We start from the raw sequence: 69978 nt of genomic DNA, 5'->3' as shown, positions 1-69978 counted from the left end.
AGAGGGGAGGTTTATGGTTAAGAACAGAGTGAGCTCATCCTTTGCAGAAGTGAAGTTCATGAACATGGGTCTGCATCCATACAGAAAAGGCTCTGGCAGGGTGTGCTCCATACTGTCAAGAGAGATTCCACTGGGTGGTGGGACTAACTGAAATATTTACTTTTCCTCCTCACGTCTCTCTTTACCTTTATTCACAAATTGCATTGAGCTTAATAATGAGGTTATTAACTGCCTTGCAGCTGGTGGTGATAGATAAGCTGTCATTTAAATAATATTTTTAAATGAGCATATTTGGATGCCTGGGTGGCTCAGTGGGTTAAAGCCTCTGCCTTAGGCTCAGGTCATGATCCTAGGCTCCTGGGATCAAGTCCTGCATTGGGGGAGGGGGGTTTGCCCTGCTCAGCGGGGAGCCTGCTGCATCCTCTCCCTTGCCCCTCCCCCAGCTTGTGCTCTCTCTGGCTCATTCTTTCACTCAAATAAATATTGAATACATTGGACAAAAGATAAAAAAATAAAAAATAAAATGAGCATGTCTGCTGGACGACATTTCTACCTCTGACAACTCACCGTTAAAGAACACAAAGTGAACTTGTAGAAAGAACTCGGTGACAAAGTTGCTTTGCCCAACTGAACGACCTAGATGTCCAGCATCGGGGACTTGTTGCTCAAACTGTGGGAGAGCTGAATCAGGAAACAGAGCCGAAGAGAGAATTTCAAGTCATGAAAAGACGTTTTCCATCTATGAAGGGCGATAATGTGCTGGATGATTCCATTCTTGTAAACACACGAAGGAGAAGGGATAGATTACAGACAAGGAGGGGAGGATGTTAGAAGTCGCTGGCAGCAACTCCCTCTCGTGGGGTGGTCGTGGGTGACTTTTATTTCTTTTGTTGTTTTTCTCTAGTTTTTAAATTCTCTGCAGAGAACATGCACTCATTGAATGAGGGAAAGGACGACCCATAAAATTATTTTTGAAAAGATGAAGAGAATCTTGTGGCCAGTAGCTGTGCGTCCTTGTGCTTGGCTGAAGGCGGGATGTGTGTGCAGACCTGGCTCTGATCCCTTTCCATGGACACAGACCAAGGCCCCCCTCCATTTTCGCCCTATTGGCATTTGGGGCCAGAGGAGTCCTGTTTGTGGGGCCACCATCCCCTGCCCCCGTGCAATGTTAAGATGTTTAGCAGCATCCCTGGCCTTCACCCGTTACATGCCAATAGCACCCCCCCCACCAAAATGTCTCCAGACACAAAGGACACAACCTTACATGACCTCACACCTACACAGACTCTCCCTGTCTCTCGGGTCCCTGAGCCGGCTGTCACAGTTGAGCTGGGACACTCTGCAAGAGACAACTGAGGATTATCAGGCTCCATCAACAGCAGAACCTCACGCCTAAGCCCTTCACCTGCCTGGGGCCTCCCGGCAGCTGCCTGGAGCCGAAACCTGAGCCCCTGTTCTCATGGCAGACCCAGACCCTCAGACATCCGGCAGATGAGCTGGGGGCTGGGCTGGTGCTCTGGAGGCCCAGGCAGGCTGGGCAGCAAGGGAAGTGTCTGACAACAGCTTGGGAAATCTTACCCTGGGCAACCAGAGACACTTTGCTCCAAGATGTTCAGAAAGTGATATTAGACTCATCAGCCTGCCCCCCTCAGCCCTTAGCTGTGCAGATGTGGAGGGTTCTATCTAACTGTGCATTGCTCAAATCTTTGGCATTCTTTAAAATCACATATCGTGGATCAGTGGTCCTCATCCATGGGTGATTCTCCACCCCCCACCCCCCTGCCCAGGGGACACTCGGTGGTCTCCAGACACTTGCAGCTCTCATAACTTAGGAGAAGGAGCTCCTGGGATCAAATGGGTGGGGGGTTGGAGATGCTGTTCAACATCTTACAATGCACAAGGCGACCCCATCCTAGAGAACATTCAGGTCCTGAATATCAGCCATGCCGAGATGGAGAGACCTTGAACTTGACACACAGAGTAATAAAAATCCCAAGAGTTGGGGTGCCTGGGTGGCTCAGTGGGTTGGGCCTCTGCCTTCAGCTCAGGTCATGATCTCAGGGTCCTGGGATCGAGCCCTGCATCTGGCTCTCTGCTCAGCGGGGAGCCTGCTTCCCTTCCTCTCTCTCTGCCTGCCTCTCTGCCTACTTGTGATCTCTCTCTGTCAAATAAATAAATATAAATCTTTATTAAAAATAAAATCCCGGGCGCCTGGGTGGCTCAGTGGGTTGGGCCACTGCCTTCGGCTCAGGTCATGATCTCAGGGTCCTGGGATCGAGTCCCACGTCGGGCTCTCTGCTTGGCGGGGAGCCTGCTTCCCTCTCTCTCTCTCTCTCTCTCTGCCTGCCTCTCTGTCTACTTGTGATCTCTCTGTCAAATAAATAAATAAAATCTTTAAAAAAAAAAAAAAAATCCCAAGAGTTGACTTTGGCTAGTGTGCACTCAGCATTTACCAGTCTCACCATGATGCTAGCCCATTGGCTTCTCAGAACCCCCAAGAGGGATGAAGACAAGCATCGGCTGCACTTCCCATGGGAGGAAACGGAAGCCCAGAGACGGAAAATGTCCAACGCAAGGTCACAGAGCAGGGGAATGGTAGAACCAGATGTTTGGGCAGGAAGGGCTGGAAATTTCAAGCATCACTACCACTCATCCACTCGATGGTTTTATTACACAGCGAGGAGGTCGTGTGTTCGGCGTGACATCAGTGCCCAGCATGCAGCAGGTGTTCAATAAATGCTTACTGAAAGAATAAAAGGAAATGAAGAGACCATTGGCCAAATCCAAACCAAAACCATCCACAAAACTACTTCTCTGCTCTTTTTGAATGTCATGGAAAATAAAGACAGCAGGTCCGGACAGGAACACCCAACACAACGTATGATTCTGCTCAGACCCTAGATTGGGACGTTGTGGAGATGGAGGAAGGACTCGGGGTTGCCAGGGGCTCGGGCGGCGGGCAGCGAGGAACTTGACAGAAACGCTCAAGGTCGGTATTCCGGACCTGCTGTTACCCTGCGGTTTCATTGGGGGAACCTGGGTCGTGGGTTATTTCTTACCAGTGCATATGAACATCTACAGTCCGCTTAAAATTAAAAGTTTAAAAAGAAGGATATAGTATTAACCAAGATTTTTCTGGACACTTGCTGTGTCCCCAGCATTGGTTAAACATTTCACACGTGGGTTTGGGGTTTTGTTTGTTTGTTTGTTTGTTTGTTTTTAATGTAATGCTGTCAGGTGGGTCTGTCACTATGCGCAACTTACAGAAGAAGAAATTAAGTATCCGAGCCACAAAGGGGAGTTTTTGACCAGAGGAAGAGCACACAGGATCTTTGGGAGTATGTAACGGGTTATGTAAAGGCTTACAAAACTGTGCTTAAGATGATAATTGTCGTAAAGATAATTACAGTCACGGTCACTACCATTTCTTGAGTGCAAACTCTGTGCCGGGCACCGCGTGAGCGCCTTCCCTGCCTTGTTTTATTCCCACTGTGTCCCAAGGAGGCTGATGCTATTAGTCGGCCCATTCTGCAGATGAGCAAACTAAGGCATGGACTTTACCCTGAGCGCTAATAGGGAGCCTTAGAAGGCAGAGCAGGAAAGAACATGGCCAACTTCGCTGACACGAAGCTGTGGGTTTTTTTCCCTACATGAAGCAAGTCTCAGACACCAGCTGGTTGTCCTGCAATTTAACTAGATTCGGACACCACTCACCTGGAGACAGTGTCACGTCCCACAGGTAGGGGCTCTGTCCCACAAGACTGCCTCCTTTCAGACTCCCCTCCAAAGTGCAGGTCGTCACTGGCACTCCTGACCGACCCACTACAGGTTGGGTAATTTGCCAGAGAGACTCACAGAGTTCAGGAAAAACAGTTAACTTACTAGATTACCGTTTATTACAAAAGGATACACCCAGCAAGAGTCAGATGGAGGAGACTCACAGAGCGGGGTACGGGGAGGGGTCTGGACATTCCACGCCCTCCCAGTGCCTCTGTGTGCTCACTAACACACTTCTCCAAACCCCACGCTTTAGGGAATTTTTACGGAAACTGCATTGTGTAGGCAGGATTGACTAAATTACTGGCTATTGGATAACCTTTCTTGTTCTTATCACTTAGGAAATTCCAAGGGTTTTAGGAGCTAGGTGCCAGGAACTGGGAGGTAGACCAAATACACCCGTATCTAAATCTTTGGGGGTTTTTTTGTTGTTTTTTTTTAAGATTTTATTTATTTATTAGACAGAGATCACAAGTAGGCAGAGAGGCAGGCAGAGAGAGGAGGAAGCAGGCTCCCTGCTGAGCAGAGACCCCCCCCCATGTGGGGCTCGATCCCAGGACCCTGAGATCATGACCCATCTTAATAGGAATCACAATATCCTACCACCCCAGCGAGCCCTCCTACCAGCTTTCCTCTCTGCATTTTCGCCCCATCATCCTCTTGTTATCCTTCCCCATGACCCTGAAACTTTGGTGTGAACCTACAATTCTCATTCCATGACCAGCACTGTCCCTGAGTCTTCAACCGCTCCTTGTCCATCAAGACTTCCAAACTCACCAGGCTCAGATACAAAAGCTAGTGTCCCACCTTAAGAAGGAAGGACATCCTGACACCTGCTGCGGTATGGATGAACCTGGGGAACACTGTGCTCAGGGAGAGGAGCCAGACACGCAAGGACAAATTCTGTAGGATCCCACTTGGGACCTTCCTAGGGTCCCATCTACAGAGGCAGGAAGTAGATGGTGGGAGTCAGATTGGGGTGGGGGGAGTCCGTGCTTCATAAGGACAGAGTCTCAGTTTAGGGGCGTGGGGAGTTCTGGAGATCTGTTTCCCAACAATGTGAGTACGGTCAACATTACTGAACTATACACTTAGGATGATTAAGACGGCAAATTTTGTGTTATGTTTCTCCCACCATAAACAAAACGCACTCAACTCTTCTGCACCTGTAACATCTTCTAGAACAGTTGGAAAACGGTCACACTTCTGGATAGATGGGAGCCTCCACCAGCCACGACCATCACCCAGGGAGCCCCCACTCTCTCTCCGCTTGCTTCCTCCTCCCACGTGGCCACATTGGGATTCCTGGGGCCCCAAACACAAGCTCACTCCTACTTTCAGGCGTTTGCTCTCTGCCCCTGGGGGCTACCTTCCACATATTGTCATCAGATCGCTGGCTCGTTCTCATCCTTCATCAGCTGGGCCTAAATGTCACTCCCTTCTTCAGAAAAAATCCTTCCTTGATACTCCCAGACCTAGAGTAGCCCCTCGCCCCTGAGCCACTATCTTGTGCATTAGGGGTGACTTGTTTCTGGCAAACGGAACAGAGCCAAAGCCTGCCCTTCCTTGTTCACGGAGCTTAGCACACAATACCCCAAAGGTGGAAACATCACAAGTGCCCACGAATGGTGAACGAACCAAAGGTAGGATATACTCGTAATGCGACATCGCCAGCCTTAGGAAGGAGAGAAGTTCTGACTTACACTGAAACACGGATGATGGTGACGTCCATCTCGCTCGCACCCTATTGTCCCCCGGGCTTGCTTGCTCTAATGAAGCAACCCAGCGTGTTGGGGAGATCCACGTGGCAAAGAGCTGAGGGCAGCCTCCTGCCAACCGCCCTCCAAAACCTGAGTCCTGCTAACAACCGTGGGTGTTTGGAAGCTGTGCCTTCCCTAGTCGTACCTCAACCCTGGCTAACATCTTCCCCACAGCCCGGAGCTGTGAGACAGGGACCCAGCTGAGCCAGACCTCAATTTCTGGGCCCATGCATGAGCTTGGTTTCCTCATCTGTAAAATGGGGTTAGTACAGGAGGGTCAAGAGCGGGACATGCCGGGAAAGGGCTCAGCGGAGCCCCTGCTCATGGGGGTGGTCAGGTGCGAGGGCTCCTGTGATGAAGATGATGAATGGGAACGGGGACTGTCTCATTTCTTGTCTGGGGTCACCCCCCTGCGAACACAGGCTGTGAGCCTGGTGGGTTTGCAGTAACTGTTTGTTAAATGCCAGCTCTGGGCGTCTGGGTTCTGTCTGCACACCCTGTCTGCTCACGGTGGGGCTGGGGCGGGGGGAGGGGGGTCGCTGGCCTGGGTCCTGTCCCTGTTGGCTGCGTGCTTGTCCCCCATCCCGCGTTCCGGCTGTGACCAACCACGTGGATGTCACGTTCGTGGGAGTCTAGGGCGCCTGGCTGAGGGGAGCTGGGGGAGGGAGGCAGCCAGCCTCGCTCTCCGATCCCCCCTTCCTCGCCTCCCGCCGACGCTCGAGACCCTCGTCGCAGCCACTTCTCCGCGGCACTCGGCGGAGAGGACAAGCGGCCGGCGTTGCCCGGGCAACACCGGGATGCCCGGCAACAAGTTCGCGCCGCGCGTCACGTGCCCGGCGCGGACCAATCCGGGAGCCTCAGCGGAAGCAGGTCAGCCCGGGCCAAAGTCCGCCTCCCTCCCGCCTCCCTCCCCGCCTGGCTGCGCGGAGCTAATTACCGTAATTGCGGAGGGAGAGCTCCGCGGTGCGCGGGGGTTGGGGCTGGGGGCTGGGCGGGCCCCGACTTGCCCATCACGGAGGGCGGGGAAGCACGACCCTCTCCCCACCCAGCCTTCTCGCCCGCTGCGTGGGTGACCTCCGTCAAAGCGCTTATTAAGGGCCTGCTGTGTACACGTAGTGCAGGGGAGGAGGGGTGGAGCGCTTGCTGTGGAGATGGGGAACCCTATTGTCCAGTTTGGGTAAATCTGGGTTTGGGGACGCGAGTCAGATCAATGGCTTTGACTCCTAAGATTTGGGGTCTCAAAATTGTTGGTCCTATTGAATTACACACAGAGACCCGTTCCTTTGAGTGTCGGTTTCCTCTGGTACAAAAATACGGAAAGTTCAGCTTTTGAAGGGACTGTATAAAGACTTAACTCTGAGCAGCCGTGTTCGAATCCTGCCTCTGCTACTTATCACTGTGGCTCTAGACTGAGTCCCATAACCGCTCTGAGTCTCTGATTTGTCATCAGTTTAAAACAACAGCAACAACAACAACAAAAACCAAATTGGGGAGGGGGTGCTGTAGTATTTACTGAGAGAATGCATGTGGAGCATATGCCAGGCATTCAGGAAACAGAAGCTAAACCTGATCACGGTCCAGCTCTCAGTTATGAGCTGTGAGAACTTCCAAGAGTCGTTTAATGGCTCTGAATTCAGGTTTTATGTTTTTTTCCCCATAGGTAACATAAAGGGATTGGGTAAGAGACCTCACGCTGAACTGGCCGCCACTGGAGTCTGTTTCCTGATGCAGTGTTTTTGTTTTGGGAGTCATGTAAAAGGCTTCTGTGGGCATTTGATTCCTCGACGGGCTGATCCCTTAAATCCCCTCTGGTTCCTTGCTCTGTTCATTTTCCTTTCATCAATAAGCATTAATTGAGCACCTACTGTGGGTTGAACCTCCTGTGTCCTCATCCTCATTATGGAGGATGCAGGCTCCAAGGACCAGCTGTGTCATTGGCCACAGGAAGTGGCCCAGGATCTCAGTGGAGAGGAGGGTACGTCTGTCCTGTTTTCAGTTTCTCCAGTGCTGCTTCGTACCTCTGGGCCTTTGAGCCTGCTGTTCCCTTGGCCTGGAAGTCTCTTCATGCTGCTTGGCTCTTTCTCACCTTTCCTGTCTCTGCTCAAATGGCACAGCCTCGGAGGGACTTTCCTGACACACACACACCTTATTCTCTGCCGCACCTATGGATGTGCTCCCTCCATCACTGTGGCTGCCGGGAATTCCGTTCCCATTCTCCCACCCCACCCCCCAGGATGGAGAGTCAGAGGGAGGACGGTTGCGGGGGAGGGTTGGACCGGAAATTTTGTCAATATCAGTTTCTGAAGCACCTCTGAAAGCTGAGAAAGGAGAACCCGCTGTTCTGCTGTTCTTTCCAGATGCTTCCAGGACTTAGTGCTGGAGCAGAAACCAGGGCCGTAGGGAGTTGGCTTTCCTCCTTGACTCTGCAGCTCAAGAGAGAGCCACGTTTCAGAGGCTGGGGGCTGGTCCCACCCAGGACACAAATACCAACCACAGAATGTGACTATAAGTGGGGGTTCCAGTGTCAAATGGCAGCTCTCCCCACTTCTTTGCTCTCCGTGTCCTGGAGGGATGTGACAGTGAAACAGATCACAACCTGAGAAGGGTTTTGGGAGATTCTGGAAGGCCTGAACCTAACATTCACAGCATCATCCGCAAATATCTATAGGGACCCAGTTTTTCACTGGCTATTGTTCTTGGTGGTAAAGCTGCACGGGAATAAGAGAGGACCAAAGAGGGCACCTGGGCGGCTCAGTGGGTTAAGCCTCTGCCTTTGGCTCAGGTCATGATCTCAGGGTCCTGGAATTGAGCCCCACATCAGGCTCTCTGCTCCACAGGGGAGCCTGTTTCCCCCTCTTCCCCTCTCCCCTTTCTCTCTCTGCCTGCCTCTCTGCTCTGCCTGCCTCTCTGCCTACTCGTGATCTCTCTGCCAAATAAATAAATAAAATATTTAAAAAGAGAGAGAGAGGGGTGCCTGGGTGGCTCAGTGGGTTAAAGCCTCTGCCTTCAGCTCAGGTCATGAGCTCAGGGTCCTGGAATCGAGCCCCGCATCGGGCTCTCTGCTCAGCAGGGAGTCTGCTTCCCTTCTCTCTCTGCCTCCTCTCTGCCTACTTGTGATCTCTCTCTGTCAAATAAATAAATAAAATCTTTAAAAAAAAAAACAAAAATAAAAAGAGAGAGAGAGAAAGAGAGAGGACCAAAGAGAAACACAGGACAGGGGTCAGGCAAGCTGGATTCTAGTCCTGGCTGGATCCCTGACATGCTTTGTGAGATCGACAAAGTTGCTTTCCCTCTCTGGGCCTCATCAACAGGAGGGATGGGGGCTCTGTAACAGGAAGACCTCCTTTCAGACTCCTTCTCTGCCCCTCCTTGCTGGGCATCCTCGGTGGGAGTTTCTCCCCTTCTCTGAGCCTCAGCTTCCACATCTGAAAAAGGGGATTCAGTTAACATACTCCAGGGTGGGTGTGAAGAGCAACTGAGATCACTCATTCAGTCTTTTCGAAAGTTCAGGGACCAACCATTCTACACATTGGGAAGTACAAGGGCATTGAAATGGGCCAGATTCTTGCCCTTACATGATATATAAAACTCTTAGCATATAGCACAAATAAAAGAGCCCCCGCATCATCCTGATTATTACACACAGACAGCTTCGGAATGCACTTATTACATATAAAATGTGTGGGGCTTGGCACAAAATAGATGCTCAGGAAACACCAGTTAATATGTTGTAAGAGTGACAGGACACACACTGCAGGACTCTTTCCTCTCACAGAGTCAGAAGTGCTGAAAGTGCCCATGATGCTCATTCAGAGGGTTGGGGACTGAGACCTTCATTAGGGATTCCCTGGAAGCCCCAGGTGGGGAGGACGATCCGTGTGTGGTCCTGTTTGTGTGTTCTGCTCCTTCTGGGTAAATGCCTCCATTAATCTCCCCCTGCCTGGGCTTGAGGGTCAGGTTTCGGGGCCCCAGGCAGATGATGTCCAGAGTAGCATGTTTCCTTAATCCTCCAGGCTCCAGAAATTGTCCTTAGAAGAGAGAACAACAGGCCTGCTGAGGCCACCATCTGTGCAGTCTCGATTTGTAAATGCTCATGAGGGTAGTAGGAAAGAGGTCTCTATAGTAACGGCTGAGGAAGGGGCTGTGTGTGTGTGTGTGTGTGTGTGTGTAAGGCAGAGGACAGAGAGGAAGAATCATCCCAGACCCTTCTTCTTAAACATTTTTTTCTACCATGATGAGCTATTAATTAGTACTCACTGCTGGTTTATTATCCCAGGAGATAATTAGCTACTGTTCCTAACGGGAGTCTCAGGGGGGACATTTTCTAAAGAGATTCATTCATTTCTGCCCACCTGCACCTGCCTTTCTCCTAGGACATAGGCAAATGCTCAGATCCCCGGGGACCCAGAGGGGAGAAAATGGAACAAAGGGGACTCTCTGTGAAGCTGAGATTCCCAACAAGATGGCGAGGGCAGAGCCCGAATGAGTGCGGACACAGCAAGTGATTAAAAAAATGGCAGCTATGATTATTCTGGAATGCAGAATGGAGCCTCCTAAGGTGCCAGTGTTTGCAAGGGAAGGTCGCCACCCCTATTTAAATGGATCAGTCGGGCCCAAGGGCAGGCAGGAGAGGCAGGAGGACGAAGGACTCGGCAACCCTGTGGTCCTGGGTCCAAATGTACTAAGTCCAGAGTCTACTCCTGGCCTTTGCCAGGCTGTTCTTCCTGTCCGGAATACCCCTCCTGCAACTCCACCCAGCTCACGCCTCCTCAGCTTTTGGTCTCAGCTTAGAAAGCAACACCTTCTCCAGGGAGCCATCCTTGATTTACCCCCTCCTTCTTCAACCCGGACTGGAGCAGTTGACTTCCCTGGGCTCCCCCAGGGCCCAGAAGCTCCTCCCTTACAACTTGGTTCAATCTGAGTTATAATAGACAGGGACTATCTCTCCAACTAGACTTTTGTTTTTTAAGATTTTATTTATTTCTTTGACAGAGATCTCAAGTAGTCAGAGAGGCAGGCAGAGAGAGGAGGGGAGGCAGGCTCCCCGCTGAGCAGAGAGCCCGATGCAGGGCTCGATCCCAGGACCCTGGGATCATGACCTGAGCCGAAGGCAGAGGCTTAACCCACTGAGCCACCCAGGCGCCCCATCCAACTAGACTTTTTGTTGAGGATTATGTCTTGTTCTTCTACATATACTAATAAATGAAGAATAACACATTTTACAAAATGTATCTAGAATGCCACTTTCTGTATTAAAACGGGGAGAAGACACAACACACTTAGTGGGCGGCTGGAACACAAGCTGACAATGCCCAGTGCTGGCGAAGACACGGACCCATCCGAACATCTCATCCACCCCTCCCGGGAATGCAGTCACAAGGCCCCTCTGGAAAATAAGTCCGGCAGCTTCTTCTAAAGTCATATATACCCAAACTATGGGACCCAGCCAACCCACTCCTCAGTCTCTACCCCCAGAGAAATGAAAACGTACTCTCTGCACAGACACCCGTGCGTGAATGTTTATAGCAGCTTTATTCGTAATCTCCAAGACCTAGAGATGTTCCTGAACCCAATGTCCCCGCACCGTGAATGGACAAAGTGTGGTCCATTATAATGGAATGCTACTGAGTAATAAAAAGGAGCTCATTTCTGATACACACAACAACACAGATGACTGTCTGAAGCATTATGCCGAATGAAAGAAGCGAGACACAGAAAGCTGCACACCGTGTGATGCCATGTAAATGCCACTCTGGGAAAGGCGGAACTATAATGATGGGGATCAGATCAGCAGTTACCAGGGACTAGAGGAGTGGGGAGGGGATAGACGATACAGGGGGCACTAGAGAACTTTTTGGGGTGATGGAACTGTTCTGTATCTTGATTATGGCATTGGATCCATGACTGTGCATTTGTCCAAATTTATAGAACTGTACATCTGAAAATATGACTGTTACTGTGCATCGGTTAACTTCAACATCCTTGGCTTAAAAAAAAAACTCTTAAAAAGATTTTAGAAAGGGGTGTGTGTGGTAGGGGAGAATGATGGACAAACTTGTATACTCATGAAGGAACTCTGGAAAGGGACAGAGAAGAAAGTGGACAGTTGACAAGAGCTTTGATCTTGGAGTTCATGGGCCAGAGCCCCCATCCCAGCCCCTTCTCAGTGCACTTTCTGGGCAGGCCCCTCCCCCTCTCTGAGCCTCTTGCCATGTCTCTAAAACCAGTACCTCTCTCATTCGCTCCGGAGCCTAGAGGATTTGGCAAGAGAATCTTGGAATCCCAGGTGTGAAGGCATTCTCTGCTCTCCTGGAGGTACCCCAGAAAAGACAATGATAGGGTGGGGAATGAGCCAAGAGACAGAGCTGTGTTCAAATTCCAGTTCTGCTGCTTGCTTTCCAGGTGGCCTGGGGCTACTTAGTCTCTCTGAGCCTCAGTTTCCTCATTTGTAAAATGAGGACAACAGGGGTGCCTGGGTGGTTCAGTTGGTTAAGCCTCTGCTTTTGGCTCAGGTTGTGGTCCCAGGGTCCTGGGATCGAGTCCCGCAAAGGGCTCCCTGCTCAACGGGGAGTCTGCTTCTCCCTCTGCCTCTCCCCCTGCTCATGCTCTCTCTCTCTCTCTCTAATAAAGATATTTTTTTTTGATGGGGACAATTATAACTACTTTACAGGGTTGCTCCAAGCCTTAGGAATTCGTGCCATGTAGGTGGTTTAAAATGGAGCCTGGCACAAAGCAAAAAGCTCAAGGAGAAAGAGAGAAAGGAAGAAAGGTTTACCTGTGTGGTCTGCTCCCAGCATGAATGACCAGAACTCCCTCTGGTTGTATCTCCTACCAGTCCCCTCCGCCTTTGATCATCTCCCACATACCCCTCAGGACCTGTGCCTCCTCAGTCCCTACACCCCCACCCAGGACTTTTGCAGTCAATCATCCTGCAGCCTGATACGTGCCATTTTCCTCTCCTCCTGAATGTCCTTCTGTCCATTCAGGACTCAGTCCAAGTTGCCCCACCCGAGAGACTTTCCCCAACTATATCATGTCCCTCTTACCAGCCACCCACGGGCTACCATGGGCCCAGCAAATTACAGCCCTTGACTCAAATAAGCCGCTGTTATTTTTATAAATAAAGTTTTATTGGCACAGAGTCACACCCATTCATTTGTGTGTTCTCCCAGGCTGCCTTTGAGCTACAACCGCAGAGAGGAGTGGCCACAAGAGAATGGCTGTCCTGGGAAGCTGAAAATGTTTACTTTCTGGCCCTTGATAGAAATTCCTTCTCTAACCCCCGATCTATTATCTTCATAGCAGCCATTGCTGGGTGAACTTGTCCTGTTCCTTCATTTGTTTACTTGCTTATTGTCTGTCTTCTGCACTAAATGGAGGACAAAAATCACATCTGCTGGGTTCCCTGCTGTATTCTCACATAGCACATAGCATGCATTCAAAAACATTTTTCATGGAGTGAATGAATTCATAAAGTAGGCTCAGGGGTGCATATATCTGTCTATGTCTTTCTAGACTTGGGGGAGAAAGAGACTTAAGAAATCTTCTTTAAAAAAACTCTTGTTGAGGGGCGCCTGGGTGGCTCAGTGGGTTAAGCCTCTGCCTTCAGCTCAGGTCATGGTCTCAGGGTCCTGGGATCAAGTCCCGTATTGGGCTCTCTGCTCAGCGGGGGGCCTGCTTCCCCCTCCCCCTCTGCCTGCCTCTCTGCCTACTTGTGATCTCTCTCTCTGTCAAATAAATAAATAAAATCTTAAAAAAAAAACCTCGTTGTAAAGAAGGGGGGCCAGACACGATGTATAGAGCACACCCTCATGGAGGACAGTGACTAAGCCAGACCCCTGGACTGAGAGGAGAATCCTAGGGTCTAAGAATCATCTTGCTACTGCAAAGCCCACCTCTCTGTGATAGAGATGGGAAACACAAAATGATGACTTGGAATGCACAGTCCTGACCTGGGTCCCAGCTTGGGAAGAAATGCCATGAGGGACAGTAATAGGATGACTGCTGAAGCTGGAGCGTGCCCCAGGGATTAGACGGTGGTGTTGTAACGGTTTTAACTTCTTGGCTGATGATTATATTAGGGTTACATAGAAGACTGTCCTTGATCTTGGGAGATGCATGCTGAAGTATTTAGGAATAAAGGGGTAGTTTTGTTTGGAACTTACAGGATTGGGACAGATATACGTAAAGAAATAGACAAAGATAAAGCAAATGTGGCAAAATGTTAACAATGGGTAGGTGAACCTAAATAAAGATGACATGAAGTTCATTGTACGGGGGTGCCTGGGTGGCTCCGTCAGTTAAGTGTTTGCCTTTGGCTCAAGGTCATGATCCCAGGGTCCTGAGATCAAGTCCTGCATTGGGCTCCCTGCTCTGCGGAGAGCCTGCATTCCCCTCTCCCTCTGCCTGCCACTCTACCTACTTGTTCTCTTTCTGTCAAATAAAGAAATAAATAAAATCTTACTTGGAAAAAAAAAAAGTTCAGACACCTGGGTGGCTCAGTGGTTAAGCGACTCCCCTCGGCTCAGATCATGATCCCGGAGTCCTGGGATCCAGTCCCGCATGTGGCTCCCTCTGCTTCTCCCTCTGACCTTCTCCCTCCTCTCATGCTCTTTCTCACTCTCTCTCAAATAAATAAATAAAATTGTTTTTAAAAGTTCATCGTATGATTCTTGCAAGTTTCCTGTGAGCTAAATTTTTTTTTATAATAAAATGGTTAGGGCCACCTGGGTGGCTTAGTTGGTGAAGTGTCTGACTTTTGATTTCAGCTCAGATCATGATTTCAGGGTCATGAGATCGAGCCCCGAGTCAGGCTCCACACTCAATGGGGATTCTGTCTGAGATTCCCTCTCTCCCTCTCCCTCTGACCCTCCTCCCTGCGCTCTCTCTCTCTCAAATAAATAAATATTTAAAAAAATAAAAAGCAAATAAAATGGTTAAAAGAAAAAGGGGGAAACAAACAAACAAATAAGGCAGCCATCTCCAGGCTGCATGCCTATTTATTCTTCCCTTTGTAGCAAGCTCCCTGTTCCTTCTTTTGGAACTGTGAAGCCATAACTGCTCTCTGAGTGGGAAGCAGAATGCAGGAGTTGGAGCGTTTCAAATGAGCTCACTGGAATCACACACTTGACAGCGGACTTGTTGAGTGCCTACTGTGTGTCAGAAATCCACACAACTTCTGCACCCACTCCCCATGGGTTTGACTGAAACTTTCCCCAGTGCATCAGTGGAATTAACCCTTGGACTGGACATCTTTGTTGACAAATGCTGGGTGCCTCATCGGATGCTCCTGGTTCCATGGTGATATTCAGACAGCACATCTGTGAGTTCAACTTCCACAAAATGAGCAGCCCCTTTAGAGGAATTTCATACTGGGGAAAGAACAAGTGAGGGCGCAAATCTCTCCACTGTCACAATACTATGTCTGAGTGTAGTTATACATTCATGTCTTCACCTTCCCTAAAGACAAGCTTGGTTGTGGAATTCACATATGTGTCATCTACGCTGTCCCTCTTACAACAAAAGTTGGTTGATTAGGTAAAGGGGCGATATGTCTCAGAAAATAATAGTAGCTTCTACCATGTCTAGACATTATTTCTAGTCCCACGCCAAGCTGCACTACAGCCTGAGGCAAAAGGAAAAATCAGTAATGTGGATCCCATTTTTATTTAAAATTTTGATAATATATTCATGGCAGATTTTTTTACATTAATTTTCATTCCATTAAAACATTGCATTGAAACATTATTTGTCTTGATTACTGAGATGGGGGCTTTTGGGGGCTTTTGTTTTGTTTTTTTTGGTGCCGTCTTGAATTTTGCACCTGTGGCAGGTACACTGCTTATCCTAGTTCTGGCCCACATTATTTATTTCTACCATCCATCCACACCACACGAATTTCTCATCACAGTGCTTTGAGAAGGTACTACTATTATCACCATTTCACAGGTGAGGAAATTGAAGCATAGAGAGGTTTACCTGTACCCCAAGTCCCACAGCAGGAAGGAGACATATCTGGATTTGAACTCAAGCTTCTATGTTTTTTGACTCAGAGTCTGCTTAGTAAAGCAAAACAATAAACTATGTTATGAGGTGGGCTCTGGGCTGAGGAATCAAAAGCTCTAGTCTTGAAACTGACCTCTGCCCCCACGCTCTTCTGAACCCTCCATTCCTCTGGAACTGAACTTAAATATTCTGAACCTCCCCTGTTCCTTCCCCAACTCAGTTTACTAGCTTTCTCTCTCCTAATTCAGCAACAGCACAAGGTGAAGATGGGAAGAGGTAGGTTCCAGCCAGCGCTTCTGTGCCAAGCTGGATGTGAGAGGCCCAGGAGGATTTTGGGCCAAGTGGGGAGACCCTGGAGACCACAGCGAGTGTTCCTCCTCACTCCAGGAAACCCCAACCCAGTTTTTGGGCAGATGCCAGACTTTTATTCTGAAGCCGAGACCACAGCCTATGAGGTAATCTTTGGAGATGCATTCCAGGCTGAGTCCCATTGGCCGTCTGGTGAAGCCCCTCCTCAGGTTCCCGGTGCCCCGCCTTCCCCAAAGCCCATAAAAGTGCACGTCCCTGCTTCAGCAGCCACTAGTCACCTGCATCAGCCCACAAGATTGGAAGCAGGTGAGGTATACAGAGGAAAGGCCACTGCCCCGTGGGGGAGGGGTGGTCTGAAGGACGAGGGACCCCCAGGGAAGGGGCTGGTTTACAGATCAGCCCACGGACATTTTCCAAGAAAGTGACAAAAACGGCAAAGTTGGAGGTCTGGAAAGCGGAGACTTGTGGGGTTGACTACCTGGGAGGTAAGTCAGGGGACAGCCTCAAGGTGGGGAGCACATATGAGTCCTGGTCGCGACCTCTCCGTGTCTCCCCCACTGCCATTCTGAAGTGCCCCGGGAAGAGAATCGGAAGGTAAAGAAATCTGGGGGAGGGGGCGAGTCAGAGAGACAGAGAATAGAGGGGAGTGGGGTGAGCCAAGGGAGGAGAGGGAAGCAAGTCAAGTTTTCTTCAGCACCGAGGCCGAGGACAGCTCTCCGGCCACCACGGAAGGAAATTGCTATCTGTTTCAGCACCGAGACTCCGGACAGCGCCTCTCGGGGTCCAGAAAAGGAACCGCGATCTGCTTCAGCACCAGAGCTCCGGACAGCTTCCAGCGGGGTTCGCGGGCGGACTTCATTTCAGCTCCGGGAAACCTCACAGCTTCCCCGTTAACCGGGGAGACCTCGCGCCCTGCCCGGGGAAGAGAGAGGGTGGTCGGAGACGTCTGACGCTTCTGAAGACTTGCCCCTCATTTAATGGATGTTTCAACGAATTATTTTCTAGATCAAGCCGGTGAAAAGAAACGGCACACATAAATCCGTAATTCCCAACAGGTGAGATGGCCAGTCGGTCCGACTGTGGGGGAACGCGCACCTGCTACGATGACGTTGCTGGGCTCCTTCCAGACTTGTGTGGAAGCATTGTGCCAAGGGTTTTATATACATTAAATGCCATCTTCAACCCTAGGACATGGGTGTTATTACGCCCAGATGACGAGGAAACTGAGACCCAGAGAGTGGCAGAGATAGAACTAGCCCAAGGGGGAATGAAGCTGCAAGTCAAGCCATCTGTCCAACTCCAAATTCCATGTTTCTGACATGCCTGGGTGGGAGCTGGGCCCTTGGGGATCAGACCCTGCCTCTCTCCAGGGGGACCAGGAATGGAAAAGAGGAGGCAGTGGAGAAGCAGGAAGCCCAAATGTTATGGCTTGGCTCAGGTGAGGGGTAAGAGCTGTTGGGGGATCTCAGAGGTGGGGCAGAGGGTGACGAAGAAGACTGGAGTGGTTGTGGTCTAGTGCTGTGTGGAAGACTAGTGATTTTGTTGTTGTGATGTACTATGACAACAAGTCACAGCTTCCTCATAGCGTAGACTCCCGTCGACCTCCACGTGAGATGGACAAGCAAGCGTGGGGGACAGGGGATCAAAGAAGGATAACTTACATCCATGGGGAGGGCTGGCTCATTCCATGGCACAAGGATAAGGGAGGGAATAAAACAGGGGCATGCACCCCATAAACACAGAACAGTGTGCCATATATGGCATTGGCTGTGTCACTTGTACACCCCACAAGCCAGGAAATACAAAGCATCTGACTCTGAACCCAGAGTCCATAACAATCTTACTACACTTTCCTGGGGAAATCAATGAAGGAATGGCATGTGAAGCCTTCCCTAGACCGGAATTCTTTGGAGACTTCTCAATAACGATTCCAGGAATGTTATTTTTCTCTCCCATCCTTCCGTCAGTTCCATGGACCAGTTATAGGATGAGTATAAACCTATGCCCAGTAGGTGAGTTGTGACCTCAGCAGGACTCACCCGCAATTCCCTCTCACATCCTAATCAAGTCACAAACACCACAGCAAGCTTGTTCTAGCCTTAGAGACTTTGCCATTCCCTCAGTTTGGAAAGCTCTGCCCCCTACAGCACCCCACCACTCACTCTACCTTCTGATCCAAGTTTCATGGCCTCGAGGAAAGTTTTCCTTGTTGCCTCATACTGCCTTCTCCCCATGTCAAGTATATATTAGTCCCGTAGACCCAAGTCCCATAGACCTGGGATATTTTCTCTCCGGCACTTCAGTTACTTCTGTGTTATCTGTCTGCAGGACTGTCTGTGTCCCCCATGACACTCTGAGCCCCATGAAAGCAGAGATTGTGTTTGTATTTTCACTGCTGTGTCCCCAGCACCCATTTCAGGACCTGGCACACAGCAGGTGCTCAATAAACATTTGTTGAATCAATAAAGGCATCGGAGACTAAACCAATACATCAATCAATAAGTAAATTGATGGCTTCAGCACACACATAAAGATCCTGCTTCTCCTTGGTCTCACCCACAGAGATACCATAGGGTGATGGTTGCTGCAGGTGTTTATTGGGGAGTATAATTAAATTTGTGGACACTCAAGGGCCAGCCAGCCAACTAATAGCCCCAGGAGAGAGCCAGGCTCATTTAATTAGCAATTATGAGGCATTGATTCCTCATTAGCTCCGGCAACCCCTGTCTCCCTCTTCAGCCCCAGACAAATGAAATCTTTCTCTCTCCCAGGAGGACTGCCTCAGTGGGTCCATTAACAAGCAGAGAAAATACAATTACAAGACACTTAAATGCCAGAGGCATTTCATGAATGGGGTGGAGAGAGGGGGTTCAATGTCTGGGTTAAGGCTAATTGTGAGAGATTTTCTGGTATATTTAGAATCACCCTCTGGGAATGGGAGAGCTTTTGGATAGGAAAATACACCCGGATACTGCCTTCTCCCAATTAGAGACCCTAGTGAAAGGAGATTCTGCCCTGGTAGTTCTGTGAATGTCTCCCTGAGTGTCTCATGCTTACCCCAAATTAATCATTCCAAATTGGACACCCAATGCACCCAACCACCAGTTTGCCTCTCCTTCCATGTCCCCGTCATTGTGGCAGCCTCTCTACATCCCAGAGACCCTCCCCTCCTCATATCCACCAATCCTCTTGCCCGAATTCCCCCAAGATTAAGTCATTCTGGTTAAATCCATCCTCTTCTCTAGCCTCCTGTCTCCACCATGCTGTGGTTCCTTCCCACCCCACCCCCAACACATACACAGGCAACTCATTCTCCGTATACATTAAAGAGTCTTGTAGAACACAAATCTGATCGAGTCCCAGCTTTGCCTTCATCCATTCCAAGACTCCCATTACATGCAGGATAAAATCCAAATATCCTCACACCGCTTGCATGATCTGCACCTCCCTGCTGAGAGTAATTGCCTATCATTGTCCCACCAGCTACACCGAAGAGCTAACCCACTCAGGGCCACCTCTTACCTGCATTCTCCAACTTTAATATGAGGATGATTCCCCTGGGAAGTTCACAGAGAATGCAGATTCTCAGGACCCTCCCAATTTCAACAAGCAGAGGTGAGAGAGATCCAGGAATCTGCATTTGGATCAGTTTCTCCAAGAATTCTTAGGGAATTCTTCCTTTGATTAAAAAAGACCCCACCAGGGGCTCCTGGGTGGCTGAGTCTGTTAAGCAGCTTACTCTCGCTTTCAACTCAGGTCTTGATCTCAGTGTTGTGAGATCAAGCCTTGCATCAGGCTCCTTGCTCAAGATTCTTTCCCTCTGCCCCTCCCCCTGCTTGTGCTCTCTCTCTCTGAAATAAATAAATAAATTTTTTTTAAAAAAAGACTCCACTAACCTTTTATGACCCCCACCAAAGACCTCTGGGGAGACACCTCAGCTAATCTCATGAGTTTCATCTTCATAGCCTCTCATGCCCAGCTAAGTACCCAGCAAGTATTCAGTTGAGATATGAATGCTGGTTTCTGAGCCCCATTACCTTCACCAGACATGAAAGGATGGAGGCCATACACACCTATAAACATGAGCGAGCTCCCACAGCATTGCTCGTGGACCGAAGGTACAACCATTGAGCTGTCTTATGGTACTTGATCCGTATCCACTTATCTTAATTTGGGAATCCGTGAAAACAGCGACTCAGACAGTGTGGTTTATTAGGAAGATGGTCCTAGACAGTAGGAGTCAAGGGACCAGAGAATGAGGCAAAGAAGTGGGGAAAACTGATACACAGGGATGTACTACAGTTACTCTGATAGAATCAAAATAACAGTTCTTGAACACAATGGAAATAAATTTTTCCCCTTTGGCTCAGCAATTTTATGCCTAGGCTTATGTAGAAGAGAAATGAATATGTATTTCCACAGAATGAATTTTACAGAAACAGCCTTAAGAATTTTATTCATAATAACTGAAAACCAACTGGTGAGTGGATAAACAAATAATGGTACATCCACATCGTGGGCTACTCAGGGGGAAACAAAGAAACAAACTAATGATACAAACAGCAGCATAGAGGGCTGGAAAAGTCATGTTAAACAAAAGGGGTCCAGACACACATTCGTGATTCCATTTGTATGATACTGAACACTGGACAAAACTAATCTGTATTGATAGGAATCAGAACATTGGGCTGGGGCACCTGGCGGCTCATTTGGCAGAGCATGTGACTCTGGATCTTGGGGTGTGAGATCGAACCCCAATGTTGGGTGTAGAGATTACCTTTAAAAAAAAAAGTCGGAAGTCTGGATGCCTCTGGAGAGTCTATGAAAGAGGTCCCAGGAACTGTCCGGGGTGCTGAACATGTTACTTTTGTTTATTGACTATGTACAATTGCCAAAAATCATTGATCTATGCACTTAATTAAGATCTGTGCAGGGGCGCCTGGGTGGCTCAGTGGGTTAAAGCCTCTGCCTTCAGCTCAGGTCATGATCCCAGGGTCCTGGGATCGAGCCCCGTGTCTGGCTCTCTGCTTCCCTTTCTCTCTCTGCCTGCCTCTCTGCCTACTTGTGATCTCTGTCTGTCAATAAATAAATAAAATCTTTAAAAAAAAAAGATCTGTGCATTTTACTATATGAAGATCCAACTTAATTTTCTGGTTAAAAAAAAAACCTTTTAATACATTTATTTTATGTCACATAACTGTCTGGGCGGCAGGCCCCAGGCTCCTCCTATGTCATTGCTGACTCTCCTGTCACACTTGCTCACATGGTCCACTATAGTGCATAATGTATTGAAATATTGCTTATATTTCCTGAGGCCAGATGTGCTCAGCTAAAAACTGAGGGATCTAGTGCTGCAAGAGAGGAAAGAACATTTGTGGAGGAGAGCTAGCAATCCTACACCTATCTTGTACAACAGTTGGAAATCCATCCAGTGCCATTCACAATTTCCAAGCCAGTTTCCAACTGAGGCCTCCCGTAAGCCTGTATCTCCAGGCTCATATTTCAAAATAGAGTTGTAAGCTCCTGAGGAGGAAAGGCAAATGAATGGGCAACAGGACGGATCTGCCTAAAAGAGAAACCCATATCCTGGCTGCTGCTTTAAGACCCTGGAGAGACAGACAAGAACAGAACAAATAAAACAGATAAGCCAGCCTACAGTGGATGCAACACAGTTCTGAAAGCAAAAAGCACCTGTGGGAAAAGGAAGAGTTTGCCGTATGGAGTTATGCACTTAGATAACGTTACCAGAATGAAATGCCTCAGATACTCATGGCAAGCATGTGAGACCCTGCCTTCGAAGCACTACGTGGGTTGAAAATTAAAATTGGCCAACTTTTGGCACATGACTGTTTCTTGGCATTATAATAAGTTTGGAGAGCACCAGGCAAAGAAGGTGCAAAAAAAAAAAAAAAAAAAAAGAACTGTGATGGGATTAGAGACCTTTTCACAGGTCAGTAAGGCAAGGAGTTGAAGAACAATGAACAGGGAAATAGGGCAAGACCTTCCCCTCCCATGCAGCTTCCCTATCTATAAAAATGGCAATGATTATGGCTTCTCTCTTCAGGCTATCGTAAAGATCAAGGAGATTGAGTGTGTTCATGTGTGGCACTATGCCTGGTACCTAGTAAGTGCTCAATAAATTCCAATGAGGACAATGACAACAGTGACTGAGAAGTAGGTGGATAGATAGGAAGAAAATTATAAAGGTGGATAAATAAGGGATTGATGGATAGATGGAAAAGGAAGGAGGAAGCGTAGGCAAGAGGGACCCATTTCTGAGCCCCAGGCTAGAGGCCCATCAGTTCCTCTTGAGTAGCTTATGAAACACCTGGACCTCTTCCTTATCAGTTCTGATATTCAAGGGACACTATGCACCTGCCTTGATCGCCCCAGGGTCTGGAATCAGGTAACTAGGGACACCCCCATTGTCCAGGAGCTCAGGAAGTTACACAAATTAGCCAAACCCAAGGAGTCAAGGAAATCTAGCTAACCACATTTAAGGTGCCCCCCTAGAGCTCCATCTTGCTGTCCACCTGCCCCCTCCCCCCATGCACACCCTTTTCTTATTTGGAACTCCAGGTAGCAAAGCGTTCTACCGTTCATTTCTCCAAGTGTCACTGTGTTGTGTCCTGCCATCAAAATAAATCTTGTAGGGGTGCCTGGGCAGCTCAGTTGGCTAAGTGTCTACCTTTGGCTCCGGTCATGATCCCGGAGTCCTCAGATGGAGTCCTGCGTCGGGCTCCCTGCTCAGCCGGGAGTCTGCTTCTCCCTCTCCCTCTGCCCCTCCCCCTGCTTGTGCTCTCTTTCTCTGTCTCTCTCTCAAATGAATAAATAAAATCTTTTAAAAAATAAAAAACAAAATAGATCTTGTAAAGCAAATGCACATAACATAAAATTTGCATTTTAGCCCTCTTAAAGTGACAATTTGGTGACATTTAGGACATCCACAATATTCTGCAACCATCACCACTACCTACATCCAGAACATTCCATCACCCCAAAAGGAACCCCATTCCCTTAAGCAGTTACTTCCTAGGCTCCTTTCCCCCAACTCCTGACAATCACTTACCTATTTTGTCTCTATACACTTGCCTGTTCTGAATATTTCATATAAATAGTATAACATGCTCTGTGGTCTGTTGTGTTTGGCTTCTCTCCCTGAGCATAATGTTTCCCTCTTCATCCATATTGTATCAAGAGGGAGCGCTTCTTTCCTTTTCTATGGCCAAATAATATTCCATTGGGTGACTATATTACATTTCCTTTAACCAGACGCTGCTTGAACAACATTAGGCACACTACCTCCCATGAGGTAGGAACTATTATTACAATCCATTCTATGGGAGGGGAAACCGAGGGCCAGAGCAGAGCAGGTTCTTGACGGCTGCATAGCTAGTGGGTGGCAGAGCCAGGATTTGAACTGTGGGTAGTCGTCAGCCAGGGTCTGCGTTTTAAGCCATTACCTTATGCCCCTTCCATAGTCTGATACTCAGAGACAATGTGGCCATGTGTGTCCCTCTGTCCTTTCCACCGCTGGGGAGGGGGGCGCATGTTGAGATGCAAACAGAAGCAGACCAGTGGTCACCCAGCGAGTCATCTGCGGCCAGGGCTGGGGAAGAGCAGTGAGGGAGGCTTCAGATGCTGCGTTATCCAGGTCCTGTTTTTCCTATTGGCACTGAGGGTGGTTGCGTCCCACCAGGGAGGGCGGGGGTCCACCCGGGAGAGAGTTGATTACATCCCGTCCCTTAATGGGTCCTTCAAAAGAGAGCGGCTTCAGTTTCCATGACAACTGGCAGGCAGCATCACAAGGAGGTGGCTGAGTTTCCTCCCCTGACCCACATCTGGCTCTGGAATCTATTCCCTTCCGTCCCTGCCTTCCTGGATCCCAGGAGCCCAGCCTGTGCCCAATGAGAGCAGGGTGGGCATCCCTGTGGATGGTCAGCATTCGTGCCTGCAGGTACACTCAGAGTTCCTGCTCTTTGCCCTGCCCCAACTGGATGAGGGAGGGATGGATAGAAGTGGCACAGGCCGAGCACAGGGGCAAAGCAAGGCAGGAGGGACAGGACACAGGGAGGGCATCCCGGGGCTTCTGTGCCATTCCCAGACCCATGTCTAACCCGCCAAGGAGAGGACAGAGAAAGCTCTGAGATGGAAACTACTAACAAGGCTGGACAGAGCAAGACCTTTTACTTTTTTTTTTTTAATCTTTTTTTTAAATTTTTTTTATTTATTTATTTGACAGACAGAGATCACAAGTAGGCAGAGAGGCAGGCAGAGAGAGAGGAGGAAGCAGGCTCCCTGTAGAGCAGAGAGCCCGATGTGGGACTCGATCCCAGGACCCTGGGATCATGACCTGAGCCGAAGGCAGCGGCTTAACCCACTGAGCCACCCAGGCGCCCCCAGAGCAAGACCTTTTAACTGACAGTGGCCAGACAGGTCACCGCATATGCTCCTCGGGGCAGAGAAGAGAGATTTAACAGACAGCAGGGAAGGAAATAGTTGGAGAAAAATTCATCCTGGTGCAGACTCAGCAATAAATCCAATTTTGATCACTGAACTATGGTTCTGTAAGAGAATGTCCTTATTCTTAGGAAATGTCCACCAAAGTACTTAAGAGTAAAGCTTGGTCAAGACCTGACTCAAGTTGTTCAGAAAACATGTATGTAGGGGCGCCTCTGTGGCTCGGTCATTAAGCCTCTGCCTTCGGCTCAGGTCATGATCCCAGGGTCCTGGGATAGAGCCCTGCATCGGGCTCCCTGCTCAGCAGGGAAGCTGCTTCTCCCTCTCCCACTCCCCCAGCTTGTGTTCCCTCCCTCACTGTCTCTCTCTCTGTCAAAGAGATGAATAAATCTTTTTTAAAAAGTAGACCATACGGGGACGCCTGGGTGGCTCAGTTGGTTAAGCAGCTGCCTTCGGCTCAGGTCATGATCCCAGCGTCCTGGGATCGAGTCCCACATCGGGCTCCTTGCTCGTCAGGGAGCCTGCTTCTCCCTCTGCCTCTGCCTGCCATTCTGTCTGCCTGTACTCGCTCTCTCCCTCTCCCTCTCTGACAAATAAATAAATAAAATCTTTAAAAAAAAAAAGTAGACCATACGATAGTATATATGTATACTATTAGAGAGAGAAAGATAAAGCAAAAAGTGACAGAAAACCAACAATCGAGGAATCTGGGTCAAGGAGATGCAAAAATACTTTGCCTCTTCTGGCAACTTTTTTAGAAGCTGGAAATCATATCAAAATAAGAAGTTACAGGCAACACAAGGGTGGGCTTAACAGGAAAATCAATCCATGTCCTTCGCCACGAATGGACTGGATTCGTGTCAATCCTTCCACGTCATTAACAACCAAAAGAAAACCACACGATTATCTCAATAAATGTAGAAAGAGCATTTAACAAAATCTAGCATCTCTTCTTAATTTTTTTACAGTCTCAGGACAAGAGCAATAGAGGGGAATTTTCTTGACCCAACAAAGGAGACCTATGAAAACCCACAGTGAACACTATACTTCATGGTACAAGACTAGCTGCCTCCCCCCAAGACTGGGAATAAAACAGGCCTGTCACCTCCCATCATTCCTGCCCAGGTGAGCAGGAAGTTCTAGCCAAGGCAGTGAGAAAAGGAAACAAAGACATCTACTTTGGAAGGAAGTGAAAAAAAAGTCTTGATCCCTGGATGACGTGATTGTGCAGTTTAAATATGTAGAGTTTATTATATATATCAAGTTTAAATTATTATTATACATACCATATATATTATACATATAAAACATATTATATAGGGGCGCCTGGGTGGCTCAGTGGGTTGAGCCGCTGCCTTCGGCTCGGGTCGTGGTCTCAGGGTCCTGGGATCGAGCCCCACATTGGGCTCTCTGCTCAGCGGGGGGCCTGCTTCCCTCTCTCTCTCTGTCTCTGCCTGCCTCTCTACTTGTGGTCTCTCTCTGTCAGATAAATAAATAAAATCTTTTTAAAAAACATATTATATATAATAATATTCTATATACCAAGTTTAATAAAGCTGTTCTTTTTTATTTTTATTTATTTATTTTTAAAGGTTTTATTTATTTATTAGAGAGAGAGAGAGAGATTACAAGTAGGCAAAGAGGCAGGCAAAGAGAGAGGGGGAAGCAGGCCCCCTGCTGAGCAGAGAGCCCAATGCGGGGCTCGATCCCAGGACCCTGAGATCATGACCTGAGCCTAAGGCAGAGGCTTAACCCAATGAGCCACCCAAGCGCCCCAAAGCTGTTCTTTTTTAAATCACAGATACAGGAAAACAGTTGGGCAGCTCCTCAGGAAGAGAAACACAGAATTAGCATGTGATCCAGCAATCCCACACCCAGGTTTATACCCCAAAGAATTGAGAACAGGGATTCAAACTAATCCTTATGCACCAATGTCCATGGCAGCCCTAGTCACAATAGACAGAAGGTGGAAAGGCCCCACACGTCCGTCAACAGATGAACGGATAAACAAAATGTAGCCCATCCTTACACTGGAATATTATTTAGCCGTAAAAATGCAGGAGACACTGAATCACGATACAATGTAGATGAAGCCTGATGCTCCCGGAGGGCAGCCAGATACAAAAGGCTACAAGGTCCAGGATTGCATTTCATGAATCTTCCAGAACAGGCAAATCCAGAGAAGTCGGGGAGGGACGGCTAATGGGGATGGGGCTTCCTTTTGGACTGATGGAAATATTTTGGAACTAGGCAGGGTCGTGGTTGTGCAACCCCTAAATGCCCCCAAAGCATACATTTCAAGATGGTTATTTCAACGTGCAATTGTATGCTTTAACACAGGAAACTTGTTTCAATTTAAAAAGTTAGAAACAGGGGTGCCTGGGTGGCTCAGTGGGTTAAGCCTCTGCCTTGGGGTGAGGTCATGATCTCAGGGTCCTGGGATCAACCCTTGCATTGGGCTCTTTGCTCAGCAGGGGGCCGAGAGCCTGCTTCCCCCTCTCTCTCTGCCTCTCCCTCTGCCAGGGTTCTTATTCTCTCTCTTTCTCACAAATAAATAAATAAAATCTTTAAAAAAAATAATAAGAAGAAAATAAAAACATCTATAAACTTCCGGCCCTCCCTCTCACATTGAATTCCCTTCCCTTGAGAGGGTGGTATCTGGTTCCCTTCCCTCGAAGCAGACCAGACTTGGTGTCTATGTGACTTCCAAGGCTGGGGGGTTACCTGCTACAGGCCATCCCCAGATCTGGCCACACTGGGGTTTGGGGCTTCTGCCTTAGAATTCTGGGAGGACACGATGCAGCCCACAGACATCACTAAGCTTAGGGTCATTTGTGAAGCCAGAAGGCAGCTAGAATGATGGGGAACACAACTTCCTGCGACACATCTACCTGGAAAACCCACGTGCATGAGAGAAGCATCTCAGTTTCCTCCTTCCCTCCCCGGCCGGGGACAGTCTGTCCATCCCCAGGGCTCCTGCGTCCCTAACCACGCAGGCAGGAGGACTTGAGTGATCGCCCTCTGCCAGATTCCGGGCTCTCGAGAAGGGTGTCTGGCTAGTCCGCTGCTCTGTCCCCCGCTTCCAGCTCGTGACCCTGCTCACAGGTGGCCAGGAGAGCAGTAAGCGTGGCGGGACAGATGAACGGAGCCAAGGCTGTGCTCAGCAACAGAAATCTGTCGACTCCCTCCCGGGACACGTTGACACTGTGTCTCAGGAACTAAACGGTGGCAGATTTCCCCCAACGAGCAGGCAGTTCCCTGGGGGAGGGGACAGACATAGTAAACAAACTGTGTGACTTGGGTAGTAATTATAGACATGCAAATTCAAGCCCGGAGATACATTTAAGGCTGTTCCAGTCCCTGTGGCTGCATCACCAGCTACCCCGGAACACAAGTGCTGAAAATAATCATCCTTTTCTCCTATCTCATGGATTCTGCAGGTGAGGGATTCAGGCAGACCTCAGCTGGGGGGTGAGGGGAGGTGATTCTTCCTTTATGCATGGGTAGGGACAGCTAGTGGATGGCTGGTCTGGAAGGGGGTGGGAGGGGCGCCTGGGTGGCTCAAATGGTTGGGCATGTGCCTTTGGCTTGGGTCCTGATCCCAGGGTCCTGGGACGGAGCCCTGCATCGTCCTGCTCCCTGCTCCATGGGGAGCCTGCTTCTCCTCCCTCACCCTGCAGCTCCCCCTGCTTGTGCTCTCTCACTCTCTCTCTGTCTCAAATAAATAAATAAAATCTATAAATGGAAGTGGGGTGGGAGAAGCCAGGTCTTAGGACACACCAACCCTGCAGATACCTTGATCTTGACTTCCAGCTTCCAGAACACATTCCGGTTGCAAGCGCCCCTCCCACCCAACCTCGCCCCCCGCCCCCATCTATGATATTTTGTTACGGCAGTCTATCTGGGTAGCTTATAAACTGCAGATATCTATTTCTTACAGTTTGTGAGGCTGGGAAGTCCAAAATCAGCATGGTGAGTGGATGGCCGACTTCTCCCTGTGCGCCCTCACCCGGAGGAAGGGGCAGGGAGCTCTGTGGGGCCTCCCCTAAGGGCGCTCACCGCTTTCATGGAGGTCCCGGCCCCTTGACCTAAGCCGCTCCCAGAGGCCCCACCTCCTAATACCATTGCCCTTACACAAGTTCAGGTTAGGAATTCAGCACCTGAATGGCGGGAAGGGGGACGCTCAGTCAGTCACACAGAACTAGCAAATGAATATGGTTATTTATATAACTTCTCACCGGCCTCTCCCACTTACACCAGATTCTGGAGTTAGGAGGTTTTTATTTTTATTTATTTATTATTATTATTATTATTATTATTTTCTGCCAGCTCTATCCCAGCTCCTAAAACCAGTGCCTGACACCTGGTCACCTCATGAAGTATTTACGGAATGAATGAATCCTCCTAACCTTTGGCTTTTACGATTTGAGATCTAATACATTTATTTTCGCGATTTTTCTGAACGTTTAAAATACTTTCGCCTTACAAAGATTTTAAGGCGCTCTCGGATGAAAGCCCCCCCAGCTGGGGTTTGGCGCGCCCTACCGGTCTCCGTGGCCTCTGTGGCCCTTGGTGCACCCGGAGCGCGGCCTCGCGCAGGTGGCCGGATCCCACGCGTGGCTGCAGCGTGGGGCGCTAACCGAGCGCACCTGGGCCCGCGGAGCGCACCTGGCCGAGCGCCCCAGGTGTGCCCGCGCACGGCGGCCCGACGTTTGCAGCCAGCTGGGCCAGGCTCCAGGCTGGGGGGGGGGGGGCAGGTAGAGGGACAACAGGCTCCCCCGACGCGGAGGGCTTGGGGAAGAGGCAGTCGCCCGGCCTGGGCCACAGTCACCGCCCAACAGTGGCCCCTATCCTGTCTCCCCGTGGCTGCCTCCCCCGAAGCTGAGGGCAGTAGACAAAAACCAGAATGAAAGAGAAGGTGGAATGCGCTAGCTCCAGGGTATCAGCCACCGTTCTCAGGCAGGGTGGTGGCGCGGTTAAGATGAGCTTCCTGGAACGATCCTTTTATCCATTCGACATGAAGGGTGGACGGCCTGCTGTGGGCCAGGCACTGTTCTAGAAACACACGGCATTGAGCCCCATCAGACAGAAATCGCAGACACTGCAATGGGCAGACTGAGAATAACCTGTGACATATATAAATTATGGAGTAGGTTAGGATGCACAGTGGTGGGGTGACTTGGGAGGGAGACAGAGCAAAATCTGGGGGGTCTTAGGGGGAAGGGTTGCTGATTTTTATCATCAGCCTATTTCCAGACCATAGATACTTCCAGCACGGATGACCTCCAGTTTGGGGGGTGGGGTGGGGGGTTGTGGAGTCACAGAGCAGGAAATTGGGGGACATGTGCAGGGTCACACCATCACCTAGCATTTCCACCGTGTAAAGGCAGGAGGGACAAACCACCTGGAGGGTATGGTTAATGGCAATGTCTATTAATGAGGAGGGGGTGCGGGTTCTACATTGATGACCTTTCTTTTGTCAACTTTTAGGTACCTTTAAGTTCTTTTTTAATACTGGCTGAGTTTAACATCTAGTTGTCAAAAAATCCTGAAAATGTAACAATCAGCTCTTGCCAGCCTGTATGCGGGGGCTGGAGCCCAGCCTGGAGGGAAGCCTGAGGTCCTCATCCACTGCTGGGAGCAGGGGCCAGCGAACTCAGAAGTTGCTGTGGACATGTCTTTGCTCTAGGGCAGAGCACAGCTCAGGGAGCTCCAGGACCTGGGGTCCCATGCCCAGATTATGTTCTCTGTCTTCTCTCTGGAGGCTAGATGAGTCCAAGGTCGGTTTTCCCACTTCCTGGATCCCCCCCCCCCAAATTCCTTTGTTGTCTTGCCCTGTTGGTTACCCTCAATCTCAGACTTCAGCCCTTCCTTCCTTGGCCTCTGGTTTTCCCCTAAGAGCGGGTGAGTTAGGATGCATCCCCAACGTGGGTCAGAAAATCCAGAATTGTGGTGACTTAAAGAAGATTGAATCTGGAATGTGGCTGGACCACGAGCGCGCGTGGGACACTCAGTGAGAGAACCAATCACAAGAGGCCACGTGGTGTGTGATTCCATCATGTGAATGTCCAGAACAGGCACCTCCACAGACAGGAAGTGGGTTACGACGTCCTGAACACCTGCCACAACGTGGAGGGACCCTGAGGACACGGGGCTCAGTGAGAGCAGCACAGAAGGGCACACCCTGCAGGACCCCACTCCCAGGAGGGCCCCAGAGGAGTCCCGTCCACACAGACAGAGAGGAGAGGGTGGGAGTCAAGGCTGGGGTACGGGGTGGGGAGTCTGTGCTTCATGGGGACAGAGTCTCCCTTTGGGGAGATGGAAAGTTCTAGAAACTGAGGATGGGGGTGGTCCCATGACAGTGTGAGTGTGCTTCCTGCCGCTGAGCTGTGCAGTTAAAAATGGTCGAAAAGTTAATGTTATGTTATGTATATTTTGCTCCAATTTTTAAAAATAAAGAAAAGAAAACACAGAGGTATTTGGCTACAAGTATGCAGCCAGTGGGTGTTCTGATAACAGGGAAAATTACCTACATAAATCCCAGTGTATTTCCACACTATGGAATACTAGACTAGACTAAAAATACTGCGGGAAAATCTACGTTATTTGAATATCAGCTGTGTGGAGGCACAGATTTTTGTCTTGTTCACTGTCCTACCCCGGAAAGGCGTGGGCGCCTGACGAATGCCCACCAGCAGGAGGTGCCTACATAAAACGCGGGACCTGTTGAATGAATGTAAAACCTTCAAGCTCTAAGGCTAAGTGCAAAAAAGCAGGTAAGGTGACACCGCATTTTCTTGATCTCCCAAAAGACCACTTTTCCATCTTTTATTGTTTCAGGAATCAGGGAAAAAACCTAACTGTTTCACTTAAAGCCATGAGTTTGTTTAGCCTGGCATGGGGCGCTTTTGGGTTTTATGGGTGTTTTTTTTTTTGGTTTTGTTTTTCATTTCTTTTTTCTTTCTTTCTTTCTTTCTTTCTTTCTTTTTTTTTTTTTTTGGACAGACAGACACAGCAAGAGGAAGAGTGGGAGAGGGAGAAGCAGGCTTCCCCCTGAGCAGGGAGCCTGATGTGGGGCTGGATCCCAGGACCCTGAGATCATGACCTGAGCCGAAGGCAGAGGCTTAAGGACTGAGCCACCCCGGCGCCCCCAAGTTGTTGTTTTCAACAACTAATGGCAATTAAGAGTGAAGGAAATTCAGACTTGAGCACTGAACAGAGGAAAGAAATGTTTATAGGTCTGGGTATCTCCGTTGGCGGAGCATGCAACTCTTGATCTCAAGGTGATGAGTTTGATCCCCGTGTTAGGTGTAGATATTATCTAAATAAAACCTTAAAAAGAAAAAGACATATATGTTTGTAGATCAATCACCGTTTTGTTTCTGGCTAGGGGATGCGGTAAAGAAAGGGTTTTCACAGTTTTTCTCTCTCGTTGGCTTGTCTGCATCTCCTGACTTGTTTTTGCTTTTTGTTTTCTGGGAGATCTTTTTGGTTTTTGTTTTATTTTTTGTTTTTTTCTGTAGAGAATATATAGCATTTATGCAACAAGAAAAACTGAAGAAACTAAGTTCAGTCAATGGCATAAAAGATATCCCAGCTTTCTGGGACCTACGATGCTGTGACTAAGGGCACAGGTTCTGTCTGGAGCTGGAGGAGCTGGGTTCTAATCCCTGTCCCACCACTTGTGAACCCAGGGACATTCATAGCTGCTTTTGCCTCTAGCCCCCATATTTACACTTGTTCCCATCTCTAGAAGAAACTCACCCTACTGTGCCTGTGCAAGGCATTCTGTCCTCACCTCTCCCTCCTGGGAGCTTTGATATCTTTTCCCTCCTTTTTGTGCAACAACCCAGAAATTCCATTAACGGACCCTGAACCGCAGGATGCCATGTTGGAGAGTGCTGTGTGCTGAATGTTTGTGTCTCTTAAATCTGTATGTGAAGCCCTGACACCAATGGGATGGCTCCTGGAGGTGGGACCTTTGAGAGGCAGTCAGGGTTAGATGAGGTCACGAGGGTGGGGCCCCCATGGTGGGATTAGTGCCCTCATCAGGGAACAAAGAGACCAGAGCCCTCTCTCCTTCATAGGAGCACACAGTGAGAAGGCGGCATCCACAACCCAGCAAAAGAGCTCTCCCTGAACCCGGCCACACTGGCGCCCTGATCGCCAACTTCTAGCCAGCAAAACTGTGGGAAATAAATGTTTGTCGTTCTAGCCACTGGGGTGGTTAATTTTATGTGTCATCTTGGCTGGGCTACAACGAGATGCCAAGATCGCAGGTAATACACTCTTCTGGGCACGTCTCTGAGGGCGTCTCTGGAAGAGATGAGCATTGGACTCAGCAGACTGAGTGAACAAGATGCCCTCACCCATGAGGTGGGCCACATCTAATCTGTTGAGGGTCTGGATAGAATGAAAAGGTGGAGGGAGGGAGAATTCACTTTCCCTGCTGGAGCTGGGACATTTGTATCTCCCGCTCTCAGGTGTCAGAGCTCCTGGTTCTCGGGCTTTTGGCCTCAGACCAAATCACACCACTGTCTCTCCCGGGCCTCCAATTTGCAGATGCCAATCAGAGGGCTTCTTGGCCTCCATAATTTTTTGACCCAATTCCGTGTGTGTGTGTATGTGTGTGTGTGTGTGTGTGTGTGTACACGCGCACGCGTGTGTGTAGGACATATATCCTTGGGTTCTACTTCTCTAACACAGCCACCCTGTCTGTGGGATTTGTTATAGTAGCCTGAGCTGACTCAGAGCATTTCCCTAAGATTCCAGAAGAACATTATGGTGCCAGGGAGGGCATCCGGGGAGCACCAGGTCAGGGACTCATACAGGAAGCCTTGGAGTCTCAGCTGATACCTGAAGAAGGACCATTTGGTAGCCAAGGATATAAGGCGTGGAACAGTGTTTCAGGAAGGGGGAACAGCACCTGCAAAACTCTGGAGGTGTGAGAGAACACCGTAGTTTCCTTGAACCCTCCCGAGCATGCCAATATGCTTCGTCTTTTCCATTATTCTCAATAATCTTGGGGCAGGCAGCAGCAAAGTCAGGCGGGGGAGTGTTGGGTGAAAGGTCTGACTTGGGAGTGGGGTTCACAATTCCTGGATGTTGACCTGTGTGTGCCGTCACCCTGCTCCCCAGCCTCAGGAGGGCCCCACGAGGGGTCTGATGCTCTGTCGTCACCATTGGGAAATTCTTAATCAATTTGGGACAGTGGAAATTCTCAAAGCCCACAACCCCAGAGGTTTTACTCACAGGGATATTGGAGAACTCCTGGGTCAGATGACCAAGGGCTTAGGCAATCTAAAGCAAGTTCAGATTTTGTATTTAGGGTGTCGAGGGTTGAAGGAAAGAAAATGAAACGTTCGATTAAATCCATGAGTGAGTAAATAAATGTATGTGTGCATATGAATGACGGAGAAGTGAAGGAGCGCGAGCTCGGGAGATAGACCCTTAGAGCCACCTGTGCTCCCTGCACCCCTAATGTCCCGGCGCCGCCGGCTTTCCCGCCTCTCGCGAGCGCCCCCTGCCGACCAGAGGCTCGGCCACGCCAAACCCAGATCAGACCGGGCCTTCTGGCCGGCTTAGCCCTCCTTCTCGCTCCTGATTGGCTTCGAGTTGCTCGCGATGCGTTACGGGGAATGTAGTCTCTTGGCCCGCGTCTGCGCTTCCTGTGGCCCGGAGGCCTGAAGGTGTTACAGGAATTACGTAGCCCAACTTGCCCGGGTTCCAGAAGTCATCGTAATGGCATTACGCGACGGGAATTGTAGTCCACCTGTGGGCAGTCTCCGCCTCAGTTCTCCAGGTCGGAACAACAATTCCCACCATGCACCGTGGTCCCAGTTCGCCGGGGCAGGTGCGCGTCCTTCTAGGAGTGGTAGTCTTGGCCCTCTCCGTTCTTCTTCTGTCCTGCGGAGGAGGCCGGCCCCCAGGACTACATTTCCCTGCACACCCGCCCTCCCCCTCACGCCGCGCCGGGCCGCGGCAGCCATTTTGTTCCGCCAGACGGGCCCCTAAGATGGCGGTGGGGGGGACGGTGAAGGTTGCCGCCTGCCCCTCCGGTCGCTAGCCCGCGCTCTCCGCGTCCCCCGGCGGCCGGCCCATGGCCTGGCGGAAGCCCGGACCATGGACCTGCGCACCGCCGTGTACAACGCCGCCCGCGACGGCAAGCTGCAGCTGCTCCAGAAGCTGCTCAGCGGCCGGAGCCGGGAGGAGCTGGACGAGCTGACGGGCGAGGTGCCCGGCGGGGGGACGCCGCTGCTCATCGCCGCCCGCTACGGCCACCTGGACGTGGTCGAGTACCTGGTGGACCGGTGCGGCGCGAGCGTGGAGGCGGGCGGCTCGGTGCACTTCGACGGGGAGACGATCGAGGGCGCGCCGCCGCTGTGGGCCGCCTCGGCCGCCGGTCACCTGGACGTGGTGCGCAGCCTGCTGCGCCGCGGGGCCTCGGTGAACCGCACCACGCGCACCAACTCGACGCCCCTGCGCGCCGCCTGCTTCGACGGGCACCTGGAGGTGGTGCGCTACCTGGTGGGTGAGCACCAGGCTGACCTGGAGGTGGCCAACCGGCACGGCCACACGTGCCTCATGATCTCCTGCTACAAGGGCCACCGCGAGATCGCCCGCTACCTGCTGGAGCAGGGCGCGCAGGTGAACCGGCGCAGCGCCAAGGGCAACACGGCCCTGCACGACTGCGCCGAGTCCGGCAGCCTGGAGATCCTGCAGCTGCTGCTGGGCTGCAACGCCCGCATGGAGCGCGACGGCTACGGCATGACCCCACTGCTGGCGGCCAGCGTCACGGGCCACACCAACATCGTGGAGTACCTCATCCAGGAGCAGCCCGCCGGCGAGGAGGGGCGGCCGGGGCTGTCCGGGGAGGCCTCGGCCGCCGCCGGCCCCCCGGGAAGCGCGCCGCCGCAGGGGGCCCGCTGCTGCCGCCCCGCCCCCGAGGAGCCGCTTAGCGATTCTTACGAGAGCTGCTGCCCCACCAGCCGCGAGGCCGCCGTGGAAGCCCTGGAGTTGCTGGGAGCCACGTACGTGGACAAGAAGCGGGACCTGCTCGGGGCCCTGAAGCACTGGAGACGGGCTATGGAGCTGCGGCACCAGGGCGGCGTGTACCTGCCCAAGCCCGAGCCCCCGCAGCTGGTGCTGGCCTACGACTGCTCCAGGGAGGTGACCACCGCCGAGGAGCTGGAGGCGCTGATCACGGACCCCGACGAGATGCGCATGCAGGCCCTGCTGATCCGCGAGCGCATCCTGGGCCCCTCTCACCCGGACACCTCCTACTACATCCGCTACCGGGGCGCGGTGTACGCGGACTCGGGCAATTTCGAGCGCTGCATCCGCCTGTGGAAGTACGCCCTGGACATGCAGCAGAGCAGCCTGGAGCCCCTGAGCCCCATGACCGCCAGCAGCTTCCTGTCCTTCGCCGAGCTCTTCTCCTACGTGCTGCAGGACCGGGCGGCCAAGGGCAGCCTGGGCACCCAGATCGGCTTTGCAGACCTCATGGGGGTGCTGTGCAAGGGCGTGCGCGAGGTGGAGCGGGCGCTGCAGCTGCCCAAGGAGCCGGGGGACTCGGCGCAGTTCACCAAGGCCCTGGCCATCATCCTGCACCTGCTCTACCTGCTGGAGAAGGTGGAGTGCACGGCCGAGCAGGAGCGCCTCAAGCACCAGACCGTGTACCGGCTGCTCAAGTGCGCCCCCCGCGGCAAGAACGGCTTCACGCCCCTGCACATGGCCGTGGACAAGGACACCACCAACGTGGGCCGCTACCCGGTGGGCCGGTTCCCCTCCCTGCAGGTGGTCAGGGTGCTGCTCGACTGCGGGGCGGACCCGGACAGCCGGGACTTTGACAACAACACGCCGCTGCACATAGCGGCCCAGAACAACTGCCCCGGGGTCATGAACGCCCTCATCGAGGCGGGTGCCCACATGGATGCCACCAATGCCTTCAAGAAGACCGCCTACGAGCTGCTGGACGAGAAGCTCCTGGCCAGGAGCACCATCCAGCCTTTCAACTACATCTCCCTGCAGTGCCTTGCCGCCCGCGCCCTGGACAAGAACAAGATCCCCTACAAGGGCTTCATCCCCGAGGAGCTGGAGGCCTTCATCGAGCTGCACTGACGGCGCCTGGAGAGAGGAGCATCCGGGAGGCCCGGGGCCGCGTGCGCGCTCCCCGTCTCTTCCTGAGCCCTTGGGTGGCTCGACACGGAAGGGCCGTCTGGCCTCCGCGGCCCCGTCACCCCGGCGGGGAGGGGAGAGGAACTAGCAGCTTGTGGGCGCTCACAGCCTTCAGGATCGCGTGCTCGAGGAGATGCCTGCTGTTCCCCTCGCCCCGTCTGCCTGGGTCCCAGAGGGTTTTGCCTCTTTGCCTGGAGGCAGAGGAATGGAAGCTTTTGCCTCTTTCCCTCCAGCAACTGGAAGAAGCTGCGGATCGGGCCGTGCTTCTCCGCCTCTACCCTCTGCGTCGCCGGAGAAACCCAGCCCCGAAACGCAGCGTCGGGACTGGGGGCCCTTCAGGTCGAAAGTTGGAGATTAGAGAAGCGAGACCGACTGTCCCTTCTTCCAGCAGCACCCCTGCGCCCCGCGCCCCGCTCCCTGCCCCCGGGCGCGGCTTCTGATGCTTTGCTATTCTGGTTCGCGAGAGCAAGTTACACGTGGGGCACCGGAGTCCCGAGGTTTCGCTGCCGTTTTTTTGTTTGTTTTTTTTTTTTCTTTTTTAAAGAATGTGTGGTCAGATTAAAGAAGTTCGTTCCACACGGGGAGTTCCCGTGGTGCCCGAGATGTCGAGGCGGTCGGGAGTGAGCCTCGCGGCTCGCAGGGGTGAGGCAGGTGGACGTCCGCGGTGTCGGCCCAGCGTGAGCGTTTTTGAAAGCTTCACTCGTTTGCCTTCTGCTTGGGCTTCCCGACGTGGCGTTGATAGCCAGAGAGGCGTTTTCAGGCCGGCCTCTGTCCCCTGCTCGGGGAGAAGGAGCGTGGCTGGCTCGGGTGCGGTTCCCCCGGGTTCTGCGTTCAGACTCGGCGGCCGCCGCAGCCCCGCACACGCCGACCGCGGCGGCTCCAGCCATTTTCTCTCTCTCTCTCTCTCTTTTTTTTTTTTTCTTTTTCTTTTTCTTTTTTTAGCTGCTTGAAAGCCTGAGTCCAGGCGTTCCCGAGCAGATTCCAAGGACGCTGTCGAGCCAGCAGACGGCGGATGTCCACGAACTGGGAGCTACGGGGTCTTGGTTTCCCATCACTCAGGGTCTCTCGCGCCCTGGCAGGCCGCTGTAGAGCAGGGGACAGTCGAAGGGGACAGAAGCAGCTGCCCCGGCCCCAGAGGAGGGTCACACCCGGGAGAGGGGGGGTCCTATCCCGCAGCCTGGGTGGGGGGCGGCAGCGACATGCCCCCCACGCCCATCACCGCAGGCTCCCTGGGGGACCCGCCCCTCCGAGGAAGCTCGGCCTCGTTTGGATTTGCAGTGTGAGTTAGGACGTTATTTATTTTCAGGGCCGGGTTTGATCTTCTGTCAAGGCAGGAGACAGTCACTGGCCCTTGAAAGCACAGAATAAAGCAATGAGGCAGTTGACCTTGTGTCTGCACCCATGTTTCTGTCCTGCGCCCGGGGGGGGGGTGTCGCCGGCCGCTGCGGAGTGCAGAGCCCCGTGGGATGGGTTCGTGGAGACCCCAGGCCCCCCAAGCCACTGTCTCTCACCGGGGGCGTTTGGAGGGGTGTCCTGGGGCCACCGGGCCTGATTTCCCCAGGGAAGTGGCCCGTCCTGCACATGGCAAGACAGGAGAGCCGCTGACAGAACACTGAACCCCTGCCTTGTGGCTGGGCAGGTGCAGAAGAGGTGGCGTGTCCCTCCCGAGACGGGGGAGGGCTCGGGGAGCGGGGGCACCCAGGAGGCCGCGGGGGAGCTCGGCGGGTTTCCTGGAGCCGGTTCTGGCTTGGGGAGGGGAATCAGGGTCTCTCCACGTCAGCCCAGTGCAAGCCCTGCTGTGTGGCCTTGGACAGCGGGACCCCGCACACCTGGGGAAGGCCCGGTCTCTGTCTCCTGGCCTCATGGGGTCCTGCCCGCTCGGGACAGCGAGCACCCGCGGCGCTGCAGTGTGAACACATCGTTGTCTTGAAGGAGTGGCCGTTGAATCAGCAGGTGCTCGAGTGGCCTAGGGAGACACGGCACCGGCCAGAGCATGTGCTGTGCCCTTGCTGGATGCCAGGCTCCATCCGTGAGCCGCTCAGGGCAGCTCTGGAAAGTCGGTGTTCTTCTCCCTGTTTTGCAAGTTAGGGACGCGGGCTATGGCGTGTTCCAAGAACTGCCACAGAGGAAACTGTCCCCCGCCCCGGGCCACATGTTTTCTTTTTTCCAAGCTTAGACATGAGAACTGTGACTTCAGCCCCAGGCTCACGCAGGCCCCTTAGAGTTCAGGGGGGTGTCACCAGGCAGCGACCCACAAAATGCAGGGCAGCTCTCTTGCTCCCCTCAGCCCCAACCAGTCACAGTGGGCCGGGAGCCTGGTGTGTGCACTGCTCCACCCCGTGTCCCCAAACCTCTGCGGTCTGAGTGAAGGCGGGGCTGCGTGAAATGCAGGGACAGGTGCCGCGGCTGCCAGGCCGCAGGGGAGCCCAGGAGCTGAGTGGCTGGGAGCTCAGGGGGAGGGGTCGGAGGGGTCCCCTGCCCATGGGAGCTGCTTCCTGTCCCCCCCTCCCGAGCTTGGGTTCTACCCACTCAGCCAGCTGCTCGGTGGGTCCCTGTCTCAGACTTCCGGAGCCCCACGTGGTGTCAGTCACGGCTGGGTCCTGGGAGCCCATGTGCTGAGGGGGGAGATGGGCGGGTGGATTCACAGGGGCACGTCTCTCCCCTTGGAAGTCCAGGGCCTCTAGCCTGGGCCCTGCTCGCCTCGGGGCCGCCACCCTTACAGGATTCCAGGACTGTCATCTGAGCGGTGTTTACAGGGAGGGGAGCGGAGCGTCCCGGCCCTGGGTTAAAGATAGCCTGGCTCAGAATCACGTCACAGGCTGGAAAGGGGAGGTGACCAGTGCCTGGGAACACGGGCACTCAGGGCCGGCACAGCAGGGTGCTGACGCCGTTGTCCTGGAGCGAGTCCTGTCCTGTGGATTCCTGCGGGGAACTCAGCAGGGACTGGACAAGGAGCCCGTTGCACTGACTGGTGACCACGAGCATTCGGCGACACCAGCCCGGATCTGGGCGCCGCCAGCAGCACTCCTGCAGAGGGAGGCGGTTTCCCTCCCGGACCCCCGCACCTGTGCTTCCCGTAGGCTGCAGGAGAGACGTTGAACGTGCCTTGGGTGGGACATTTGAGACCCCCCAGTGCAACCTGTCCCCCTGCCCGAGGCCTTCGTGTCCTCTACTCATAAAAGCTCATCGAGCTGTAATTTTGATCTGATGTCCCCTCCTCCAAGAAGCCCTCCCAGATCGTCGAAAGCATCTCAACCATCCCCATCCCCTTGGTTATTTCCTTCTCAGCCCCCACGTATAACTCGAACCCCTGGCATGACCCTGATCGTTTTCTTCATTTGCTTCCTTACTTGTTCCTGGTGTCCCCTTCCCTAGAACGCCACGTGCACCAGCTCGTTCCCTGTTGTGGCCCGGGGCCCGACACACAGAAGTTTGCTGAACGAATAAATGCATTCACGAGGCGCCCTGCAGGGCCACATGGAGTGAGGGTGGAAGGCGCTGGGGAGCCTGGGGAGCACAGGCGGGTGGTGCGCGGCCTTGAGCGCTCTGTGCTCTACCCCCTGAGGCGAGGAAAGATGTGCGGAGAGTGGAGCTCGGAGATCACCAGCAGTGGCTGCAGGAACAGGACAGAGGGGTACTGCGGGGGTCCCCCGGCTAGTGGTGGCCACACAGCCATCTGGCCTGTAAGGTCCTTCTCCAGAGGAACACGCCGGCCCCAGTCCAAAGTGTCCCCTCAGGAAGCTGGACATTCAAGTGCGAATTAAACCCGGAGTGCGTGGAAGCCAGGAATGAAATCAGGGAAACAAAGACACAAACGAGGGACTCCCTACGGGCTTGGTCAGAGGAGCGAGCGACTTGACCTCGGGTGGTGAGTTTGGGCCCTTGCAGGGTGTAGAAAGTCCTTAAATAAAACTTTTTTAAAAAATTAAAAATTAAAAAAATGCACAAACAATAGAGAAAAACCAAGAACCCAAAAGCTGGTTCTTTTAAAAGTTAAGTAAAATTGACACAACGAGCCCCGAGTAAAGCCTAGAAGTAAGCGTCAAGTCGCCGGACCGCACACCGGGAATGAGTATCACTTACTAACCACACTGCAATTAAAAACAAAGTATTTTTTAATAATTTATGTATTTATTTTTTAAGATTTTATTTATTTACTTGACAAACAGAGATCACAAAGTAGGCAGAGAGGGAGGGGGAAGCAGGCTCCCCGCTGAGGGGCTCCATCCCAGGACCCTGAGATCATGACCTGAGCCGAAGGCAGAGGCTTTAACCCACTGAGCCACCCAGGCGCCCAAACAAAATACTTTATTAAGAACAAAAGTCACATAAAATTAAGTGAAACACGCGTGCAGCGCGGCTTCGGCCCTGGGGCCACCAACCCGCCTTCAAAGCTTCCTCACTGAGGGAAGGAGCATGCTCACTGGGCCACAGGGGGGCAGAGGTCAGAACAGTGGCCACGAGACCTTGGGAATGCACTGCCCCTCCCCGTGCCTCAGTGTCCTCTAATTCCGGGGTGAACAGGACCAGCTGCCAGCCGCATGGCAGGAAGGACTGAGACGGTCAGTGAAAATGTCCTGGGGCACGGGAGATGCATGATGCTCGCTGTCTGCACTCTCACTTCCACGTCCGCTATGGATGGGCTCTGGGAGCTTCCCGGTATTCATATATTTATTCGAATGTGTCTTAGGGAGCCAAACTTAGCTAGCCTCCCCCCACCACTGACAGCATGTGAGTTTAGAAGTGTTAATACTGCAAATGGCCCACAGTCCAAAATAACGACGAGTTACAAGTTTTTACTGGGAGAAAATTCACCGTTCTGAAGTGTGCAGTTCCGTGGCTTTTACAGTCCCAAGGTTGTGTAGCCAACACCACGGTCCAATTCCAGGAGATAAAAGCCGGCGAGGTGGGGGGGCAGTCAGTGTTAAAGCCGGTTTAAAGAAAACGGTTACATGACTCAAGAAATAGAAAAGAAGCAAAGAAGAGGGCAGGAGGCAGGTGAGCAAGGCTGGGGGATGGCCGGGAGGGTGCCCAAGCTCGTGATGGCCCCGCGTGACAGCAGGGCTCTGGAGCCCAGCCTGCCTGCTGCCAACACCCAGGTGCCCGTGGAGAAGGGGGACGGGGTTCACAGGATGGGGGCCTGCACAGAGCCCACTAGGGGGTCTCAGGGACTTCAGGGGGGCAGCAGGGAAGACAGAAGATGAGGCCAGGCCCCTCTGAGAGGTCAGAAAACTCCTCTTCTTGGGAAGAGAACAAGTTTTTAAACTTCCCTTGGAAATCGGAAACCCTTGCACCTCCCAGGGCTATAAAAAGGCCGTGTCCCCTGGCCAGGCTAAAAATAAAAGATCCCCACCCAGAAGCGCTGGGGGTGAGAGGGGGCACGGTGTGGGCCTGGCTGGGATGGAACTTGCTGTGTGACTTAAAGCAGGTGTTTGCCCTCTCTGGGCTGTGATCCCCAACAGCATTAGACTGGACAATTTCTGAAGACCCAGTTAATGGGGATATGTATACGGCGGCTGTTGTTACGGAGGCTCTAAGCGGGAAAAGAGGGCTGCCAGCATGACCTGAAACTTGGCACTCTCTTAGGGTGTTTGCGGGGGTGGGGTGGGGGGGTGTCTCTGCTCCTCCAGCGTCCCTCCAGCGTCTCTCCAGCCCCAGGCAGGGGAGAACTGGAATCACTATCCCATGGCGACCCCTGGTGGCGCAGAGTACGCACTGCAGCATCTTCTGGGTCTCCGCAAATAAACGCGGCATCCTGTTCTGGGGGGAAGGGGGGCCACATATGTGACACAGGTTCTCAGGTCGATGGGCTCCTCCCCATCCTTCAGGGGCGCCAAACTACCTCCCAGCATGGGGTCTTTGCATGGGCTATACCTTCAGTCTGCAGTAGCCTTACCTTCTTGGAATGCTTCCTCCAGGAAGTCTCCCATGACTGCCCCCAGCCCCAGGGCCCCCACAGTGGCATCTGCGTCCCCCATCACACCCAGGACCACCCGACTGCAACCACCTAGTGGTGTGTCTGTCTCCCTCACACAGCTGTGAGTCCCATGAGGGCAAAAACAGGGTCTGCTTTAGTCAACACTTTGTCCACCAAATCTGAAATCATCCCTGGCATACATTAGGTGCTCAATACATACTGTTCAATGAACATCTGTTCAATATATCTGTTCAATGAACAGATGACAAAGCGAATGAACAGTCCATTCACCAGCAGGGAGGAGGGAAACAGAACAAAGAGGTTATTTTAAAGATAAAAAGATTTGCACATTGATTTAAATTCATTTATTAAGCACCTGCTGTGTGCCAGGTACCGGGGTCCAGCAGTGAAATCAACAGATAAAATTCCCATCCTCTTGGGAAGGCAGATGATAATGTGCTCAGTGAATAAGTGACTCACTGTTTTTTGCCTCAAAGTGAGACCAATAGAATGGGAGGGGGGATGGGAGGATCTGGTAGACAAGGTTGTAAATGATTTTAAATGGGGCGCTCAGAGAAGCCTCCAGTAAGAGGATACATCTGAGCCAAAATCTGGAGGAGGTGAGGAGGGGACTATGTAGGCTTCTGGAGGAAGGACATTCCAAGTAGAGGGAACCACCCATGTAAAGGTCCTGGGGTAGGACCACATCTGGTGTGTTGAGGCCCATGTGGCTCATACAGACTAGGCAGGTGGGGGGGGGAGAGGGAGCGGTGGGGAGTGCAGCTCGAGCCGGGCCTTGGAGGCGGCAAGGAGAACTCCTGCTTGTACCCCAGAGAGGTGGGAGCCCTGGAGGACTGCGGCGGATGCCCCTCTGGTGGGCCATCCAGATCGCGCGGGAGATGCAGAAGATTTGCAAAATTCCAACTCAAAATCCCTCAAGTTCTGCCCGGGGCCGGGTGGCAGCTATGCACGCACCAGGTGACACTGGGCAATGCACTGCTGTCTCTGGGCCCAGAGAGCAGGAGGACATTTGTACAAGATCTAATCATCCCAGAAAAACATCATTCCAAGCAGGGACAAAGCTATGAACCTCCGAAAACAAATCATCTGTTACTGATTCGTGTGTCCCAGTTTTTGAAGAAGGGGAAATTTTCAAAAAATTCCCCCCTGTTTTTCGTTGAGGCTGTTTGTCTTAGCAGGGACAGGGGGGTTTCCCAGGAAACACTCCAGGCCCGGTGGCCACCAGGGGGCGCTAGGGCATCAGGACTTGAGGCTGAGCCTCCAGCTCTGGGGACCCACAGCAGGGCCTGAGTTGTCCTAGCCGGCCTTCTCACCTCTGGGCCTTTGCCCGTGCTGTGCACACCTCCAGGAACTCTCTTCTCAGCCCACGGCTCGTTCCAACATACGACTCAGAGCTCCGCTTACTTCCTCCTTCCAGAAACTTCTCTTAATCCCCCCAGGCTGGTCAGCGGTCGCCTTTGGGCCTCAGGAGGCCCCTACACTTCTCCCTCACAGGACTAATCCCCTCTCACTGTTTCTGTCTCTGGCAGCTGACCCGGAGTCCTGGGAGAATAGGACGGAGTTGTCTCAGGTCACCTTGGGGGGGATGGTGACCACATGGTCACCACTGTGCCCATAGGGGCTGCACCCAGTAGGAGCTCAATAAATGTGGTTTGGGTACGGAGAGGGATGAGTCCACATCCTCTCCACCCACTGCCCTGTGAACCCCAGCGTCCCGCACAGGCCTGCCCACCTCAGATGCTCCGAATACTGTTCCTCAAAAGGATTCACTTATAGAGCAACTACCGCACGCTGGGCGCCGGGGAAACTACCATGACCCAGACAGATGCAGGAGCCAGGAGAGGGACACGACTATTTCACAGAATAAAAAGAAAACAATGGAGGTCATGAATGAGCCGTCTGCACAATCTCCATATGGGCTAGAAGCCAGTAGAGACACCTGTCTCCTTCCTCTGCCCCCAGAGGCTACTTATGTGCTCTGTGACCTTGGATAAGTGACTTCCCCTCTCTGGGCCTTTGTTTCCTCATCTGTAAACTAGGGACAAGGATAGTCTCCGGCTCCTGGGCTGTTGGGAGGATAAAATAAGCTCAGCCAGGATGCAAAAGCCTCAGCGCAGGGCTTTCAAAATTCCTGTCCTTTAAGTATGCTGCAGTGGCACGGGGACATCCAAAGTACTGGAGTTCCAGACCTGAAGTCACTAGATCTGTGTATGGATGGGAAAGATGAGACCCAGGAAAGGGCTGTGACTTGTCCCAAGTCTCACAATGTCTCAGGGATGAAATAAAGACTCACGCTCTGAATGTCCCCATTTGTCCTTCCTCTGCCTCCACCTAGGTCCAGCCCCCATCAAGGCTGGCCTGGACCTGCTCTGTTGCCACTGCTCTGGTCCCAGGCTCAGGACGGGGCCCAACTTCTGGCCCTGGCCTTCCCAGAGCAGTCACCAGAGGACGCAGATGAACACTTGAGTCAGCTCCTGCCGGCTTATGTCCACAGCCTTTCAGGGACACCACCTCCCTGAGGGAAAAGCCCAAGTCCTCCCAGAGGCCCGCAAGGCCCAGCAGGAACCTGCTACCGTCCCCTCCCTGCCCTGTCCTCCTCCCTCTCTCATTCTCCTCCAGCCATACAGGCATCCTGGCTGTTCCTCTAACATGACAGGCGGGTCCTGCCCCAGGACCTTTGCACAGCTATTGGCTCTGCCCAGAAAATCACCCTGGTCCTCAAGCTAGTCTCATCATGGCCAGCTCCTCTTCCTGCGGGTCTTGGCTCTAACACCACCTCCTCAGAGAGGCCCTCCCTGGCCACTCGGGACAAAGTCTTCCCACCTAGGACACTCCATCTCACCGTTCATTTCTTCCAATATCCCTTCACTTTCAATTCACTTCAATTATCTCATTTCATGTGATGACTCATCCACTGTCCCCTCCCCTCCACCTCCAACTAAAAGAAGAGCAATGGATAGATTGCCTCTGCCTTTGCCGCTACTGCACTCCAGTGCCTGGGTCAATCTGGGTACACAGTAGGCGCTCAATAAATGTTCACATGAACAAATGGCCTGTTCACGACCATCATCCAGTTACTTGCAGTTAGCTCTGGCCTCCACTATCAGACAACCATCTGTCCACAAACCCAGCCCACCTCTGCCCACCCCGGAAGCCTGTCCCAGGCTCCTCCCTCGGTTTCACTTCAGTGCCACAGAGACTCCAGAAAGCTGACACCCAACAAAATCTGAGTCAGTGGCTAAAATAACCAGCAATATCTGACAGCATGGGTGACTCAGCCAGGCCTGCCACGCCCGCCCTCTGGGGCCTCAGGAAACGGAGGAAAGGGCTTGCAAGTTAATGTTTGAGCACTATGATTGAGCCTGTTGTGCCGGAGGGGCCGGCAGCTTTCCTGGCCTTGGCGGCTGGAGTTCACCCTTCCTGCACTCCTTCCCTTGGAAATTATAATTCCTCCACTTCTGACCTGTGTGACCAGTGGGGACTCAAATTCACCCCTTTGAGCCCATTTGCCCTATCCCTAAAATGAGCCCAACAATATAAGCTTCTACCCTGGGAAAGGTCAATTTGGGGCATTAAAATATGTTCAGAAGAGGGAGGCTAGCTCAGTGGGTGGGGCATGTGACTTTTGATCTCAGGGTCCTGAGTCGGAGCCCCCATTGGATGCAGAGATTACTTTAAAAAATGAAAACAAAATAAAATACGTTTAGATCTTTAAAGCCTAACAAGTGTTAATTCTGTTCTTTCTCAAAGGTCTGTGACGCTGAGAAAAGATTAACCCCGTCCCCTCCAGGCCTGCTGTTTATGAGCACTTACACTGCGAGCTTCAGTGTCTCGCGCAGGATCTGCTGACCTTGAAACACCACACCCACTTCTCAAATGAGAACTGGAGGCTCGGAGAGCCCAAGGCCTTTGCCCAAGATCACGTGGTCAGATCTGAGCCAAGAGAGGTGGAGGGGTGGCACGACATACCAAAGCAGGACCCCGCGGCCAAAAGAAGCCCAAAAAAGAGGGGCTACAGCAGTGGGTGCTAAATGCTGTGTCTTTTCTTTCCCTGTTCTCTTGTATTAGAACCAAAACTTTAAGCAAAGCGCTTGGCCCAGCAGAAGACTACATTTCCCAACGTCCCTTGTACCCGAGGTACCACGTGACTACGCTCTGGCCAATGATATTCGAGAAACCGCACACTGTGACGGGTCCCTGCCTCACACGCGGAGAAGCCCGCTCCTCTTCTCGGGTTCACTTTTTTGGGAACAGAAGTCGTCTCCCAGAGGAGATCGGCACCGCAGAAACATTCAATAAATAGTTACCACAATTAAAGCACGGTAGCCACATCCCCCGCCCGCTCCCCGCACCACCACACAGGGCAGAATTCGAAAATGCCGCGTCCAGTTCTGGACACCGTGCGCGCCAGAAAGTCATCGGGTCCCCTTTGCACGGTTTCCGCGGAGCGGCGGCCGACGTCACGCTCCTCTGCCCCCTCTGGAAACGGTGGGAGCGTCCCCAAGGTCCGGGTCCTCCTGCCCGCCTCCCGGCCCCTCTGCCCCTTGCGTCTTGTCCTCGGGCGTCTGGGTCCCTCTCTGGTTCCACATGTGGTTGTGGAGGCCCAGCTGCACCATCTGGGCGTGATGGATGATCAGGGGCTGCAGCCCGGGGCTCTGGGGGGGCGCGGGGCCGGGAGGCGGGAAGCCGGGGTGCGGCGGGAAGGCGGGGGGCGGCAAGAAGGCCGGGGGCGGCGGGAAGGCTGACGCGGGCGAGCCGGCCACCCACGCAGGCCCCGGGGGTGGCTGGTGGCCCGGCCAGAAGGGAAAGGGCGGGGGGGCGCCCATAGGCCCCGGGCCCCCGGGGGACATCTGTGTCCCAAATGGCATGTGGCTCCCGAAGGCCGCCCGCAGGGCCTCCATCTGCTCCTGCCAGCTCCAGCAGCTCTGGAAGTAGGCCGAGTAGGCGGCGTTCAGTTTGGCCACCTGCTGCCGCTCGCCCTCCAGGTGCCGGCACTGCTCCTGCAGGGCCCGGACCTCCTGCTCCTTCTTCCACTGGGCCTTGCGGACTCGTAGCTTCTGCTGCTTGAAGGTGTTGGCCACCTTCTTGTCAAAGATCTGGGAGTGCTCGTCCAGCCACACCAGGCCGGTGAGCAGGCTGGACGTGTGCGGGCTCAGCTGGGCCCGGGAGCTCTCCCGCGGCAGGAAGGGGATCACGCAGCCTTGCCACTCTTCCCGCATGAGGCTGCTCATCAGCGACTGGCTGGCCTGGTGGCGGCCCAGGTGGCAGTCGAAGCTGGGGGTGAGCAGCAGGACGGTGAAGGCCGAGTGGTCGATGGCATCTTGCAGGCAATGCAGCTCACCCCGCCCGGGCACCTGGAAATCTTCGCAGAAGGTGGCCCCATTGGGAACCCCCAGGGCCTCCAGCCTCTCCCGAACCCTCAGGGCGATGTGTTCATCCGCGGCGACGTGCAGGACCACGAAGTTATAGAATTTCTGCTCTGACTCCAGCTCGGGAGAAGGGGGGCAGGGGCTGGACGCCAGGCCGGGGGAAGGAAGGGTGGACGGAGGAGGGCCCGGAGAGGACGTGGGCGGGGCTGGCGGCATGGGTGGGCGTGGGCTGGCCACCTGGGAAGCCTTATCTTCCACAGGAAGTGGGAGTGGGGTCTGGTCCTTGTCAGGGCAAGGGTTTCTGGAGGCCAAGGAGGAAGATTTCGGGCCTCCCAACTCTTCGGTGCACTCCACGAGGTAGTGGGTGCTGATTTCCAGAGCTCTGGGGGCATCTGGCTGGCCAGCATGGCTTGCATCTGGGACCAGTTTAGTAACCCTAGGGACTGGGCTGCTTGGTAGCACCGGGGATCTGTCACTCTCCCTGGATGGGGGGCGGTCAGTCTCCCCCAATGGGAGGCTGGCACTCTCCCCAGATGAGGGGCTGACGGTCTCCCTCCGTGGGGGGCTGGCAGTCTCCATGGATGGGGGGCTGACCGTCTCTTCCAACGGTGGCCAGCTCACCTCCTCAGGCTCCTGGTAGCCCGTGGGGGCAGGCTCGGGCACTGGGCTGGCCTGGGGCTCGTCACACAGCTTGCTGGGCCCATGGCAGCTGCCGGGATGGCTGAGAAAGGGTAGGGTGGGCGACTGGCTGATTTCCAGATTGCTGGCCAGGGAGGAGGGGCTGCCGGTGGATCTCAGGGAACGCCCTCTGCTCCAGCCCGAGAGGTGCTCTATGGGCTGCGGGAGGCTGCGGGTGCCTGAGGGTGACGCTGAGGAGGCTGGCAAGCAGCCCAGGTCAGAGTGAAGGGGTTGGAAGCTCCCTGGGTCCCCGATGATGCCCCACCCACACCGGTCCTGGGCCTCTCCCTGGAGCTCGGCGAGCCGGTGGTCATCCCTGGAGCGGAAAGTATGGAGGGCAGCCCGGTAGGCCGTGTCCCGCATAGCGGCCGGGCACAGCTTCTCCTCGGTGAGCAGGTGGTACACCCGGGCAACTGCCCAGGACAAGTCTGGGGGCTCCTCTGGGGCCTCGGTGCTGTCCATGCCGGCCCACTGGCGGGCCACCAGCCGCGCCACTGCATCTGCCTGCAGCGCCTCCAGGGAGATCCTGGCCTCCGTCTCCTGGCCCAGCTTCAGGAGCACCATGGCGTGCAGGAGGTCCGCCCCCCGGCAGCCCGGCCGCAGGGTCTTCAGCTTGTGCTTGAGATGCAGGAGCTTGCCTTGGCCCGCGGCACCTAGGATGTCAAAGGCGCTGGAGAGCGACAGGCCCGCGCAGGCCATGGGCATGGGTGGGTGTGGCCCTGGGAAGCAGAAGCACTGGGTGGCGGAGGCATGTTCCACACCACTGGCCTTCCCGCATGCTCGGAGTCCCCTACGGGCTCACCATACCGAGTCTCACGGGGGACACGGCCGTAGACCTGTGAAGCAAGAGCGACATGGTCACCTCCAGAAAGGGGACAGCTCCAGGAGGTGGCCAAGACTCCGCCACCTGCCTGCCCTCCAGTGCCACCCCCACACATCCGGGTGAGCTTGGGAAAGCTCCCTGCCACGCTCCCCACCCCTGCCCCACCTCCATTTCCCTCCTGCAAGAGGACAGAGGTCGACACTTGCCTGGTGTCACCTAAGACATAGACAGTATTATTTTCCTCATTTGCGTGTGAAAAAAAGCGTACCAGAGAAGGGAGGTCACTTGCCCCAAGTCACACAGCCAGTGGGGGACAGAGCTGGGATTTGAACCCACGAAGTCTGGCTCCAGAGGCTGAGGGCCCAACCACAGGAGTATACTGTCTGTTAGGAATAATAAGCTTGGGGCGCCTGGGTGGCTCAGTGGGTTAAAGCCACTGCCTTCGGCTCAGGTCATGATCCCAGGGTCCTGGGATCGAGCCCCGCATCGGGCTCTCTGCTCAGCAGGGAGCCTGCTTCCCTTCCTCTCTCTCTCTGCCTGCCTCTCTGCCTACTTGTGATCTCTGTCTGTCAAATAAATAAATAAAATCTTAAAAAAAAAAAAAAGGAATAATAAGCTTACTTGTGGGATCGGTTCATGGAATTGTGCTGCCTTCACGTATGGAAAGTTCTGAGCCCGATGACCAGAAGTCAGCAGGCACTCAGTACCTGTTCACTAGGGAGGTGATGGGGCTCCCAGATGCCCCCCCCAGGACCTCCACCCTGGTATTCATGGCCCAGGGCTGCCCCTCCAGCGGAGAGCCAGAGCCAACCTCGGTGACTGATGGACTCCAGCGGAAGTGATGGGCGGTCACTAGGGACATCAGGTTATAAGACACTGGCTTGGGGCGCCTGGGTGGCTCAGTGGGTTAAGCCTCTGCCTTCAGCTCAGGTCATGATCTCAGGGTCCTGGGATCGAGCCCCGCATTGGGCTCTCTGCTAGGCAGGCGGCCTGCTTCCCTTCCTCTCTCTGCCTGCCTCTCTGCCTACTTGTGATCTCTGTCTGTCAAATAAATAAAATCTTAAAAAAAAAAAAAAAAAAAAGACACTGGCTTTCTTCTAGGTTCCCTCTGCTTGGAGGGCTCCTTCCCCAGATCTTTGCCTGAGGGATGGTTGTCTCATTATTCAGCTCTGACGCATGTGTCGGCAGTCCTTCCCAGTCCGCCTCACCCACGTCACCTTGCCCCCCCCCAGCGTGTCACTGGGTGAACTTTTCTTGTGTTAGAATCTTCCCATTTGGGCGCCTGGGTGGCTCAGTGGGTTAAGCCTCTGCCTTCGGCTCAGGTCATGATCTCAGGGTCTGGGATCGAGGCCCGCATCGGGCTCTCTGCTCAGCGGGGAGCCTGCTTCCCCCTCTCTTTCTGCCTGCCTCTCTGCCTACCTGTGACCTCTCTCTCTCTCTCAAATAAATAAATAAAATCTTAAAAAAAAAAATAAAAAGAGGGGCGCCTGGGTGGCTCAGTGGGTTAAGCCGCTGCCTTCGGCTCGGGTCGTGATCTCGGGGTCCTGGGATCGAGTCCCGCGTCGGGCTCTCTGCTCGGCAGGGAGCCTGCTTCCCACTCTTTCTCTCTCTCTCTGCCTGCCTCTCCATCTACTTGTGATCTCTCTCTCTGTCAAATAAATAAATAAAATCTTAAAAAAAAATAAATAAATAAAATAAATAAATAAAAAGAATCTTCCCGTTTGCCATCTGCCTCCTGACCAACGAGTTTCTGAGGCTAGGGCCTCGCCTCGCCTACCACTGCTGGTTTGCTGAGCCACAGAACGGGGACCTAACCTCGTGGAATGAATGAATGAGGCCAGAACTGATATCCTGCCAATGTTGTGGATGAAGAAAGAGGCACGGGGGCGCCTGTGGGGCTCAGTCGTTAAGGGTCTGCCTTCGGCTCAGGTCATGATCCCAGGGTCCTGGGATTGAGCCCCGTGTTGGGCTTCCTTCTCAGCAGGAAGCCTGCTTCTCCCTCTCCCACTCCCCCTGCTTATGTATCCCTCTCTCGCTGTGTCTCTCTCTGTCCAATAAATAAATAAAATCTTTTTTTTTTAAGATTTTATTTATTTATTTGACAGACAAAGATCACAAGCAGGCAGAGAGAGAAAGAGAGAGAGAGAGAGAGAGAAGGAGGCAGGCTTCCCACTGAGCAGAGAGCCCGATGTGGGGCTCGATCCCAGGACCCTGGGATCATGACCCGAGCCGAAGGCAGAGGCTTTAACCCACTGAGCCACCCAGGCGCCCCATAAATAAATAAAATCTTAAAAAAAAAAAAACAAAAGAAAGAAAAAACGGGCACAGGAAAAGGCCTGTGGTGGTGTCAATCTGCACTGGGCTCAGGTCATGATCCCGGGGTCCTGGGATCAAGCCCCATGGGGAGCCCACGAGGGGAGTCTGCTTCTCCCTCTCCCTCTACTGCTCCTCTGCTCTCTCTCTCTCTCACTTAGTCTCTCAAATAAATAAATAAAATCTTAAAAAAAAAAAAAAGAAAAGAAAAAAGGCCTTTCTCAAGGGCATGCTACAGGTTGCTGGGGAGAATATTCCAAATCCCATAACTGAGGTCGCCAGGTGCTCAAAGCACATCGTAATCAGTCTTAGGAAAAAAACACACACGTTCGGATCCATTCCAGGGGACTGAGAAGCCTTTACGTGCCCTTCAGCTGGGCTGGGACTTCTGTCTGGTCCACCCTAGTGCCCACAATGACACCGCGAAGCCCAGAGCCGTGTATCTCAACCAAGAACACCTCTGACTGCCAACCCCCAACCCTTGGCCACATCTGGGGACATCAGTGGTTGTCACGACCACAGGGAAAGGGGTGCCTGGCATCGCATAGATGAGGCCAGGGATCCTGCTCGCTCCCCCTTCCTCGAGCAGTGCCCAGGATGGCACCCTGAGAGAAAAGGACCCCGTCACTGAAGACCTGGTCTAGAGCCAAAGCTGACTCATGGATCACAGACCATGAATCACAGACTCAGTGCAAAAATGATTCAGGGTTTTTTTGTTTTGTTTTGTTTTGTTTTTTAATTCATTTTGAGTAGATGCAGCCCACTAGGGCCCCAGGGCCAAGGGCCAAGATTCCAGGAAGGTCAGATGCAGGCCAGGGAGGGCATGGGGAGAACTGGCACCGGGGATGGGGGCAGAACCACAAGGGGGACAGGACTGAGCTGCCCCCTGAGCAGGGCAGAAGAGAAGTGGCTGAGAAGGGGCAGAGGGAGTGGTGCTGGGGGGAAGGATGTAGAGAGGCAAGTGGTTGTCCGGCTGTTTCAGAAATAGAAGTGACCCAAGACGCTGACATGCAGATGTACGGGCCGGGGGAGGGGCTGGGGAGAGAAACAGCACAGATCTCCCCAAATGTAGCTGACTTCCTCATATGGAAGACAGACAACCAACAAATGAGTGACATTCACAGCACATCAGCTGGGAATAAACACCAAGGAGAAACATGAGACAGGAAGGAGGGTCACGAACCCTGAGAATCAGGGATGGGGGTGTTCACAGTTTTAAATAACGTGGTTCAAGGAGGCCTCGATGACAAGAGAAATTTCAACAGGACATACGAATGGGACCCAGAGGGACACCAGATGGAAGAGAGTTCCAGGCAGAGGGGGAACAGCATGTGCAAAGGCCCTGGGGCAGGACCAGTCAGGATTGATGGAGGAGCAGCAAGGATGCCTGCTCAGCTGAGTGAACAAGAGGGAGAGAGGGAGGAGGGGAGGGCAGGGAGAGGAACCGACGGGTCCTGCAGGGCTGTGTGGGCCATGGGGGGAGGACTTGGGCTTTCACACAGAGGGAGGGGGGACCTGAAATTTTAAACCACCTTAGACCTGTCTCAGAGTGGTGGCTGTGGCTTATGTGTGTTGCCACAAGGAAAAACAACTCCACGGGACCACATCGGTGAATACTTCAAGAGAAGCCAGAAATGCAGAGTTTTAGGACACTGCTAAGTTTTGCCAAGTTGGCAATCAATTCAAAAAAAAATTTTTTTTTTAAGATTTATTGAGGGGTACCTGAGCGGCTCAGTCATTAAGCGTCTGCCTTTGTCTCGGGTCATGATTCCAGGGTCCTGGGATCGAGTCCCACACTGGGCTCCTTGCTCAGCGGGAAGCCTGCTTCTCCCTCTCCCACTCCCCCTGCTTGTGTTCCCTCTCTCGCTGTGTCTCTCTCTGTCTAAATAAAATCTTTTAAAAAAAATTATTGATTTACTTGGGAGAAAGAGCCCTTGAGCAGGGGGAGGGGCAGAGAGAAAGGAAGAGAGACTCTCAAGCGACTCCATGCTGAGCAGAGAGCCCCCCATGGGGCTTGATCTCACACGACCCTGAGATCACAACCTGAGCCGAAACCAAAAGTCAGACGACCAGTGGACTATGCCACCCCAGGTGCCCCTCAATTTTGTTTTTTAAAGATTTTATTTATTTGACAGACAGAGATCACAAGTAGGCAGAGAGGCAGGCAGAGAGAGAGGAGTAAGCAGGCCCCCTGCTGAGCAGAGAGCCTGATGCAGGGCTTGATCCCAGGACCCTGGGATCATGACCTGAGCCAAAGGCAGAGGCTTTAACCCCCTGAGCCAACCAGGCACCCCTCAAATATTTTTAAGACACCTTGTGAGCTTTAAAAAAAAAAAAAAGGTGGACCAATATGCAAAGTAAAAACTGCAAACGTTATTTGTTGCATGATAAATAGTGAAGTGAGGAAGAAGCAAGGAAAACATTCATTCAACAAGGAATTTTCCAGCATCTGCCAAGTATCAGGCTCTGCTGAACCCACCAGGTCAGAGAGAAGAAAACAGAAATGGACTCTTTCCTCTTGGAGATGACAATCCAGTGGGCGAGATATTTACATGATATGTATATGATATATACATAATAGGGTAATAAAGTGGGTATATGTATACATAAAATACAAGCAATGGGTCTGCTTAACTGAGGACCTACTCGAGGCCGCCGGTCGCCAGGCACGGTCCTGCCTCAGGACCTTTATACTGGCTATTCCCTCTGCCTGCCAAGCTTTTACCAGGTACCCCCACCGCTCATTCCCTGTCCTCCTCCAGATTTTTTCTTCCATTTTATTTTATTTGCAGATTTTTTAAAAAATCAAGATTAGCTTGATGATGGGGTGCCCGGCTGGCTCAGTAGGTAGAGCGTGCGACTCTTGATCTTAGGGTAGCGAGTTCAACCCTCCCTGTTGGGTGTAGAGATTAGTTTAAAACAAACAAACAAACAAACACACAAACACAACTGCACATAACAGCTTAGAACAGAGACCAGTGACCTCAGGACACTGTGCATCACTGCCTTGGACAGAGGTCACTGGCTGCTCTCGTGGTTTTTGGCACACAACAGTGCGTGGCCACTGTCCACCTACTGAAGGGTCACAGCAGTGACCGTGCGGCCTGCAGCGCCGAAAATACTCACTCTCTGGCCCTTTACAGGAAACAGGTATGTGATTTTTTCCATACTCCGAGGGGTGAGCTTGACTAAGGTAGCACAGCTGAGACAGAGTGAAAGCCATTGGTGCACACATGTGTGTCTGTAACCATACCACCCAACTCTCTCTCTAGCCCATACAGTTACTGCAAAGCACAACAGGCTGTTACCCCAAACTGTGCCGCTCTGAAGAATTCCCAGGTTGGTACCCTAACTCCTGGGAGCTCAGAATGTGACATGCATCTGGGACTGGGGTCTTTACAGGGGTGCTGAAGTTAAAATGACGCCATCAGTGTGGATCCGAATCCAGTGTGACTGGTCTCCTTGGAAGAAGAGGAGGGGAGGACACAGACGTGCACGGTGTCAAGACCAGTGAGGACGCAGCGTCTGCACGCCCAGGAGAGACACCCCGGAAGGAACCAAACCTGCCCCCAGCTTCCTCTCAAACTGCCAGCTACCTGAGCCCTGAGAAGATACATTTCTGGTGCGTAAGCAGCCTCCTTCTTTGTATTTTAAGGTATGGCCACAAGGCTACTGAGCATTAGAAAGGTAGCCACTGCTGCTGAGGAGAAACCAAAATTTGCAACTGGGTTCATTTTTAATTAATCCAAACGGAAAATGATAAGCCGAGGAAGCCTCAAATATTCTGTCCCCGTTAAACGCAGTCTTGCTCTGGAAGGACCAGATTCCATTTGGAAACTGTTGGAAATACAGCACGGGAATCCAGGTCCGGTAAAAGACACACCAGATTTTGAATAATCAGCGTGTACACACACACACACACACACACACACACACACACATACACACACACACAGAGGTAAGATGCCTCATTAGTAATGTTTTGTATTGGTTACACGTAGGTTCTATTATGATACATAAAATGCATGGAGAGAATGGATTTGACCTGTTTCACTTTTCCTTTTGTTAATATCACTGTTGGGGAGTGGAAAATGGCATCGGCACCCCACGTTATGTTTCTGCGGGACATCGAAGGTTTACACGTTGGCACCATGACCCCGTAAGGCTGGGATCATCGCGTTTTTGACACAGGAAATGCTGCTTTTGTGTGCTGCTTATGGGCTGTTTTTAGCTACCTACCTACCTACCTACCTACCGGGAGATTGGGTAGAGGGTTACAGGTGCAAGGGAGCCATGAGACACAGAGACCTACAGCTCCTCCTGGCGGTGAAGGTAACTCCCCACCAGCTGTGTCACAGGATAAAACCTTCAAGTTCAACTCCTGCACGACCCACCGTCAAGTCTTTCTGAAATTAGCAAGATTGCTACTCGGAATATGGTCTGATATCCTCCCTCAACAGCAACGAGTCCCAGATCTACCATTCTTTCCACTTCCCGAGGAAAGTGTGTACAGCTGTGTATACAGCTTAAAAGGAGAAAAGCCCAGATGTGTCGACATGTGCCCTCCAATCTTTTTTTCAAGATGTTATTTATTTGTTTGGGAGAGAGAGAGCACATAAGAGAGCAGAAGCAGGGGGAGCAGCAGAGGGAGAGGGAGAAGCAGGCTCCTCCCACCAAGCAGGGAGCCCAATATGGGGCTCCATCCCAGGACTCTGGGATCATGACCCCAGCTGAAGGCAGCAGTTCAAGCAACTGAGCCACCCAGGCACCCCGTGTGCCCTCCAATTTTTAAGAGACAAAAGTCACAGCAGATAAAATGTGCAGAAGCATAACACCTGGGAGAGGGCACAGGGAGGGCGGGGGCTGGATGTCACGTTTTGTTTTGCACTGCGTTTGCTCTGAAAATTCATCAATTTCTAGACTTCGGATTTGTGTCCTATTTGGGGTTCAGGTTGTACATAAGTAAATTAAAAGAGAAAAAGTTCAGGGCGCCTGGGTGACTCAGTCGATTGGAAGCCCGCCTTCGGCTCAGGTCATGATCCCGGGATCCTAGGACTGATCCCTGCTTTGGGGTCCCAGCTCAGCAGGAGTCTGCTTCTCCCTCTCCCTCTGGGCCCTCCAACCCGCCTAGCCCCATTCATGCTCTCTTTCACTCTCTCCAATAAATAAATAAAGGCTTTTAAAATAATAAAAGGAAAAAAATTCAAAAAGAGTTCTCCAACTCCGCCGCTGGCAACAATGTAAATCAGGGAGAACAGGGCAGTGGCTGTCCTTGTCTGAGAACCAACGTCTGTCTCACCCATGTGACGCCCACCTGAAATGAGTCACTTCCAGGGCAAGGGAGAGCAGATGGCAGGCAAAAAATGCCCTTGGCGTTCCAATCTCAGCTCCACCACTCCCAAGGTATGCCCTTGGGCAGGCCGATGTGCACAAGCGTGCCTCAGTGTTCTCATCTCTGAAATGGGAGCATTGAGAACCCCTATCTACTAGCACCATCATGCATTACAGGCGCCTGGATGTGAGGAATCATCAAGCCAGGCCAACGGAGAAGCTGCGGGATATCCACTCTCTGCTTGATCCTGCCTCAGGATCCTGCCTCAGGGCCTTCGCATCTGCTGTTCCCTCAGACTAGGACACCCTTCCCCAGAGAGCCGCATGGTCTCCACATTGCCTCCTTTAGGTTTCAGCTCAGATGTCACTTCCTCATCAAGGTCAACCTTGGCCACCCTGCTTAAAACTGAAGCCCACTCCCCCACACTCCCTGCGTTCTTCTCCTTCCAACTCCTCCTTCCCCGATACTATAGATCTACCAACTTACTTCGTTGAGAATGCGTCGCTTGCCCCCTGAGTCAGACCACTAAAACAGGGGTGTTCGCTTGTCTCGTTCACAGCTGCGTCTAACAACAGGCACACAGGAGGCATTTAATAAATGCTGACCGATGGGATCAATCAACGAACGGACCCGAGAACCCCTGGCACACAGTGAGCGCTCCATAAATGTTTCCTGCTGAATCTTCTCCCCAGCCAGACAAAAAGTCTAATCGGCTCCCACCAGGACCAGCGCAGAGTCGAAGCACCATTCTCTGCTTTTGGCTTATTAAGAAATGTTACAACACGATATAGAAGGCAAAGCACAGCCAGACTCTCCCTGAAAACTATGGGACCAGAGGGAAATTTGCTCACAAGGAGTCTGCTGAGCACTTACTAGGCAGCGGGGACAGGATGAAGCACCTGGGAACATTAGAAGTTAGGGCTGTTTGGAGACGCCTGGGTGGCTCAGTGGGTTAAAGCCTCTGCCTTCGGCTCAGGTCATGGTCTCAGGGTCCTGGGATCCAGCCCCACATCGAGCCCCACATCAGGCTCTCAGCTCAGCAGGGAGCCTGCTTCCTCCTCTCTCTCTGCCTGCCTCTCTGCCTACTTGTGATCTCTGTCAAATAAATAAATAAAATCTTTAAAAAAAAAAAAAAAGAAGAAGTTAGGGCTGTTTGGACTGCCCCTCTGCACTCCGGAAAAGGGAGGCACAGAGAGGTAGAGACACTTGCCCTGGGTCACACAGGTGGAAAGTAAGGAGGCAAAGATTGAAACCAGGCAGCCTCGCTCCAGGGAATCCGCCCTTATTCAGTGAGTACCGACTCCGTGGGGCCCCTTCCCGGGCCAGCGGAGAAGCCGCGGGATACCCACTCTCTGCTTCCGGCACGCATCACCACGACCCATCACGGTTCTTGCTTATCGAAGGCACCACTCTGCCCCTGGTTCTTCAAAAATGTTTGCAGAAGGATGAGTACACACCCCTATCCAGAGGAGGAAACGGAGGCCCAGGCGGGAGCCCCCTGCACCCACCGACCCACCCCCGCAGCCTGGAACCCACACCCGGGACCTCCAGCTTGCCTAGGAGTCACAACCGCGCCCCCTCCCCGACCTCCCCTACCTCCTCCTCCTACTTCAGCCACAGGGAAAGGGAAGAAACGGCGGGCGGGTGGGGGGGTCCCGTAAGGATCTCCTGGGGCCCCCAACTCTGAGTGGTGACGGCAGCCAGCACTGGGCCGACCGGCAACGGCTCCTAGACGGGGAGAAGCCGACCCCAAACCCCAGCGGAAGGGGCGAGGCGTGGGGCCTGGAGATTCTCGGATCTTCTCTGATGGGGACTGGAGCAGGGGAAAGCACGCTCCTGACGCGGGAGGGGGTCCCGGGAGCCCCGCGAAAAGTGGATTGGGGCCCGGAAGGAGCTGGGGTGAGGGGCGGCGCAGGCGGGGCAGGAAGAAGGTGGGGCGCGAGTCTCCGAGCTCGGGAGAAATTCCTGAAGAAGTTAGGAGCAAACGCGAGCGCGCGCGCGCGCGCGTGGAATAGGGAGGTGGGGGGAGGGGTACTGGAGAGGAATCCGGGGTGTTGGGGCGAAGCACCGGACCTTGGGGAGAAATCCCGGCTGCCAGGGAGGGATTCTGGGTGGGGTAGGGATCTGGGGAGCTGGAGAGAAACCAGTGGCGTTTGGAAGGAACTGGGGTTTGGGGAGGGACCCAGGATGGTGGGAAGGAATCCGAGGGGGTTGGGCGGTCTTCGAGGCGTCGGAAAGGAATTCAGGGTGCTGGGGAGAGATCTGGGGTGCTGGGGAGCAATACGGCGAGGAGGAATCGGGGTCTGGGAGGAAGGACCAGGGCCACCCGGGAGGGGAGCCAAGCGCTGAGGGGCGCGAGGGCTCCTGGAGCCGGGCAGGGGGTGCGGCTGGTCTAGAACCCCAGGCAGGAGCCGCAGCCTCCCCGGCCCTGCTCGGCCGGCTCTCCCCGCTTTGCCACCTACCCGGGGTCCCGCTCCATCGATCTTCTGCGCAGGGGCTGGCGGCCTGGCGACGGTGCCCGCGGGTGGCGGGGCGCCCAAGACGCGAGGGCGGCTCCCCCCCCCCACCACCCCTGGCATCCGCCCGCCACTTCCGCGTCCGGCGGGGAGCGAGGCAGGAAGGTGAGATCACACTTTCCCCACCGGGCGGGGAAAGTCCCGGAGGCGCCCAGCTGCGACACCCCGAGCGCCCCCGCGAGCTGCCATCTTCGGGGACTTTGGATCCCTCCCGCCGGGGCTCTGGGGACCACCAGAAGGGCAGAGCCCTGCTCTCCGCGCGCCCGCCGTCTAGGGAGAGAGTAAATACAATTTAAAAAGTAGACCATCTCGGGACGCCTGGGTGGCTCAGTGGGTTAAAGCCTCTGCTTTCTGCTCAGGTCATGATCCCAGAGTCCTTGGATCAAGCCCCACGTCAGGTTCTCTGCTCAGCAGGGAGCCTGCTTCCCCCGCCCCCCGCCCCTGCCTGCCTCTCTGCCTACTTGTGATCTCTGCCTGTCAAATGAATAAATAAGATCTTTGAAAAAAAATTAGACCGTCTCAACTGGTGATAATGCTTTCCACGGAACAGAACAGGGGGATAGGGTAATATTGGGGGGGGGCTACCCGAAATCGGCCACCCTGGAGGGCTTTGGGGATCCGCAGGTGGCTGGAAGAGGGGCAACCGAGATGGCATATTTTGAAGCTGCAAACACATTTAAAAATTCATAAGGGGTCCTAAACTTTTGGGGTCCCGGATCCAGCCCCCACATGTCCATTGGGCATAGTTAAAATGTGGGACCATCACACTTTTAGGGACCCATGAAAACGTTTTCATTTCTTTTCAAATCAGAAAGAAAACAATGAATATGGTTCATCCCGGATTATATCTGCCCTTATACCAACATGGTTGTAAATATAATTTGTATTCGTTTATTTATTTTCACGGACAAGGACCTAGGAAAGTCAATGCCTTTGACCAGGTTTCTTGGTCAGTTTGGAGAAGCTCAGAGTATGTTCCCAAAATACCATTTGTAGATGTGTAAAACGATATACAAGAAGTTTCTAGGAAGTCCATTATGTTGAAATACATCTATTAAGATATTTTTGGGGGGTGCCTGGGTGGCTCAGTGGGTTGGGCCTCTGCCTTCGGCTCGGGTCATGCTCTCAGGGTCCTGGGATCGAGCCCTGCATCGGGCTCTCTGCTCAGCGGGGAGCCTGCTTCTCCCTCTGTCTGCCTGCCTCTGCCTACTTGTGATCTCTCTCTCTGTGTCATATAAATAGATAGAATCTTTTAAAAAAATAAAAAATAAAGTATTTTTTTAAAAAATGACTTAGTGATCCATTATCACTAAATGGATAAACACAGTGTGATCCATCCATACGTGGGAATATTACTCAGCCTTCAAAAAGAAGGAAATCGGCTATCTGCTACACAGTGCATGGACCCTGAGAACACTTTACCCAGTGAAATCAGGCAGACCCAAAAGGACAAATCCTCTCTGATTCCACTCATAGGAAATTCCTAAAGAGTCAAATTTATAGAAACAGGAAGTAGATGGTGGGAGCCAGTGGCTGAGGGAGGGGTCAGGGAGTCCATGTTTCATGGGGACAGATGTTCAGTTTGGGAAGATGGAAAGTTCTGGACGGAGGGTGGGGTTGCTTGCATGACAATGTGAGGGTGCATGGTGCCGGGGAGCTGTGCGCTTAGAGATGGTTAAAGTGGTTAATTTCATGTTAAGTATATTTACCACAATTTTAAAAAATTGTGTTTAATACTTGTAAGATAATCACTTTAAAATCTTTTCAAATAGAGCTACGCTAAAACAAACAAGCCTTCGGGCTATGCCTTTATTTTTACCACCACATTAACTGACAAAATCTAATAACCACAGGTGTCTGCCATATTTCCAGGTGTTTGTACCAAAGCAATCAAATATGAAAATATCTGTGAGTTTCTACTGGGGACAAGGTCACAAGCCCTGCCGGTGCCTTCATTCATAATTGAGGAAATGGCAAGTATCGGTCAGTGAAAATAAAGACGTGATTTTTTTCCCCCCATTACTTCATGAATTCCATCATCAGGTTCCCAAGAGGTCCGTGGGACGAGCACAGACTGAAGTTTGTGTCAAGACTCATGAGAGCGGGGCGCCTGGGTGGCTCAGTTAGTTAAGCAACTGCCTTTGGCTCAGGTCAGGATCCCGGAGTCCCGGGATGGAGTCCCGCATTGGGCTCCCAGCTCCATGGGGAGTCTGTTTCTCCCCTCTCACGCTCTCTCTCACTCTCAAAAAAATAAATAAAATCTTAAAAAAAAAAAGAGTCATGAGAGCAGGAGCAAATGGAAGTAGAATGAGTGCTAATTCCTCCCCACCTAGTGTACTTACTTAGTGTGTGTCTCTGGTGAGAGAGAAATTTTATTGAGCACCTACTGTCAGCCAGGCACGTCTAGGCTCTGGGGATCCACTGGGGAGGAAGAAAGAAGTGGTCCCTACTTTCAGGGCCCCTGAGCTAGGGAGGGAGAAGGCATTAAGCCCATCTTTTTTTTTTTTTTTTAAGATTTTATTTATTTATTTGACAGAGAGAGATCACAAGCAGGCAGAGAGGCAGGCAGAGAGAGAGGAGGAAGCAGGCTCCCCGCTGAGCAGAGTCCGATGCGGGGCTCGATCCCAGGACCCCGAGATCATGACCTGAGCCAAAGGCAGCGGCTCAACCCACTGAGCCACCCAGGCGCCCCTTAAGCCCATCTTTTGCCTCTTGGGTACCCTACCATTGTCCCACCATCTCCAATTTTTGGAGTTACATTACATACTGGCCCCCACACCAAATACATCTTGGGGAACATCAACCTGTGTTTTAAAATAGCCTCCCAAGGGGATTGGAATGTGCCCATTTTATAAGTGAGAATACTGAGGCTCAGAGAGAGTGACATGGAGGGGGCATCCAGGCTTCCAGGGGAAACCCTGAGTTGCAGATGAGGAAATCGGAGTGCCTGTGATGGTCTCACTAAGCATGACTGTGTCACACCTTACTGCGTCCCCAGTCGCTGGACACACCACTTGCTTCCACCATTCCTCAGGACACAGGAGTCACCACCTTCTAAGGTGGTGATTGTGAACACCAGGCAGGGCATGTCTGAGTGCTGGGTTCAAATCCTCACTCCGACACTTTATAGCTGTGAGGTGGGGCCGAGGGTGAGCCGTCTGAATTGTGCCTCAGTTTCCCTCCCCTGTAACCTGGAGATGCTAACAGGACCTGCCTTGTGGTGTCAATGAGAGGCTTAAGTGACTCAGTGGGTGGGGTTTCTCTAGGATGGTGTGGAGAAGGGGAACTTCTCAGACTTCTCTCCAGACATGGAGAACATACATTCTCACTCTTACTAAATACTGCCCAACTGTTCTCCAAATTAGCACTCTCCACTTACACTCCCACAGGAAGTGAACACAAGGGCTCATTTCCCCCATCACCTCCTATGTCGCTTTCTCCTTCAGAATTTGTATTGAAGGAGAAATTGTAGACCCTAAAGAGTGTAAATTTCGACCGGACGGCTCAGTGGACTTTCACATCCATATACACTCCCTGTGGCCAACATGCAGATTGAGACACATATACGTCATTTCCAACCCCTGGAAAGCTCCATGGGCAACGCTCGTCTGATTTCTTTCACCATAGCCGAGCTTGTGTTTTGGAACTTCGCTAACACGGAATCAGAGTCTGGGTTCTCTTGGGTCTGGTTTCTTTTGCTCAATATGGCACCTGTGAGTTTCACCCATGATGTTGCTCTGGACCTTAAAAAACGAAACAGCCAGTTATTTTACCCGCAAAATGAGCTTATTCAGGGATAGCAGAGGAATCGCAATTTCGGATGGCAAGACATGGCAAATCATAGCCAATGCCAGACAACAAAGGGGAGGAGGAAGCTGGGAGGGAATGCTTTGACGCAAAGTCCATTGGAGGAGGAGAAGTCATCGGGAGGACGGCATCTCACGGAGTTGTGGTGGTCTCTCATTGGCTGAGTGGTGGTGGTTCCTCATTGGCTGGCTGGGCCGTTGCTGGGCAGGAGAAAATCTTTCTCCTGCTGGAGTAGTAAAGTAGGCTTATTTCTGCCCAACGTTCCTGTGTGAGTGCTCCCCCTTTCTGGGTTTTCTGACTCCATTCTACTTTTTTTTTTTTTAAGACACATATTGTTTTTTGTTTTTTTTTTTAAGATTTTATTTATTTATTGTACATGGAAAGAGATCACAAGTAAGCAGAGAGGCAGGCAGAGAGAGGAGGAAGCAGGCTCCCCGCTGAGCAGCCCCTGATGCGGGGCTCGATCCCAGGATCCTGGGATCATGACCTAAGCTGAAGGCAGAGGCTTTAACCCACTGAGCCACCCAGGCGCCCCTCTGACTCCATTCTAGATGAGGTTTCTCTTAATTAATTTTTTAAGGTTTTTCTTTTTAAGCAAATATTTGATTTAAACAAAATATTTTATTTATTTAGACTCCACACCCAGTGTGGGGCTTGAACTCATGACCCCAAGATCAAGAGACCCCAGCCCCACTGACTGAGCCAGTAGGCACGTCTTTATTAATTTTCATATTTTGAAGATTGGTAATTTATCCATGGTTCTTTGCTGCGTAATATTCCACCATATGAGTCTCTCCCAGTTTATTCGTCTACTCTGTTTTGGATACAAAGTTGAGTTTGGGACTATTAAGAATAAAATGGCTGTGAACATTTGAGGTCCTTTTTGTGGACATCTGACCACACCGAGCTTGGGTATCAACTCAGAACAGGAGTGCTAGAACAAGGAAGGTGTCCCAGGTTGTTTTGTTTTTGTTTCTCCCAGGTTGTTTTTTAAGTAAAGATTTATAAACGTTTGTCCAAACCCAGAGCCCTGGGAGAAGGTGACAGCATCCCACTTTGCTGATGAGAAAGCATAGAGGGTCATTTTAGTTCTCTAGTGGGGCTGGAGGGAGACCCTCAATCCCCCTCCTCACGCCTGTGTCTTGGTCGGGAAGAGACATTGTACTGGTCCATCCCACTGCACCAGCACCAAGCATTTTTTCCTGCCCCCCCCCAAACCGCCACTGTTACCCTCTGCTGGAGGTGTACCCACACCCTTAGCCCTAGTAACATGAGCGTGAAACACACTGCAGCTTTTAAGTACTGGGAAAAATATTCTTGTCTGAGCAGTGAGACATGACAAAAAGGGGTCAAGCAAGGGCTGGCAAGCTTTCCCTATAAAGGGTCAGGTAGTATTTTAGGCTTTGGGGGCAGTCTTTGTTGCATATTTTTGTTCCCTTTAACACCCTTTAAAAATGAAAACTTTTGGGGGCGCCTGGGTGGCTCAGTGGGTTAAGCCTCTGCATTCGGCTCAGGTCATGGTCTCAGGGTCCTGGGATCGAGCCCCGCATGGGGCAGGGAGCCTGCTTTCCCCCTTTCTCTGCCTGCCTCTCTGCCTACTTGTGATCTCTCTCTCAAAAAAAAAATCTTAAAAAAAAAATGAAAACTTTTCTGGGGCACCTGGCAGGCTCAGTAGAGGACTCTTGATCTGGCGGTTACAAGTTCAAGCCCCCTATTGGGGGTAGAGCTCACTTAAATAAATAAAGGAAAAAGTAAACTTTTCTGAGCTCTTGGTTCAGGCAAACACACAAGCAAACAAATAGCCCTTTGGCTTGTGAGAATTTGTGCTTTGGGTCTAAATCATTTTGCACAGCGACTGCACGTAGAAAGTATTCACTACCAAGTTTGAGAGGCAGGTTTTCTGGTGTGTATCTAATTTTGAATTTGTGATTGCATCTGCTTATCTGCTTATTCTCATATTGCCCCAAAGTGTTGAACCTTTTTTTTTTTTTTTAAATTAAGATATACTTGGAAGAGAGCACAGTATTCCTTTTAGGTGGAGAATATAATGATTTGATAGGGGTTTATGTTGCCCATAAGTCTAGTGGCCAGTAGCCTAGTACGTGTCTGTCCCAGCCAGTTGTTTCTCTTGTGATGGGAAGGGTTCAGGTCTACTCTCTTAGCAACTTTGAAGTTCACGATACGGTGTTGATTACAGTCACAACGCTGTTGTTACATTCCCGGGATTGGTTTCTTTTCTATCTGGGATCTGTACCTTTCAATTCCCCTCACCCACTTCCACCCTCCACCCACAATGTTTAATTTTCAGATCCAGGAAAAGCGGATACAGCCAACTCTTTTCACCATCTACTTTATGTATGTCCAAACACACACGAGGCATTAACAACAGTGAGCGTGGGGGTCGCGGGTGACAAAGGGACTGTGCCAAGCCCCTTCTATCCACCAGGCAGAGGCTTTTTTTTTTTAAGATTTTAATTTATTTATTTGAGATTGAGTGAGTGAGCAGGAGAGTGGGGTGAGGGGCAGAGGGAGAAGCGAGCAGGAAGCCTGACGCAGGACTCCATCCCAGGGACTCTGGGATCACGACCTGAGCAGAAGGCAGATGCTTAACCGACTGAGCCACCCAGGCACCGTGGAGAGGAGGCTTTTCATACCCACTCTGCTGAGGCTCAGAGAGGTGACCAGGCCAAGTCCCATGGAAAGGGGCAGAGCTGAAATTTACAGAATCTACGTCATTATACGCTGCTCTCTAGGGTCTCCCCAAGCCAGGCTGGGATCTTCTCATATGTGTTTTCTGGACAAGTTGCTGGAGTGAGCTAAGCAGGCGAGAGGAGCATTTAAGACCCCAAAGGGTCCAGCTCCTAATGGGGGAGACCAAGGAGAGCGCAAGGCTGCTCACAGAATTCCCAACCTCCAGGAAAATGCCAAGGTCAAGATCAAGTGTACAGGAGACCTGTCTTGCCTTCCCCTGTACCTGCCATCCCTCCCTCCGCCCTCCCCACTGGCAACCTGGCCACCCACGTCCCCCACATTTGACACATCAAGAGCCCAAGAGTTTGCAAAAGACAAGACCCTCCCACCTCCCCCTTTATTTTATCCCAGGACCATCGACATTACTTTTTTTTTTTAACATAAAGAAAAGCCTGCAGTCTCTCATCTGTCGGAACGGGAACCAACATATCAGATGCGACCCATGACAAGCAACGGTCCTCTAACGACATCACGAGGACTTTGTGAGAGAATGGGAGAGAACGTGTTTAAAGCCACGAAGTTAGCGCTGACTTGTCACAAAGCAAGAGCTAACCAGTACACCCCATTTGCGGAGGGAGCCATGGAGGAGCAGTGGGGCTGGTGGGGCAGCCCATCTGCTGAGCTCCTCCGGCAAGTCGGGGATGCACACAGGAAGACATGAGCCCAGACCCACCTGCCAGACCCTTACTGACCGGGAGACTTCGAGGACGATTGGACTACTACCTGCCTCAGTTTCCCCATCCACAAAATGGGAAGCTCAGTGAGAGGGTTTGAGATGAGGCTGGGACATCGGCCGGGGGCTCAGAGCAGCGCCTGGGGGCTCAGAGCAGCACCCGGCTCCTAGCCATACCCAATGCTGGCTTGGCACTGTGCAGAAAGAGATTTGCTCCCTGACAGATTAGGGGGCCTGTATGGGGAATCTCGGGGACTCATTAAAGCAAAAAAGACAAAAAAAGAAGTGTTGGGGGCAAAGCCAGCTGACTTGGTGGTTCTCCCCAGGGGCCCATGTCTGAGGAAACCCGTGTTGGTCACCGCTTGGGGGAGGGGGAGTGCCCCTGACATCAAGTGTCTGGGGCAAGGTGCCCAGGGTGGTCCCCAGAAAAGCAACTCAGCCCCAACGTCACCGGAGCTGCGGGGGAGACCCTAAGAAAACCTAAGTACCAGGTTATTCAAACGCGCTGTCCTCCGCAATCTTTGCTCCAGGTCTGGGAGAAGCTGGCCTCGGATGATCACCCTGAAGGCTGGAGGGTCACTCACAAGGGGACCAGGGAGTGGGCTGGTACACCCATGCCCCATCCCAAGCTGGAGCACAGGACACCCGTCCTCGGTCGCGTGCAAGGGACAGGAGCAGGACTCTGCCATCAGGGGCGCACCGAGAGAGGCAAGCCCCCGTCCCGCAGTGTGCTCCCGGCCCTTCATCCGTAAAGCTGGGACACCTAACCCGCAGAGCAGAGGCGATTAAGAGGGTCGGTGTGTGAATCGAGTGGGACAGCCCTGGGCCAGAGTGGGCACAACGAAAGGATTCGGTTGCAGCGTTTTCTAAGGAGATGTGAGCACGGCAGTGGGCACACGGCCAGGCACAGAAGGGGATGGAACTTCCGAAAATCTCCAAGCTGGGGTCTGTCCGGGGGCAACCAAGAGTTCCCTGGGTCCGGGACAAGTCTCCAGGGGCGGCTCTAACAAGGAAGGCTGACTCAGAGGCTGAAAACACCACACACCTGTCACCTCCCAGTTCTGGAGGTCAGAAGTCTGAAATGAGCCTTACAGGGCTAAGACCAAGGTGCTGGCAGGACTGGATCCTTCTAGATGCTCAGGGTGGGGGGGATCCCATTTCCCTGACTTCTCCCACTTCTCCAGGCCCGAGATCCCTTCCCCCATCTTCAGGGTGGAGAGAACACCCACTCATCTCAAATCCTGACCTCTACCTCTGTCCTCATACCCTCTCCGACCCACCCTCCAGCCTCCCCCTCATAAGGAACCTCTTGATGACAGGAGGGCCCCCCACCCCAATCATCAGGACCATCCTGCCCCCATCTCCAGATCCCTTACTGAATCCCATCTACACGGTCCCCTCCGCCACCTGAGGGACCATAGTCACAGATCCTGGGGATCGGGACGTGGCCATCTTTGGGGGGCCACTTACCCACCCCTCCCCCCCACACCTAGGAAGGTCTGGGAAAAGTAGCCGGCCTTCTGCTTCTGCCAGATGCCCCAGGACACAGCACAGGGGCAAGGCTCAGGATGGGGGAGATGAACCCTGGAGCCCCACCCCAGGTCTGGCCCTGTCCAGTTCACATGCTTGTGAACAGAGCAGGGAAGGGGCCAAGAAGGCCATACAGAGACCCTTGCACTGCCCAGCTCTTGGGGGAACACGCGTGAGCGAGCGCGCACACACACACACACACACACACGTGCACACGGCCCACACTTAGCTGCACGTAAAATTTATTAAGGCAATGCCGAAGCCTCCAGCGCCTACAGCCAGTCAGGCCGACCTCAACCCCCATCTGCTCTAGGACGGGCCACAGCGGCTCTGCCTCCATCCCATCCCCCACTTCAGAGGCCAGAAGTCCCAAGCCGTTAGTTAAAGGCTGCTATCCAGGGGTGTGATTTAGAAAAGGAGGCTGGGATAGAAGAAATCTGTCCCCGATTTTTTAAGAAAAAAGAAACCAGAGAGACTGAGGACCTCCTAAAAAGCATTTTTTTTCTCTGGAAACTTCCCCGATGACCAAGGAGGTGAGGATCAGGCCGTGCTGCCTCTGAGCGCAGGGAGGGGGAAGGACGGGTCAGTTTCCCACTTCCCAGGGTGTTAGCTGAGATGGGCTGGGGGGAGGGGTGGGGGGGGCGCAGGGCTCCGGCCGGCCCCTCCGGGAGAGACTAAGTCCCTCCCGCCTCCTCCTGCCCGTCCTACTTCTTCTCTTCCGGGGCTTTCTCAACGATACCTGGGGCGAAGGGTCCCACCAGCCACGTGATGGGCGTGTTCTGGGCCACGTACTCAACCATGTGGTCAAGGGCTTCTCGGGCCTTGGCCACCTGCTCCCGGCTCTGCGTCAGGATCGCACTGGAAAGGTCCTGGAAGGAATGGATGCCCGCGAAGGTGGCCTGGAGGTCCTCCACGTGGCGGCGGGCCTGCTGCACCTGGTCCTTCACGTGGCTGGGCAGCCCCTGGATGCTGGAGCCCAGCGAGGCACAGGTGCTCTGCAGCTGCTGTGTGACGTCTCGGAACATGGTGAGCGTCCGGGTCTCCACCTGCTGAGAAGGGGCGGCGGATCAGGACCGCGCGCTGGGGGCAGCTGGAGCCCAAGCCGGAGCCGGGAGAGGAGCCGGGGCTTCTCCCGCTGACCTCCCAGAGAGCCCTTCCCTGCTGTGTCTGGGACACCAGCTCTTCTGAGTTTGGAACCACGCGACCGATGCACCGAAGTGGGAAAGAGGTGGAGGCATCTTTCCCCAGGTCCGCTGTTAGCAGCAGCCCACAAGCACAGCAGGGTTCAACTCCGCCAGCCGTCGGGGAAACGGGGGCAGGCGCGCCAGGAGGCGTCACCTCGCGCCCGCGAGGATGCGCGGGATCAAGAAGTGACAGGTGTTGGTGAAGATGGGGAGGACCCGGGGGGCCCCGGACGTGGTGCAGTCACTTTGGAAGACAGCCTGGTGGTCCTTCCAACTGTCCAACCTCCGAGTTGCCAATAGTCCAGCAACTCCCCTCCTAGGGATCCCCCCACCCAAGAAAATCAGAGACGCACGTCGTACAAGGCTGGTTCATCAGGCATTGTCCACAGGAGGCAAAGTGGAGGTCACCCGTACGTTCATCACCTTGTAAACGGGTAAAAACACATGACCCACCCACGCACGGGCGCGTCCCACAGCTGCGGGCACAAGTGAGGCGCCCACACGTGCTGCCCTAGGGACGGACCCCGAGCCCACGATGCGTAGGGAGGGAACCAGACACAGAAGGCCACATGGGGA

General features: G+C 52.7%; 4 protein-coding genes across 7 annotated transcripts in view; 1 reads left to right on the top strand and 3 right to left on the bottom strand.

Moving 5' to 3' along the window:
- The first annotated feature begins 34378 nt into the window (after positions 1-34378).
- On the top strand, positions 34379-36487 carry LOC111161763 (fem-1 homolog A). Of its 2 annotated transcripts, XM_022525694.1 has the most exons (2): positions 34379-35146; positions 35285-36487. In XM_022525694.1, the coding sequence occupies exons 1-2, from the start codon at positions 34434-34436 to the stop codon at positions 36429-36431; spliced, it is 1860 nt and encodes a 619-aa protein (XP_022381402.1). In that variant the 5' UTR covers positions 34379-34433; the 3' UTR covers positions 36432-36487. The 2 variants fall into 2 exon arrangements, with proteins under 2 accessions (XP_022381402.1, XP_022381400.1); XM_022525692.1 differs by having other exon boundaries at positions 34379-36487.
- A 7926-nt stretch (positions 36488-44413) lies between these two features.
- On the bottom strand, positions 44414-59465 carry LOC111161725 (toll like receptor adaptor molecule 1). Its single transcript, XM_022525604.1, has 2 exons — positions 59404-59465; positions 44414-49309 (listed from the first exon to the last, which is right to left on the bottom strand). Exon 2 carries the CDS (start codon positions 49176-49178, stop codon positions 46887-46889), a length of 2292 nt encoding a protein of 763 aa, XP_022381312.1. The 5' UTR covers positions 49179-49309; positions 59404-59465; the 3' UTR covers positions 44414-46886.
- On the bottom strand, positions 58552-59520 carry LOC111161646 (vegetative cell wall protein gp1-like). Its single transcript, XM_022525410.1, has one exon. It carries the CDS (start codon positions 59518-59520, stop codon positions 58552-58554), a length of 969 nt encoding a protein of 322 aa, XP_022381118.1.
- A 6838-nt stretch (positions 59521-66358) lies between these two features.
- The window catches only part of LOC111161826 (perilipin 3), a 22228-nt gene continuing 18608 nt past the window's right edge, over positions 66359-69978 (bottom strand). For 2 of the 3 annotated variants that reach the window (XM_022525816.1, XM_022525817.1), the window contains exon 8: positions 66359-69267. In XM_022525816.1, the coding sequence (XP_022381524.1) occupies positions 68923-69267 (345 nt within the window). In that variant the 3' untranslated portion in view covers positions 66359-68922. The remainder of the gene's footprint in view (positions 69268-69978) is intronic. The other variant, XM_022525818.1, reaches the window with a different exon arrangement.

The sequence above is a fragment of the Enhydra lutris genome, unplaced genomic scaffold (genome assembly GCF_002288905.1).
Source record: "Enhydra lutris kenyoni isolate GAN:26980312 unplaced genomic scaffold, ASM228890v2 scaffoldscaffold86, whole genome shotgun sequence".
NCBI lineage: Eukaryota > Metazoa > Chordata > Mammalia > Carnivora > Mustelidae > Enhydra > Enhydra lutris.
The sequence above is the reverse complement of the archived record's forward strand: the minus strand, read 5'-3'. Positions and strand labels throughout refer to the sequence as shown.

Coding starts and splice junctions, on each gene's coding strand:
- LOC111161763 (XM_022525692.1), top strand. CDS start 34,434: ATGGACCTGCGCACCGCCGTGTACAACGCCGCCCGCGACGGCAAGCTG.
- LOC111161725 (XM_022525604.1), bottom strand. CDS start 49,178: ATGCCCATGGCCTGCGCGGGCCTGTCGCTCTCCAGCGCCTTTGACATC.
- LOC111161646 (XM_022525410.1), bottom strand. CDS start 59,520: ATGCCAGGGGTGGTGGGGGGGGGGAGCCGCCCTCGCGTCTTGGGCGCC.